This window comes from Durio zibethinus, chromosome 13 (genome assembly GCF_047325235.1).
Source record: "Durio zibethinus cultivar Kanyao isolate XHJ-2024 chromosome 13, ASM4732523v1, whole genome shotgun sequence".
Classification (NCBI taxonomy): Eukaryota; Viridiplantae; Streptophyta; class Magnoliopsida; order Malvales; family Malvaceae; genus Durio; species Durio zibethinus.
This window is the reverse complement of record NC_143174.1, coordinates 19,905,794-19,977,882: the sequence shown is the minus strand read 5'-3', so window position 1 is coordinate 19,977,882 and position 72,089 is coordinate 19,905,794. Positions and strand designations below refer to the sequence as shown.

At 30.2% G+C, this 72,089-nt stretch overlaps 2 protein-coding genes and 2 pseudogenes across 4 annotated transcripts; 2 read left to right on the top strand and 2 right to left on the bottom strand.

Annotated features, from left to right (window-relative positions):
• Positions 1-20,069: 20,069 nt before the first annotated feature.
• LOC111304101 (GATA transcription factor 12-like) lies at positions 20,070-22,049 on the top strand. The gene is made up of 2 exons (XM_022900617.2): positions 20,070-20,662; positions 21,041-22,049. Exons 1-2 carry the CDS (start codon positions 20,363-20,365, stop codon positions 21,833-21,835), a joined length of 1,095 nt encoding a protein of 364 aa, XP_022756352.2. The 5' UTR covers positions 20,070-20,362; the 3' UTR covers positions 21,836-22,049.
• Positions 22,050-25,462: 3,413 nt separating this feature from the next.
• On the bottom strand, positions 25,463-28,235 carry LOC111302944 (protein NONRESPONDING TO OXYLIPINS 2, mitochondrial-like; annotated as a pseudogene). The gene is made up of 3 exons (XR_016326548.1): positions 27,870-28,235; positions 27,595-27,713; positions 25,463-25,798 (listed from the first exon to the last, which is right to left on the bottom strand). The product of XR_016326548.1 is annotated as a protein NONRESPONDING TO OXYLIPINS 2, mitochondrial-like (transcript).
• Positions 28,236-33,631: 5,396 nt separating this feature from the next.
• On the bottom strand, positions 33,632-38,831 carry LOC111302943 (protein unc-13 homolog). The gene is made up of 5 exons (XM_022898860.2): positions 38,215-38,831; positions 36,814-37,680; positions 36,130-36,585; positions 35,247-35,436; positions 33,632-35,155 (listed from the first exon to the last, which is right to left on the bottom strand). Exons 1-5 carry the CDS (start codon positions 38,746-38,748, stop codon positions 34,221-34,223), a joined length of 2,982 nt encoding a protein of 993 aa, XP_022754595.2. The 5' UTR covers positions 38,749-38,831; the 3' UTR covers positions 33,632-34,220.
• A 428-nt stretch (positions 38,832-39,259) lies between these two features.
• LOC111304100 (putative transcriptional regulatory protein At2g25830) lies at positions 39,260-45,794 on the top strand (annotated as a pseudogene). The gene is made up of 7 exons (XR_016326830.1): positions 39,260-39,278; positions 43,117-43,401; positions 43,708-43,769; positions 44,112-44,268; positions 44,412-44,689; positions 45,274-45,394; positions 45,611-45,794. The product of XR_016326830.1 is annotated as a putative transcriptional regulatory protein At2g25830 (transcript).
• The last annotated feature ends 26,295 nt before the right edge of the window (positions 45,795-72,089 follow it).

The following is a 72,089-nucleotide window of genomic DNA, read 5'->3' as shown; positions in this document are numbered from 1 at the left end:
TCACACGTAACCGATTCTCAAACCCAGACTGTTTTACAGACCATAAAATTATCTTTTTAATAAATTTTAATTAATTTTAAAATCTTATTAAAATGATAAATTTTAAAAGGTAATTAATTGTACCTAACCAAAAAAGATTGGTGACGATTCTCATTTTTTATTTTTCGTTTTCAAATTCGTTGAGCGGCTTCAAAACCGTTACGACATTCTTAAATTTAGAGATACCAAATATTTAATATACCATGTATATATTAAGTGAACAATAAGTTTTAGGTTATTGTTCATTTAAGTTCTAAACTATTAAATGGATAATAAACTTACTTGTTAAAGGTTGATGGGTTTGTTTTGATATTCTTTTAGGTAAATATTTGACACTAACAGTTTCCATCCTTACAATTGTATTTAGATAAAAAAATTTAAAAAGGAAAAGTTATAATATATATGTTGTTGAACGTTAATCTTTTTCAAGGTTTACGTTTAAATTTATTTGTTTGTTTCAAATCTTCATTTGTTTGTCTGCTGTGCTTGCATGTAATGTAGGCTCCTTAGATTGTACGATACATGCTAAATCAACAGTTCCCTCGTGAGCCCACAAGTTTGTACAATTCATATTAAGAAGATAATCATCAAAACTATATCTTATTCTAAGGTTCTTTATCGGTGTGTTATCAAATTGTACAAACAATTCCTTTCTTTTCCTCATTTTGTTTAGGATCTTTCAAAGTTCTTTTGATTTTTGAATCTCGAAGTTTGTGTTTGATAAAATTTTATGTTTGTGTTTATTTTATCTATTTTGTTTCTTTTTGTTTTTATTTATTAATTTTATTTTTTGATAAAAATAGAAAGAAATTAAAAAATAGAAAATGAAAAATGAAAAAAAAAGTTTATCATGCTTGCAAATATTAAGCCTTGTAAAAACCAAATGGACAAATTTTAATGTAGTAATTGATAATTGTGATGCTAATTAAATTTCTTTGACATGTATTAGTATTTGATTTGTTATTCATGTTATATCAATAAATTGATTAATAACGTTAGTCTTCGATATTAAAATAGATGACGAAATAAAAATTAAAATATTAAACTAAAAATTTTAATTTTTTAATATCAAATTAATAAAAAATATATAATTTCAAGCACCGTTTTTATATTTAATCCTTTTCCCTTTCTTATAGTAAGGAAAGAGAAATGAAATTCCAACTTGGTTTGATCACTTTTGAGTAAGTCCAAAAATTTGCTTAAAAACGTGGAAAATGGAAGAACATTTTAAGGTTTTTATTTTCAAGTAAAATTTGACCTTTGACTTATGCTAAAAGCAAACAGTTAACATAGAACCATAATCATTTATCTATTTTCTATGGCAGCGTATTGTAAATAATAGTTATAAGATAACCAACTAGCAATACTGCGACTAAATGTATTAAAATTTAGTTATTTTAACCATTAAATCTCTAAAAATCTTTAAGCTACAAACATTAAAAGGTATGCTATTCATTGTTTCAAAAGATCAAATTGGATTTTAATTGATATCTCGATAATCAAAACACCAAAAAGACTTAAGCTTTTCAATATTGAGCAGCAGCTAACAAACATAATATGGTGATTGCCTAATTATAATTCAGATCCTACCCTTCTACCATTCTTGTACAACGAAACCATTAGACTTCAAGAATCCACAACAAAATTTACAGGCATTTGACTTGACAAAATGGAAATTAAAGGTTAACTCAACAAAATATATTGATTCCCGCATCAGTTCAATCAATACCTATTTCTTAGAAACACTAAAAAAAAAAAATTCCCAAGAAAACAAATGGAACTTGAAAGATTTATAAAGATGGCAAGTAAAGATTGAGTTTACATTTTACTAAGATTTTGGTGATACGTAGGATTATTGAGAGGACCCAAATCAGGAATTGTCTACAACAGATTTTTAAAATGTAATTTTTTACTTTTTAAAATTATATTTATAATCAAGTATTATATTTATATAATTAATTAAATAATTAATTATTATATCATTGAATAATTTACTAATAAATTATAATTTAATTAAACAATCAAATTTATACATAATAAAACTTGAATTTAATATTTCGAGATTTTAAGATCTTCTCTTTATCATTAAACCAAAGGCTCACTAGATTTTTTTACGATGTAATTAATCTTGTTGATATTAACTCGGCTAAATAAAAGGACCCCTACACGTGCTAAAAATATTGCATTCGAGCTGTCCAACGAGGGTAATAATCTTAAATTACAAGTTTAGAGGTTGATTAAAAGCAAAGGTCGTAGGTTTCTCCGACTTTTGTGTTCCCACGTTCAAGTTAATATTCGGAAAAAGAGTGAAAAAGAGAAAGCTTGAGAAGAGAGAGAAGGAAATGGAACATTTTTTTGTGGTATGAGGAAAGTCATTTATACTTGCTAGATTAGAGTATTAGGCCAGGGTAGCCCGATCTTGAGATGATGGAACTAGAGTCGACATTGCTGGTCCGATTTGATTTAATAATTTCAAGCCGTGATAAGTCAGTGCCTTCAGGTGATAAGTTGAGGGAATTGAGCTGACATGGGTCTTAAAACATCATATCAGTTTGATACATTAACTTAGATCAAAATGATAAAATTATCTGTAATTAATCGATGATTCACTCTTTAAGATAAAAAAAAATTTATATTATCTTTTTAACCATAAAATTCCTCTAATAAATCTCAAAAGTAACGATCCTTTTAGTTAATATAGCAAAAAAGCCATTTCGTTACGTGTGGCATATAATTTTTCAAAGAACATACAGATGAATACTATTAAAGAGTTTTGTTATTGAATTAATTAATTTTTTTAAAAATAATTTTGAAAAAAATTCAAACAATGCTTTGTAGGAAATCGAAATGGGTTATAAATTTTAAGAAAGAAATCAAGAAATTCAGGATTGAATTGTTTCACTACTTTCCGAATTTGCGCTCTAGGTTTTGACATTTTCCAGCCCACAAATTCTGTAAAATGAAATTGTCAATAAGTGAGAATGTCCAGCAAGTAATCATAATAGTCTAAATCAAAATGTAGAAATTACTTACAAACCGACAATCGGTCCTTCCAAAAAGGTGAAATCTGAACGGAGAGTGAAGAATTAGGACTGAGTAACAATTTTTTTTCTAAATTTTTCCGTAAAGGCTTTTGAAAGATGGAGATCATTAACCAATAAATAAATAATCCGTAGGCAAAAAGAAATAGTTAGATCAAGGGGAAGAGATTTCGTCATTTTGGGTTTAATGGGAGCATGAGATTCCCACATAAACGCATTAACAAAAATTCAAAAGTAATTAATTAATATATGTAACTCGCCTCCAGGAGATATTCCAAAATTTTCTGCGGCATTCAGGGAAAGTCCAATATCAGCTATTCCAAACGATAGATTTTTGTTTGAGTATCTGCCCATGAAAAGCACTGAATACTAACAAAAACTTACTAACAACAATAAACAAGTAAAATGGACAATTTTGGAAACCAACATACGTGATTTACAGCTCAGGAAAGTACCGACTTGCACGTCGGCAACCATATGAAAATGAAGCACGAAATTTTACCTGCCAAAAGCATCGTCATCACCCACCAAGAAATGAAGTTTGAAGTTCATTAAAAAATAATAAGGTTGAAAATTTGTAATTGAATATATATATTTTTGGACCAACAAGTGAACTTCCCTGTGCAAGGTAACTTCTTTAAGAGTAAAATATCAGTACCAGTGCTTTTAGCCCTTCATTGTCTTCGTATATAAGACCAACATCCCTTTGTATTTTTCAAGTAGATTATCACTAATTAAAATGAGTGAGACATAATGTGGCTTTGATGCATTTAAATGCTGGCTTGTAGCCAGTAAAGAAACAATCACAAATGCTAATTAACAACTATTATGTAAGTCACAAGAGCATGCATTTTTCTGAAGAGATGCCAGCATTCTATACGCTCTCGAACATTAAGAATCTAAGGAAAAAATCTTAACCAACCAGCCAAAATCTTGATTGTTCCTTTCAATTAGCAAGGCTTCCGCTTGCAACGGTATTATTATGTACCTCTAAGCAACTCAAGTTTGGCTGGGCAATAATAAAATTGAGTTTGAATTCAAATAACTCACAAATAGCGTGACTTGTCTACTGCTACATCTTTTGATCTTCTGGTCTATTTGGTAGTAATTAAGGTTCTTCAGAATTTTATTTGGATCTTGGGCTTTTGTTGTTTTAATGGGTCTTGATTTTATAGTTTAGGGTGTTGGTTTATACATTGTGAATGAGGAGTGGGACATATGTGAAAGATCTTCACACTCATTCGGGAACCACAATTGATAGCCACAAAGCCCAAAAAAATCCACCCTACGGCCTTTTTTTTTTTTTTTCAAGTTTTCTTGTTCATACTTTTTGAGATAAACGTGATGAGATTTAGAGAATGAAAGAGATTGTTTCTCATTGTACAGCCCACTTTTACATATTCTAAAAAAATAAATGCGACTCAATTCCCTCGCTCTTCTGATTTTTGACTTAAATAGATATTAATTTACTAACTTGTATGGATTATAGAAGTTAGTAGAAACTCCAGAAAACAAAGGGAAATAATGTGAAAAAATGCCGCATCATATCTGCGTATTGGATGCGAATTCCCAGCAGGACAATGAATATGCCATTCCCTCCTTCATCTGCATGTGTCACACCCGCGTGAACACTATCAAGGCCAGCAAAGCTTAAGACCGAAGCATGCGCCATATGCAAGTTCTTAACTTATTCACCAAGGACGAGGATACTGGGTCGGCATAGCGGTGGCCTGTCGTCTCTTTTTCTCTCTCGCCTTGCCAAAAGTTGAATAAAATGCAAATGGGCTTGAGATTGAACACTGTCGTGCTGAACCAGGGCCTTTTATTTATGGCATTTTTTCTTTTTTACAATTATTTATAGCATTTGTTCAGACACAGGTAACTCTGGGTCCACAGTGGTTGCACCGAAGCCCCTTCCTCCTGTGTTTCCTCGTGCACGTCTGCCTCACTAAGTTTTCCCTAGCTATTTGCAAGCGTTTGAAGATGCATTAAAAGTGGAAAAGTAAGTAAAATATTGACTTTGAAAACAAGTTCCTTCCATTTGGAAGTATTTATATTCTCAAGATTCTGTAAAAATAATTATGAAATGATTTTGGTAATAAAAAGCAATCAATTATTGATTTAAAAAATATATTTAAAATTAATTATAATAAGTTATAATTCTAAATATCTCTCGTTGTTATTTTATCTATATTATCTACACCACACACATAAATAGAAATTTTATATAGTCTTTCATGTAATTTACAATATTAACAATGTAACTATTTAAATCTTTCATCCATAAGTATAAATTATTACAATCGAATTACGTATTTTTTATTTTTTTATCTTTTATTTTTTATTTATTTTATTCACATAAATATTTTTATTTAAAACTTAACGCCCTCCTAAGCAAATTCAAGGCCCCACTACTTTCATTGGTGAAAGTTAATACCTCCAAGATAATTAGGTCGACATCTTGCAACTACATTGCTTGGATGTATTTGATTAGAGTAGCGTTTCATATTTTTTATAAGATTATTATTGTAATATAATTATCATAATGATTTTATTACTAAGATGATTTCAACACTCATAATTTGAGATCATTTTATTTGGTTAATAATAGTTAATTCTTAGAAATTAAAGATCACTGTATTTAGTATTACTAAAAATTAAACATTATTTTATTTAAAAGTACGAAAATAATCATGTATATTATAATAGTTACATAAATTAATAAATTTATGGTTGTTTAAAAATAATAATTTGTAAAATTAATATATTTATTGATAGGTAAATTTAATTTTATAATATAAATTATAAAAAAAATTTAAATTAGAAAATGAAACTAATCTATTAAATTCATAACAAAAGAAAAATTAAAAAAATTATATATAAAATATTTAAAAAAGTAAAAAAATATATACAAATTATTTTGAACTTATTATAATGAATATTAGTTTGAAAATATAAAAATTTATAATATCATTATAGGAAAAAAGGAATTTGGTGACACTTTTTTAGCGTCATTTGCTAACAAGTGCCGCTATTGGATGTGTTAGCATAAACTTAGTGACGTTTATTATATAAATACCATTAAAAAATATATAACGGCATTTAAAATATAAAACGTCACTAAAGTTACAAAATAACTATCAAATTTTATTATTTTGAAAATGTAAATTTATAAAATTTACCTTAAAATTGAAACACACCATTTTTTATTATTTAGTGGCATTTCAATTAAAAATGCCGCGAATATAATTACATTTTAATAAAAAACCCCATGAATATAACATATTTAGTAGTATATAAATGCCGCTAAATGTCATACTTTAGAGGTGTTAAACGTCGGGAATTTTTCTAAATTAAATTTGATCCATGTGCGTCTTATTCCTCAAATGCTCTCACTCTTATTGTCTTTTTACACCGCTAAACCTCTATCTCTTTCTCCAAATTAAATCCATCTAACTTATGTGACCATTAAATCTACTTGTCTCTTTGCTTCGAAGCTATTGCTATGAAAGGAAAGGATGTAGGGTTCTCAAACCAAACTATGTCTTGAGGTTTGAATCTACTGTCACCTCCACTGCCACCATCTCTAACAACTTCTTCTTCTCCGATGTCAATAAAAGGTAAAAGATCTTACCTTTCTACTAAAAGATTGCATTTCTCGTTCTTTGAAAATTATCATTCTCTTTTATTCACAAATATCAAACTTTTTAAATTTTCTTTCTTGTAATGTTTGTGGCCATATGCAGTGAGAACAAAAATGTATAAAAGCTTCAATTATAGTTTAACTTTATGAGGTAAGAAGAAAAGATCAAATATTGTTTCAATTAGGGTTCTTAAGTAAAATAACTGCATAAGATCTGTTTGATGTTAAGAGTTAGAATGCAACAGTTACTATAGTGGCTTTTAAAATGATTGCTTAAAGAATGTTTGTAAAATGTCATAGATTAGTTGAGATTAGATGAAAGTTTGTATAAATTCTAGCATTTAGACTAGTTCTTCAATTTTATTGTTTTCCATATTGGGAAAGCATTTTTTGTAAGGCCTCATTCTTGCTTAAATTTTTACTTTTCATATCTACTGAGAAATTTTCTTCATTAGTGATTTATTGAAAAATAATTTTTCATAAGCTCTTTTGGTTATCATGACCACTTTTGTTTAAGTAGGAAAATTATTTGGGAATTCAAAGATATTGTTAGATATTTTTTTTTTCTTTCTTCTTCTAGTTCTTTTGTTTTTCTTCCTTTATGGTATTGTTTTTTACTCTTATGAGGATTATAAATTGATCAATCTTCAAACTTGACCCTGCACCAATGTCTAATGTACACAACCAACAACTCATAAGAGTAACCAATGTCTAATGTATCTTTTGTTTGTTTAAAAAAAAAATCCCATCTCTTGCTTTTTGTCATCTACCAATAAAAAACATTTTTGACAAAAGTCAAATTTAATTAGTCATAATAGGAACATGACAACTAGGAAATCCACCAAATAAGGAAACAAATTTTAGATCATTAAATTTTACCACTACCTTTTAAAAGTCAAACCTACAAGTGGGAATTTAGCTTCAAATTAAAAAAAAAAAAGAGACGAATTAGAAGGATTCCTATATCCCAACTATAGGAATTTTGCTTCTTCGAAAGATCTAAATCTTCTTTAATTCTAGTGAACTTTCATTGAACTAATCCACCATTATTGTTTAAAAAAAGTTTAACTGTATATTAACTTGCCTTTGAGTCTTTGATGAGTTATTAACCAATAGAAAATTGTTAATTGATGGGAATAATCTTTTTGTTTCCATTTCATTGATCAGTCCATTACAGACAGCCTTAAAATTTCACTATTTTATAGATTATTCAATATCCATTAAGTTTCTTCCTTTGCAACTATATGGGATGATCATGAAACAGTAATCATGCTGATTCATCTCAATCAGAGCATGATAAGACTTACTTTAATACAAGAGCAAGATGTCTTAAATCTCTCTTTATTTTAGGGTTGATATAAATATAAAACTAGTTATTCAGCCAAGTTGTACATCTTATAATTACTAACATGAAATTCTAATTACTAACATGAATTGTAAAAAAATTAAGCTTTTCATTTTTCAAAGTGATAGATTAACTGAACACCTAGAACTCATATCATTACATTATTTAACTAGCATTTTCCTGCATTGATTCATAATTCTACCATGGAATTCTATGAAGATTAAAACTAGCAGTGTGGCTCTTTTCTTGAATCATTAATCAAATGCTAAAAGATTTCATTTTTATATCTATCAATATTAAATGTCAAAACCAACTACTCAAATTTTTAAAATTACTTTTGTTTTCCTCTGTCAGGTTTTTCCTTGGAATGAATCCAGGATATGTCCTAAAATATTTCCTAATTAAAATATCCTTAAACTCTTCTAATTTTCATGAATCATGATGCAGTAAGGTTTTTCAAACTAAAACCAAATCCTTGGAATATTCATTTACACGCTAAGACATTCTTAAACTTGTAGGATTTTCAAACTAAAACCAACTTAAGACTTAAGATGTAGATATTTAGGATAAAAAAGTATGATGATGAATGTAAGTGATGAACAAGAAACAAAAAACTAATGTCTTCCGCAATTCACAAGGTTTTAATTCTCTTATAGTATTGGACCAGATTGAAATAAAAACTCAAAGTAAAAAAAAAAACTAAAACATGTTTGATTGTTAAAAGACATAGTGATCAGAAAATAGAAGTATTGGAATCTTACATGAGGCCAAGATTCCAAACCATATCCATATAATAACCTTCATTTTCTTAGCAACCAAACATATCTCTATTAAAAAAGAAAACCCAAAAGAAAATAGGATAAGCCAAACATTAGACTTGCCTAAAGGTTAATGTTAAATGTCAAGATCCATCACTGTCTAGGAATTTATGAATTTTGATATAAAAGTTTACGAATCATGGTAATAGGGTGATCTATAACTTATTAGGGCCCTCTATATAATGCTTTCCAAACTTTTGTCGAATTGCTATAAATTGAATGGAATTCATATATATTCTATTTATTATAAACCTTTTTTTTTATAAGTTTCTTACCCTCCTTTTTGGTAGTCATGTTTTAGATTTATAAATTCTTTTAACCATATATAAACAATAACATTATCTTTGAACTTAATATATTAATTAATTAATTAATTAATTAATTAGCATAGTAACATTATCTTTTTGTCACAAATATGTGATCGCTATAAGTTTTCCTTATAACTTGATATAGATTTGGAGAATTGCAAGTATTTATCACTTGAGATACGTATAAGTGTTTGTAATCATTATACTCTTTAGAGGTATTTGCTAAGTTATCTTGCTATTATTATCATTTTGTTCACATGAACCTACCTTTTTACTTTTTCTTTGATTGTAAGAGACTTTTATAATTAAGGTTCAAATTATCACTTTTGATATATATAAAAATAAATTATATAGTTTAGTTGTGAAGGATATTCATTCAACTATTATCTCAAAAACCACAACCAACTTTTTTAATTGTCACTTTTGGTAGATATCAAATTTTGTGGACAATTTTCTAACCAAACAATGAGACAATTTGTAAATGGTTTTTGCTTAAATGGTTATTGCTTATATGCAAAACACATTGTTTTATACAAGCAGTCTTTGGTTGTTCCAACATATTAGGAATATATATTGCATTAGTGGTTTTACAAATGGGCTTCAACATAAAGTTTAGGGACTTTCATGAAAGAGAATAAAAGTTTTAATCTTAATATTTCTAAATTTCATACTTAGTCAGTTTAAACATATACTTTCTTTCAAAGATTTGAGAATAATCTTTTTGTTTTCATTTCATATTTTGTCATGTTACATTTATGATATAGATACGCCAACTCATTCTTTATATCATGTAGAATATACAAAAAAGTTAAATAACTTATCTGATGATATCAACTTGTTATTATTTTTTGTTTTAGGGTTAGTCTAATTAAGTATATTAGAGTTTATTTTGATATAACTAATTATATAACTTTGATTTGATAATGTAATAAGTATTAAATGAATAAGAGTTAGATGTAAAAATCAAGATTAAGTCAAGAGGATTGAGGTGGAGTGAAGTTTTTTCTTAATTTTGATTTGAGAATGCAAGTGAAAATAATATGATATTATACCCATATTTGAGGTATGCTAATATCAATTGACAAATCCGTGAAATTATTTTTAAACATTTAGTTTGTATTAGATTTATCTTGAGATATGTTAATTGATATTTTCATGAAAAATTTGTACCATCAAGATCATCAATTAGCTTTCCTCCAATTTCAGGGGCTCTTCAACATCAACATGATCTTATTAGACACGATGACATGGAAGACATGTTATAAGATGCTTTCAACATTTATAACCAATATTTTCATAATCCATCTCCCCAAAATAATGGATTAGATGAGTCAAATGTTGAAATGAATGAATTTGGCAAACATGAGATAGGTATAAGTGACCAACAACCTAGTAAAAAAGCATCAAAATTTTATAGGTTGCTTGAGGATATGAATGAAGAACTTTATGAGAGATCTAAGCATTTAAGGTTATCTTTCTACATGCATATTTTTTCTTGAAATGCTTATGTGGATGGATAGGAAACTCTTTAACTTTATTATTGGAGTTTATGAAAGAAATATTTTCTTTTGAAAAAATCTTAAATTTTGTAAGGATTAAAATAAGATGACCAAAGAATTAGGTTTTGGATATGAAAAAAATCATAATTATCCCAATGATTGCATGTTATATTGAGGTGATAGAAAAAATCAACAATCTTGTCATGTGTGTGATAATTCTCATTGATTGCATACAAATCCTAATGAAAGGTTGAATGAGGATGATAATGAAGTCCATGTCAAAAAGAAGCCTATAAAGATTTTATGGTTTTTTGCATTAATACCGAGACTTCAACAACCCTTTATATTTTTCAAAACTATGAATTTTATGAGGTGGCATCATGATGAACAAACGGATGATGGATCATTGAGGTATTCTATTGATTCTTTAACAAGAAAATCATTTTACTCTAAGTTTTCAGATTTTACTTTTGATCCTCGAAAATGTTATGCTTTGATTAACATCTGATGGATTCAATCCATTAAAAGTGATGAGTACTTTTTATAATACTTGTCTAGTTGTATTAATTCATTAAAATGTGCCACCATAGATTGCTATGAAATAACAGTCATTTATCTTGTCTATGATTATTCTTGGAGAAAAAAGTCCTAAAAATGATACAAACATCTATTTGCAACCTCTGATTGAAGAGTTAAAGTAGTTATGAAAAAGAGTTGAAACTTATGATGTTTTAAAACAAGAAAACTTCAATATACATGCTACCTTATTATAGATTATCAACGATTTTTTTGCTTATGTAAATGTATCTAGTTAGATCACCAAAGGTCATTATGTTTGTCCATATTATGCTACATAAACATGTTCAAAATGGTTACATAATGATAAAAAGTTTAGTTATATGGCACATCAACAATGATTGGATGATAATCATTGATTTAGATTTTAAAAACATCTATTCGATAAACCTGAAGAGTTAAAGAGAATGCCGTTACCAATTATTAAGTCTGATATCTTATCAAAGTTAAAAGATACTAATTTTACTTGTGAAAAAATGACTTAATCAAAGAAAAATGTAAGAAAGATCTTTGAAGGTGTTTGGCCTTCTATTTCTTATGTTGGTGATGTTGATACTCAAGTTGATGATATTGATGTTCAAAATGATGAGAAAGAAAATAAAGAAAATGAACTTAATGAATCTAAGTTTTGAAAAAAAAAGTATTGTTTTTTAGCTGCCTTATTGGAAATATAATATATTACGCCATAACTTTAACATGATGCACATATAAAAAAATGTTTGAGAAAATTTTATTTGGGTAATTCTCAATGTGAATAAAAGATCAAATGATGACTTAAAGAGTCAGCTTACCTAGTTGACATAAGGATCTGTTTTGACCTTTATCTGAAATTACTTTTTAATGGCAAATCTCGATTACCATCTGCTTGTTTTGGGATGTCTAAATGTGAGAAAGATGTGTTTTGTAGGGTGTTTAAAAATATGAAAGTCCTAAATGGTTATGCATCAAATATATAAAAATGTGTGAATCTAAATGAGTGAAAAATTTTTTTATTAAAGTCATATGATTATTACATCTTGATGCAGAACTTACTTTTCCTTGCTTTACATTCATCAATGTCAAAACAAGGTATTTCAGTTGTAATTGAATTGAATAACAAATTTAAAACTCTCTGTAGAAAAGTTTTGAATGTGGAAGAGTTTGACAAACTTCAAGATTAAGTCACAATTAATGTTTGCCATTTAAAGAAGATTTTTTCTCCAAATTTCTTTGCTATTATGATGCAATTGATTATCCACCTCCATATGAAATAAAAGATGGTGGACTAGTTTATTATCGATGGATATATCCTATCAAAAGGTATTATTTGCTAATAGTTTATTTAAATTGCTAGTGTTTATCATACCATTCTAGTTAAAAAGGTATATGACAAATTTTTATGCCTTAGGTTTTTGGGAAGGTTAAAGTTTTATTGTCGAACAAACACTATCTGAAAGGTTCTATTGTTAAAAGATGTTTAGTAAAAGAATGTATGACATTTTATTCTCAATATTTGGAAAATGTTGAAACAAGATTTAATAAACTATCAAGAAATCTTGGTATATAGCATACTAACTTTGCTTCCGCTTAGTGTTTTGAACATTTTGGACAACCAATAGGCAAAGCTGTGTTGTAATAGTTTGGAGGTTGCTAAACAAATTTGAAAATGAAAAAAGAGTCACCACTAATATTTTTTTGTTTGATATGATTGGTCATCTACTAAAATTTACTTTTCTAATAAAATCTTAAAATTAATTAAAATTTATTAAAAAGATAATTTTTGAGTTTGTGAAAATAATTTGGTTCAAAAATCAGTTATGCGCAAGAAAGGATTTGCAACCCTCTCAGTGCCCATTAGAAAAAATAATATCAATTAATTATGTGTTATCTTAATTTTAACAAAAAGGTTTTAATTTTGGTATTTAAAAATTAAATTTTTTTATTTTCTTTATTATAAAGAAAACATATTTTTAGTTTTAGTTGTTTGCTTGAAAAATAAATAATTAGATATGAAAGATGATGTTGAACATGAAACTAAATATTTTCTTTTTGCTGAATAAAACTTAGATAAAAATATCTCCAATACCTCTACTTAGTGGGTCTGCGAAGATGTTGATAAAGATATTTATGAACCATGATGGATTATTTATATTTTGTAATTTGAAAGTTTAAAACATAATGTAATAAATGATTTTAAAAAATTTATGTGGCATTCACTTTTGTATATTTTTTGTGTTGTAAATAATACATTATCTTCTAATTTAATTAAATTGATATATTCTTTATATATTGTTGGGTATGATTTCTCGACTTCTAAATGTCTTTATATATGTTATTTAGATATATTCTTTATATATCATTTGTTATATTTACAATATCTTAACTTCTCAACTTTTAACTGATTCGCTTTTATGATGCAACTAAGTTATAATGTTGATGAGTAGATTGAGAGAAGTACATATCAGAGATATTAGTTGAGAACCATCTACAACATCTATTAATCTTAGCCATAGATTGAATCCTTTGGAGGAGAATATGCCTACTATCAGTTCTAACCTAGTCACTTTTAATCTTTCAACTGATATTGGATTTGATAATATAGGAGGTCCAGGTTTATATAGTATCCAGCCAATTGATTCTACTTCTAATTTGAATGCAAGTATCGTAAACCCTATATTTAGATTTCGATTATAATCATTAAAGTATTGATAATTTACTAATTGACTTTTTATTTTTTGCAGTTGATAACAATGGTTAATGGAAGACCAAAGGTTGGACAATTTTGAAAGAATTATGACACTACCTTCGAACAAGCGTATTGTAGTATTTGTAAACTTTTATAGGCAACCAATTGGTGAAAAAAGTCAACTATTGGTCAGATTTCCAAGAATAATTACCTATAATGGAATGAAATTACCTATTCATTATGAAACATGGCATAAAGTTTTGGCAGAAGTTAAGAATGATGTTTTAAACTTTATTGAGGTATAGTATAATTAATTACATATTAGAAATATTAATTCTTTTAAAGTTGGTTTATCAATTATAACTTTTTTTTATATTGTTACAGTCAAGATTTTTACTTGAAATATCTATTTCATTTATACTTAAGTCATTGAGAAAGAAATGGAAAGACTATAAGCATAATTTGAAAAAAAAATATTTCAATCAAAATAGTACTGTAAAGGCCATAATGAAAAATCTACCTTGTGGTGTGATTAGGTCGCAATATGAAAACTTGGTTAGATTTTGGTTTTCAAGGAAATAAAAGGTATTAATTTATAACTTTTAATATTTTTTTAATAATAAAAGTGTTTTATGTTTTTAGTTAGAAAATATTTGTATTTCTATTATATACGTAATTACTTTTTATGACAAAAAAAAATTAGGATTACTAGTAGAAATCAACAAAAATATAGCCACATAAGTGGATCAAAAAGCTTTGTAAGAAAGTAAAAAGAAAAAGTAAGTTAAACATTAAATAAGAAAGTTGTCATGTATGTTTGTTAAGAATTTTTTATGTCGTTAAATGGAAAAAAATGTAAAATTTTAATTATATTTCTGTTTTAACAGTTTAGATAGCTTAAATATATGACATTAAACTTGTCCAAATAATTGAACTTGGTTTTCACAATTTAGATATGTGAAAAAGTTACCGGTTATGTTTGTTTATGATTTTTTTGCTGTTAAAAGGTAAATATATAAATTTACAATTATTGTTCTATTTTAAAAGTTTGGATAGCTTTAATACATAATATTAAACTTGTTCGAATAATTGAACTTGATTTTCATAGTTTAGATATGTGAAAAAGTTATTGTTTATGTCTGTTTATTACTTTTTTGCTAGTAAAAGGCAAAAATGTATATTTACAATTATTGCTCTATTTTAATAGAGTGGATAATTTCAATTCATAATAGTTAGCTTGTCCAAATGATTAAACTTGATTTTCACCCATAATATGTGTGAAAAAATTGTTATTTATATCTGTTAAAGATTTTTTATGCTGTTAAAAAGCAAAAAATATAAATTTGTAGTTAAGTTTTTGTTTTAACAATTTAGATAGCTTAAATACATGATATTAAAATTGTCCATATAATTGAACTTGGTTTTCACAATTTAGATGTGTGAAAAAGTTATCATTTATGTCTGTTTATAACTTTTTATGCCGTTAAAAGAAAAAAAATACAAATTTACAATTATTGTTTTGTTTTAATAGTTTGGATTGCTTAAATACATGATATTAAACTTATCTAAATGATTAAACTTGGTTTCCACCCTTAATGTGTGAAAAATTGTTTATGTTTGTTTAGCACTTTTTGTGCTATTAAAGAGTAAAAATGTAAATTTACATTTACATTTTTGTTTTAATAGTTTAGATAATTTAAATATATAATATTAAACTTGTCTGAATGATTGAACTTGATTTTTACTATTTAGATGTGTGAAAAAATTGTTGTTTATGTCTGTTTATGACTTTTTATGCCATTAAAAGGCAAAAAATGTAAACTTGCAGTTATTGTTTTGTTTTAATAGTTTGAAAAGTTTCAATATATGATATTAAACTTATATAAATGATTGAATTTGGTTTCCACCCTTAATATGTGTGAAAAAGTTATTATTTATATCTATTTAACATTTTTTATGATGTTAAAGGGCAAATAATGTAAATTTGCAGTTACATTTTTGTCTTAACAGTTTAGATAACTTAAATATATTATATTAAACTTATCCAAATATTTGAACTTAGTTTCCTTAATTTAGATATGTGGAAAAGTTATTGTTTATGTCTGTTTATGACTTTTTATGGTGTTAAAAAGGTCAAAATACAAATTTATAGTTATTGATCTATTTTAACAAATTGGATAGCTTCAATACATAATATTAAACTTGTTCGAATGATTGAACTTAGTTTTGACCCTTAATATGTGTGAAAAGTCACTGTTTATGTCTGTTTAACATTTTTTGAGCCATTAAAAGATAAAATTTGTAAATTTGCAGTTACATTTTTATTTTAATAGTTTGGATAGCCAAATACATGATAGTAAATTTGTTCGAATGATTGAACTTGATTTTTATAATTTAGATGTGTGAAAAAGTTGCCGTTTATATCTATTTATGACTTTTTGTGTAATTATAAGGCAAAATATAAAATTATAGTTATTTTTCTATTTTAACAGTTTGGATAGCTTCAATACATAATGTTAAATTTGTCTGATTTATTAAATTTGGTTTCCACACTTGATATATGTGAAAAACTCGTTGTTTATGTCTATTTAGATTTTTTGTGCCATTAAAGGGTAAATATGTAAATTTACAGTTATAGTTCTATTTTAATAGTTTAAATAGCTTAAATATTTGATATTAAATTTGTCCAAATGATTGACTTTGATTTTCACGATTGATATTTATGAAAAAGTTATGGTTGATGTGTTTTTAACAATAATATACGTTTTTATGTAAGAGATTGCGTTGGGTGAAAAAATTAGACGTATGAAAATTTTTCGATTAATTCACATGAAAAAAGACAGATCTTACCTAAATATCAAAATGTAATAAATTGTGGTAATTTAGTGGATTCGTTTTATACAGAGAGTAAATTTTACTATTTTAAATATATTATGAATTAATTATTGAACTTGACAGCATTATTTGATTAATTTACAAGAAAAATCGAAAGAGTAAGTGATCGCTAAAATTAAAGCAGCATCTAATTATTCTGTCAACATGCAAGACTTGAATAATCGGATATTCACAAAAGTTACTAGAAAAGAAATACATGGATAGGTCTGAAACCTTGGATTGAGTCCAACACCATTTAGCTATTACGAACATAACTCTCAACAATTTACATTCATAGTAAGTCAGTCTTCATAAGACATCTTCATATTAAAAGAAGGATTGTAAACTATGCAACAATGTGTCAAGCAAATGGAAGCAGAAAGAGAAGTAGAGCATGCCAGACTAGAAGATGAGCGTGCTAGAATGGATCAAGAGTATTTAAAATTTTAGTAGTTACATAATTGATTTGACATTTTTATGAATTTTATGTAGCAACAATTTCTAAGAATAAATCTAGGTGATCTACCAACTCAAGTATTATATTTAGCAACTATTTATATTTTTTAATATCAAAATTAGCTTATTATTAAGTGTAAAAAGTTATTTTACTTTATTCAATAGGTTCTTGGGCTTGCTAGTAATTATGGTGGAAAATATCCTTTATCAAATAGTAGTGCTTTAACTCTAAGTGTTCATCGATTTCATATATTTTAAATTTTTAATTAATATATTAAAACAATTTGAATGATATTATATTAAACTTTGTATGAGATGCATACTAGAACAAATTATATATTTAGATATTTAAATATTTTATAATATTCAATTTTTTTAATTTAAATTCTTTTTTATTTCTTTGACTAATTTTTCTATTAAATTATAGTAGTAAGTGTTGAAAAATAAAAAAAAAAGGTAAATTTCATAATTTAGCGATATTTGCGTCAAATACTAAATTTAGTGGCATTTATGCCCAAAAAATGTTGCTAAATATAATGACTTTTTTCATAAACATCGTTAAGTTAACGACGTTTTTTCCTAAGATGTCGTTATTTTTTTTTATATAGGTTAGCCAACACTCTTAGTAGTATTTTTTTACAAACGTCGTGAATCTTTTAATGACATTTATAAATATCGTTAAATGTGAAAAAAAAAAATACACTGAAGACTTATTTTCCTGTAGTGTATAAAATAATTATAATTTTAATATACATCAAAATTTAATTCATATATTAAATAGGTAAAATGATTATTGTTAATTTTATATATCATTTTATTTTAATGATAAAAGTTTTTTATCTTTTTGTATGAAAACTAGATCATTCTTCAAGATAATGTTCTAATCACTCTTAATGATTTAAGATCATCACTACATAAGATTACCAAATATTTATTAAATATAATAATTTAATTATCATATATAAATCATCATAATTTTTATAATAATCATCTTATACTAGACACTGCCTAATGGCATTCTTACATATACATGAATAAGTTGCAAACCGAAATATTTAAGGAGTACTTTACCTATTTGACCATATTAAAAAAAAATAGATTTGAATTAATGGGTATGGGACGCCTAAACGCAAACAATTATTCCGAAAGCAAACGGAAAACGTCCCGTTCAACGTGAGCTGTCCTCAAAATCGCGACATTAGGAAATATATTATTTATAATTTTTTTAAAAAAAATTATTAAATGCATTGATAATAGAATTTATTAATTTTATAAATAAAATTAAATTAATAACAAATGTCTTTTAATGTATATTTAAAAAATAAAATATATATTATTATTTTAATTTTATTTGTGAAATTAAAAAATTATATTATCAATATATCAAACAAATTTTAATTATGTAATTAAAATAAAATTTTATATAAAAATATATTATTTATAAATATAAATTTCAAATAAAATTTTAATTAATTTTATATAATTTTAAATTATAATTAATTAATTATATTACCGTCGTGATATAATTCTAAACACTACGGGCGTTAGTCGTCAACAACTCACGTGATCTTCCTGCACGTGTTCTCACGTTTTCATACAACACTTAAAAACTATTTAAGGAGCTGCCACCTGTACACTCTTATCTCAATCGATCGAAACATCCCCAGAAAAGGCCAAATACAACCATGGATCCTCGCCACGTGTCACTGTCGCTGTGAGTTCTGGCTTTCGTCACATGCCAAAGCACTCACATGGCTCGCTGACACCGCCACCCCGCCCTCTATCACGTGAAACTTGGAGCCCACACATGCAAAACCCAAATTTTACAAATAAAAAAAATACTATGCGAATATATAAAAGTAATAAAATAAAAAATCAAAGTGAGTGAAAAAAAAGGTCTGGTAAACGAAGACCTCCGGGCCAAGCTACGCCCCCGGTTCCTTCTCTTTTTCAGGCTTTCCTTTTAATTCAAGCAGAAAAGCAAGGAAAAAAAGTAGTGGTAAAACTAAAAAAAAAAGAAAAGATGAGAGTAACAACTTATCTACTCTTCGAAGTACACTGGCGTTTGGATTGGTGTCATTCAGTAGGTACTCGCTTTACTAACAGTTTCTGCACTTCTCTTTGTTTGCCACGTGGTCTCTGCACCAACGTCCAAATACTTACATCATGCAAAAGCATTTCGGAAACGATAAAAAAAAAGAAGAACTTCAGGAATTATTAGAATTAGAATTTGTTTTAATTGAGAGTTAAAACGAATTTTTTTTCCTAAATTAAAAATGTGAAAAATATTAGTGTCTCACACTACCATTATCCAAATATTTACAATGACAAAACGATTTATAAATTTGTTCCTGATTTGTTATTTCTATACATTTATTTACAATCAAACTGTTTGTTTCTCAAACAAAAATATTATTCAATTAAAAGTATTAAAAAGTTTAAAACATTATTTACTAAAAATTATAATATTAGCAAAAATTAAAAAAAAAAACGAATATCAGAGAGAAAATTAGTTTAAAAAGAAAAAGAAATGCACTAAAAATACATTGGCCGACTCCGGAGGGAAATTAAAGCAGAGAAATCGGGCTGTAAACTTGGACGCTAATACATAAACCTCAGCGACAAACCTGCTAGATTGGTTCCTAAGGGATTGAATTAGAACACAATCTAAATTTTACCCTCCCCTAATAATTGATTAATCACCTTTTTACCCAATTAGTTGACTAATTGGTTATTAATTAAATGTGACAAAAAGTTTTTGTTGAAATTACCGTTATTGCCCATTTATCACTAACTGGAGTCGTAATGCAAGCAATGAAATAATATCTTGTGCGGTACGTGGTGTGATGATTGTTGTACACTTGGGTGATCATCACCCTCACCATCATCCCTTCAACGCGAATAAACCCTCTCTCTCTTTCTTCAAAACCACAACTCTTCACACTCCTCTCTCTCTTTCTCTTTCTCTTTCTCTTTCTCTCTCTGATCTCTACAGTCACATTTTCCTCACTATACTCTCACTATCCTACCCCTTAATCTCTCCGTTTAACGCCAATTTCGAGTAATAGAAAAAAAGAAAAAAAACGAAACCACAAATTATGGAAGCCCCACAGTTCTTTCAACGAAGCAGCTACTGTTCTCAATTCGCGCCAGACAAACCAGCGGCCGGTGACCGTTTCATTGTGGAGGACTTGCTCGATTTTTCCAACGAGGATGCCATTTTTACTGACAGCATATTCGACTCTTCCGTTGTTGGCCATTCAACGGATTCCTCCACTGTTACGGCAGTAGACAGCTGCAATTCGTCGTCGTTTTCTGGTTGCGAACCTAATTTTTCCGGTGATAGTAGTTGCCGAGGTTTTACTGACGGTCATTTCGCCGGTGACCTTTATGTGCCGGTAAATCGCCCCTACATGCAGTAATGTGAGAGGTTAAAAAATTTTAACAGAAAAAAAATTAATTAAGTGTTGAATTTCAACTTATTTTTATTGCTTTCGCCAGCCAAGAAAATAAAGTTTACTTATTTCTTTGAAATTTTAACTTTGGTTCAAAAATACAGCTGGTAAATTTTGGACTTTTGCATTTTTTACGTATTTTGTATTTTTTGATAAATTTCCCAGGATAATGACTTATGTGCATGGCAAATGCACTTTGGTGAAAGCTGCGTGAATATTGACAATAGTTTCTTTATCAGAATACTTCAAATTTGAAAAAAAAAAAAAAAACTAAAATGAAAATTTGCTAGTAATATTATTACTTTTTATTTATTTTAACAGATTGACGATTTAGCTGAGCTCGAATGGCTGTCGAATTTCGTGGAGGAATCATTTTCAAGTGAGGACCTGCAAAAACTCCAGCTGATATCCGGAATGAAAACCCTACCTGACGAATCATCAAAGACCCGGGGGTTCCAACCCGTTCTTCTCAGCCAAATGAATAGCGTCATTGATAACTGTGACAGCAACCGCGGTAACAATAAAAACAACCCAATTTTCCATCCGGACATGTCGGTGCCCGCCAAGGTCAGAAGCAAACTTTCCCGCGCTGCGCCATGCAATTGGGCCTCCCGCCTCCTTGTTCTCAGTCCAACAACTTCGTCTTCCGACGCCGAGATTTTGGTCCCTGTCCAACCACCTCTCCCGAACTATCCAGGCAAAAAGCCCGTCAAAACGACATCGTCGAAGAAAAAAGATGGCTGCGAAGGCGGTGGCCTCGCCAATTCGGATGGGCGGAAGTGCCTGCATTGTGCTACGGATAAGACGCCGCAGTGGCGGACAGGGCCCATGGGCCCAAAAACATTATGCAATGCATGTGGAGTGAGGTATAAATCGGGGCGGCTTGTACCTGAGTACCGACCCGCTGCGAGCCCGACATTTGTGCTGACTAAGCATTCAAATTCTCACCGTAAGGTGCTTGAGCTTAGACGACAAAAGGAATTGGCAAGGGCCCAACAGAAACATCAGCAACAATTCATGCAGTATCATCATCACAACATGGCTTTTGATGAATCTAACGGTGATGATTACTTGATCCAACAGCACGTGGGCCCTGATTTCAGGCATCTGATCTAGTAGCTGCTAGTGTAGAGAACTTTAATTAAGGTCGAGTTCTTCAAAAATATTTCCAGGGGTTAATTTAATCACCGAATTCTTTAGTGAATTCAACTTTTATTCCTTTTATTCATAGGGTTAATTTTTACTAGCTGCTCTTTTTTCTTTTTAGAATTTTTGTAGACTATTTAATGATTTTTTTTATAAAAAAAATTGAACTCGATATAAAATTAATTAGAGATGTTCGTTCGATTGAATCGGTTAATTTTAATTTAAATTATTTAAAATTAAATTATTTAATTTTATTTTTGTTAATTGAAATTAAATTTATGAATTTTAAAAATTAATCGATTGAATTTAATTCTATCAATTAATTAATTTTTTTTCAATTAATCAAATAATAAATATATTTAAATTAAATTATATTTTAAATTCTTAATTTTCATATTTTAAACAAATTAAATAAAATTATTAAGTAAAATATTCAAATATCACAGTATTATGCTTAAAACTCTAACAATTTATAAAATTAAATGATCCATTTTACATATGTTTTATTTTAAATTTGAATTATGTTATACTTTGATTAAATTTTCAGTTAATTCGATTAATTAGGTTCAAAAATTGAATTAATCAAAAACTAAATTTTTTTTAAAATAATTTTCATTAACAAACTAAAATTAATTCGATGGTCAATCGATTAATCGAATTAAATGGATTTGTTTGATTAATTCAATTAAAATTGAATTATTAGTACCCTTAAAATTAATTACATATATTAAAATTTAAAATTTAAATTTAATGAATATCATATTTTAAAAATAATTATATAAATCAATAGAATTAAAATTTCAAGTTCTAGCTATTTAATATTTTCCTGAACTGGTTTTTTTCATGCCAAATTTGGCCAAGTCTTGAAGCCCTTTTTTAGTAATATATTAATATACAAACAGATCAACCAATTTAATGTACCCTAATATTAAGCAATTACTTTATATTTGAACTACTTGTTAAATTCAGTTTGTTCTGCCCCAATTAAATTGAAACAATATCTAAGCTTTTCTTAATTCTATGTAGACTTTTTTTTTAAGAAATTAATTCAATATATACTTGATTGGCATTTATAGTTAGAATTTGATAATGTATATAAATAGAATAAGTTGAAATGTAATCGTTGTATTATTATTTCATTAATAAAACCTTAGCTAGGTTTAAATCTGGTTCTTTGATTTCAATAACAAATACATTTTATTTGGAAATATATATCCTACTATCATATATTTGAGAAAGAAGTTGATATACATACTTACTTTGTTGTAAAGTGTCACTTCAGTGAAGAAGAAGCAAAGAGGGTAACAATTTTATCAAAGAATTAATGTTGACATAGTCTTGTATGAAAATTCGAGTAATGCTTTAATTTTAGCCATCCAAGTGTGTTTCTAAACACACGTCTTTGCCACTTTACCAAGCCGAATAATAGTTAAAGGATTTAAGGCCACTTGCCACTCTCCTGAGTTAAGTTACACAGAAATAGAAAAAGGCAAGATTTATCATCCGCCTTTATTTATTTTTCCGTTTGCAAGAATTTCCAAATTCACATCGAGTTTTCCTCCGTAGCCTGAAAACACAAGAAGCATATTTCAAGGTCCCCCCAAGCGACGGGAGGTAAATGCAAAACTTCTTTTTTTTTTTTTTGAAGGCTAGTTGTATATAGGGTAAGGAACTAGCTAAGGTTGGGATAACGTCAAAACTTAAAAGATTAAATAATGAGCCCCAAAGGCGAAAGTTGATGTTGTTTTTAAGGTAAATTTACAAACCAAATGCATGAAATTTTTAGTATTTTACTTATGTAAAGAGATCGTGGCAAGAAGAAAATTGAATGGTAGGGAGATGATTAACATAAATTTCAGTTAAAAGAAATCAAATGGTGATGTAGCTTTTACATTAGAGAATGTTATCATACAAGTTAAATGCCGATTCCTTGACATCGTTTTCTGCCTTCCCACCTTTTTCTTGGAGGACTTCGAGATTGAAATGAAAAAGAAAGTTCCGATAAGTGATAATATGAACAAGGAAATTCAGGTTCTGATGAATATTAAAAAAAAGCTTTGCTTTTTCAAACCATAGTTAGTGTGAAGACGTGTTTGATTTTTTTTAAAGAATTCTTCAATTACTGTATTTATTCTGTTTAAAAGTATGCAGCATGTGAGTAAGGATTGCAATTCAGAGATTTTGTTGGGAAAAATAGGGGATACTGTTCAAAAAAGATCGGTCATCACTCATCAGATATATATTCTATTTTCTGTGTAGATTAAAATGAATGGTTTTATTCATCGACGATGCTCCTGTCCATGCACGATCCTAGGCAAAGACCCATAGCCATCTATTTTAATATAGCCTGAAATCTTCTCAGTTCAATCATTGTTTATTAACTATTTTCAACGTACAGTTTAGCCGTTTCTTCTCAAAACCAATGCTTTAATTTCCTTCTTTTTTTTTCCCCTTTGTCTTATTTGCTAGAACAAAACAAATAATAGAGAGTTTCTGGTGATAGAAGCAAAGTTTGTGATGGTCACATGCCTGTCTTCCATCTCGCATGCAAAGAGTCAGTACTGATCAATAGTACTTTTTATGATTGTTTTTTGCCATTTTTCTTCTTCACTTTTGAAAAAAAATGGTGTTTTCAAAATTCAGTGATGTCTTCAATGTTACTACCCTATCTGAGAAAAGGGTAATAAAAATTCATTTTATTATTGATTACAAGAAATATTCAGATATGGGAATAAAAAAAAAGGTGGTGGTATGTTATTATCATAATGGCTTTCACATATTCCAGGTTTTGAATATATGAGCTTCCTCGCATAGTGGTTAATTTTTCCACGTTCATTTGTAGAGAAGCTGTCTCCTTTTCACAACCACTTCTGCTGTCAATGACTTGGCATTTGGCAGCTTTCCTTTCTTTTAGGATATTAAACTTTTCTCCGTTGCCCTAACATGGTGAAACCAATTACTCAACCAAGAAGTGTGTCTTCAGATTTTGTTTTGAGTCTAATTTCATAATCAGGGTAAACCACCATTTCCTAACTTAAACGATTCTTGTATTAAAAGCCTTAGTCCAAGTGATGGAACATGATCTGCAGGGCCATGGAGCAAGGTTTTGAGGAGCTAAGAGTGAAAATGAATTCAGCTGGCTTCCATTTCTTGTCCATTATTTGGATCCAGGCAGGAAAGAAAAAGGATAACCAAACAGGGGAAGGTTCGACCATTCAAATTGCAAACGTTATCCTATTTCTTCCCCGTGATGGCTATTGTACAGTGTTTGAACATGCATGGAAGCACATGCTTGTTTTTACGAATACGTCTACATGCGGAAATATTAAAACAAAAAAAAAAAGGAAAATGTCTTTGAGAGATCGAAAGGGAGAATTGGTGAGATTAAAAATGGTTTTGAAGGCAACAAGGAAGCTTTTACTGGTAGAGTTGGATGAGAATAGAAAATGAAATCATGCATCCATTCATGCTTTAATTTTTCATGACTATTTGCTAAAATATGAATTTATTTAAGCAAAAAGACATGTTTAGGTAATCGGAATCAATAAATTCATTACATCCACTTACATCCACCATAACTTTAAGCCAAGACAGAAGTGGAGTAAATGGCAAAGAAATATCATTATTTAAAGTAGCAAAGTCAAAGTTTTGCACCACATATAATCTGTAAGAGAATGCTTGCAGGTAGATTGAAATCTAAAGAGTACATTTCCGAAATTAGGTATCAAGGAATAGAATTCTTGCAGTGTAAGTTATGTCCATCATCCAGGACTTCAAAATCTTGCTTCAACTAATAATGACAAAGGACATACTTATAAAAGGGGAATAAATCTCCAAATGGACATCACAAGAAGGAAAGCAATGATTTTGATCCATAATGTGGTGCTTCCTTCCCACTTTTGATATGTTATCGAGGCACACTGAGACCTAGTTCTGTACAAAATTATAACAATAATCCCAACAAATTAGCATTAGCAAGCAACATATGAAAGACGCTAAAACAACAGGCGTTTCTTTAAGTCAATGGATTGTGAATAAAGCTACTTCACATATAGCAATCATTGGGGTCAAAACACAGCCAATATTTACTAAAAATATTTCAAAGCATGGTGACTGTTGAGAGTTAAGCAATGAGCAATTATAAAATTAGACGTGCGATACATAAAACTAGACCTGGTTGGCTGCAGCACTTATATACTGTTACTAGAGCAAAAGTTGCTCATCTATAATAGATAAAGAGATAACTTGCAAATCAACCAAACAATGAACTAATAGCACTGACTACAAGATTCTAATATTGACCTTCAATATAAAATTTTGTTCTGAATTCCACAAGGAATTGAACATTTAGCATGCATAGTTAATGCTAGCCCAGATTTAAATCTGAACATTAGAATAAAAGACAAAAGCACAATCTTTGCAATTCCTGAAGAAATGCAGACCACTAAACTGCAGAAAACAAAAGAAGTTTGAACAATTCTAATGGCCCTACATTCCCTAAACAAGAATTTTTTACATGTATCTCCAGCAATTAAAATTTAAAAGATCAAATTCTTCCCCTTAACCAAACAGGGCTTCCCTATCCATTTATATAGTCCAAGTACATGGTCTGACACATACAAAACTATATAATTATAACTAACATTCAATTATTCATTTTCAATTGGAGAACGTATGGAGTTTTGCCGCCACAGCTCCATTAATATCAATTGACAATGAGGATAGGAAAGGGCCTTCAGTTGTAAAACATTCTTCTTTGATAGATAAGAATCACACAAGCTTAAAATCACATTGAAAAGAAAAGAAAAACGAAGTAATACATAATGAAAAACATAATAGAGAGCCATGGACCTATTATGTATATGATATGCGTACTATAGATGGAGCCTAGAAGGGAACAGTATATGCAGAAAGTAATGGTCAATATAGCTAGTGTCTACATTCTCAATCATATTAGAGTCGCAGTTTATAACAGAACCTTCAACATTGACTAACAAAGTAAGAGCTATCAATAATTTTCAGTGCATTGCTTAAAAAAGTCATAAATCATACACAACCTTCTCAAATCATGTGCAAGCTCTCCAACTCAGGTTGTGGCTTTGTTTGTATCTACCCCTTTTCCTCCACACCCAACTTAGCAAATCATCAGACATGCACATTTAGTCTCACTCAGTTGTTACTACATTTAATCTCCCCTAAGTTGTCTAGCTGTCTCTTTTTTTTTTTTGGCTGAGACCTTTTTCTGCTAATCTCTATTAGAATAACTTCATTCCACACTTCTAATATAAAATTCGATTTTTCAGTAACAAGCCTAATTGGATGACATCAGATGCACATGTCCTGAATTTAAGCAGTTGAAAACATGCATACACGTCTCATGATTTCCCTTTCCTACTCGCTTAATTCTTTTCTTACTGTATTCAGAAGACTTCTCTGTCTTTCACTTTCTCTTGGTTTAGATATCAGCCAAACGTTAAGAAAGCAAAAACTTATACATTAAGAACTATAGCAAATAAAAATGCAACCAGCAAAGAACAGATAAATGGTCTCAAACTGATAGCTTTCGAAGAGAATTGGTTGGACATGCATAACATGATCATGAGATAAGACAACCTCAACAAACAACATAGCTTTATTAATTAATTAAAGAGTTAAAAAGTTGCTTAGAGAAACAAAATTACAAACATTTGGAGATCATCAAACTCCTAGATTTGCACTGCAAAGCATACCCCGAGACAACGACCTAGAGCTCCTGGAATCGATTCCTAGACACGACGTGAGCCGAGCTGAAGACACCGCTGAGTAGAGAGGCAACAGAGATTAAAGACAACCCAATTGAGAAACAGACCTGAAAAATTAAAGCTCAACAATTTAGACGCAAAATTTTTGCAATTTGAAGGAAACTCAAAATTTAAACTGATGAAAAATAAAAGGGTTGTCGAAAATTAATAAATATGAAGAAATTGAAAGGGGCATAAAAAGATAAGGGTTTTAAAGGGCGTACCTTGAAAACGTGGGAAAAGGGCAAGCAGGAAGGAGACAAGAGGCGGGTTTGGGTTTAAGGGTTGGTTTGTTAACGGTAGATTTGAGGATAGAGAATGTTGGTCTTGAGAGAGATTTAAACCGAGACGCCATTTTGAGAAGAAGAAGCAAGAGCGAAATGTTAGGGTTAGGAAGAAAAACAAAAGGATTCAGGGTTTTTCTGTAGTTTTAGCCTTTAGGTTTAATCGAGGGAAAATTACCAAAAGGTGATAGAGAGGATGTTCATTACAACCACAGTCACTCCCCCTCTTAACAGTATTGTTAATTCTAATTAAACGACCATTTAATAAAAAAAAAGTCTAATTAAATTACTATTTTATAAAAAAAGTTGGCATCTCCTGTTGAGCTTTTTTAATAGATAAAGTAAGGTAATATAATCGATAGGATGTTGAATTTTTAATTTTTAATTTTAATAATTAAAATTTAATCACTAATGAAAAAAAAAAAAAAAAAAAAAAAAACAAAGCTTTCTTATTATTATGCTCTTTATTATTTATTTATTTATTTATTGTTAATTTTGAAAGGTATTTTTTTCACCCACTTTGGTGTACCCCTTTTCTTCTGATCAAAAAGATTTTACAGCAACCTATCCGTAGAAGGTAAGGGCCCCTTCCACCAAGAGCAGGGTGCCGTTACCATCAGGGTCTAACTCTTCTAGTTTTATCTCCCTTTTTTTTTTTAATACTTGTAGTATTTGTTTTTCTTTGTAATTCACATTTGGGAGATGTTTGCTGATATAAGATGCATTCCTAGGCCCTCTTTTATTCTAAGAGGGTACAAACTTCTGAAAATAACAATAAATAGGAACCAAATGCACACCATTTTAAGGTCTTGGTAGCATTAGTGGAAACAAATTCTTGTGGTTGGAGCTTTCCAGGTAGGAAATTCTTCTTCTTGGAAGAGGTTTTAGGGGGATTTGACAAATCCAAAAACAACCCCAAATATGAAACCAAGAACGAGGCCTGGAATGAAGTTTTCAGGTCTGAAACTCACCCCTACCCATTCTCTTTCCTGCTTCTGCAGCTTCCGATATTGCATAAAAGAAATAGTACTATCAATTTGTACAAATAACAAAGAGAAAGGGATAGAGGAAGCATTAGAAAAGGGAAATAGCAAGTGAGAAGAAGCACCTTGTACGTAGGTTGAGAAGAGTTCCAAGTGGAGGCCCACATAATGTATAAGAAATGAGATTGATTGGGTTCTCAAGTGTTTAACTGATAATAAGTTCTGCAAGTGGGAAGGAACAGAAGAACAGCCAGGAAAAGTCTAGTTGCAGAAAAAAGAGCTAAAATTAATAAGGAAAATGCATAGTCAAAGATTTTCCGGTTGTTTTTAGCTTGTAAATATTTTATTTTAGGATATCCCTTTGTTTAAGAAATCAGTAATTAGACAATAATGTTAGTCAATAATAATTTTTCCATTTTTTTTGTTCTTTGGTCTATTGTATATATTGTAATGTAATTCTCTTATCAATACAAGTAGAGAATTCTTTTCAATTCACAATCTCCTTTTATGGTATCAGAGTAGCTGTAGAACTTTCAAAGTTCTGTAACCGATCCTCTCAAAATGGCTAGCACTCCACCATCAAACAATACTCAAAATGAGTCCAATTCTGATGCTCTGTCTCAACTCTAACCATCAATCATCAATGCTCTTGAAAACACTTCTCTCTACTCTATCAATATTGCCACTTAAATATCCATCAAACTCACACCTTCTAACCATACATCATGGCGTTTTCAGTTCCATGCCATTCTCCTGGGTTATGATCTTATGGGCTTCATCAACGGCTCACGACCATGTCCGCTGCCCACCGTCATGCTAGGCCATTCTCTTTGGATTCGTCGAGATCAACTGATCTTAAGTGCAATTGCTGGTTCCATCTCTCCCAATATTGTTCCTTTCATTGCATCTGCAAAAACATCACGTGAAGTTTGGACAATTTTGGCTAACACATACGCCAAACCAACCCGTGGCCGCGTGAATCAACTTAAGGAGGATCTTCTTCTTCTACAAAAAGAAATAATATCAATTACTGAATATATGTAACAAATCAAAGTCATTGCGGATGAGCTCGCTATGTTCAATGCACCAATCAACAATGAAGACTTTATGTTAAAAGTTCTAGTCGGCCTTGACGACCACTACAATGATCTATGCTCGGCCTTGCGTATACGAGAAACTCCAGTTACGATTGATGAGTTACAAGAAAAATTCATAAATCATGAAGCATACATCAAGTCTGAAGCACAAAAGAAGCAAAGTCTCCCAAACATGCCTACCTCCGCCAATCCTACTAAAAAATCCAACCTCTCATCCTTTAAAAACAACCACCAACAACGACCAAATCAACCATCTCTCACAACGAAAATCGCCAGTTCTTCCAGAAAAATACTACCACCCCTCGCTTCCAACATAACTCACCACAATCCAAACCTCAATGCTCAAACCCTCGACCTTACCTTGGAAAATGTCAACTTTGTGGCCAACAAGGACATTCTACACAACGATGCTCTACATACAAATATATGCCTTGGAACCACACTCCATAATCTAATTCCCCACCAACCTACACTCTTCAAGCCCACTTTGCAACCCCTGGTGCACCCTCAACTACTGAATGGCTCTTAGACTCTGGTGCATCTCATCATGTCACTTCCGATCTTGAGAATCTGTCTCTTCACACCGACTATCCCGCACATGACAACATTGTGATTGGAGATGGTACTAATCTTCCAATCACCCTCATCGGTTCCACGTCTCCACCTTCCTCTCCAAAACTCCTTAATTTAAATAATGTTCGTTTTGTTCCATCCATGAAACAAAACTTTATCTCTGTTTTCCAATTGTGTTTAAATAATAATGTTTTTGTTGAATTCTCACCCACATCTTTTTTTGTGAAGGAACTTCGCATGGGGGAAACAATCCTACAAAAGGCAACTAAGGATGGTGTCTACAATTGGCGGTGTTCATCACCATCGACACAGCCGATTGTAGCCTTCTCCTCTCTCAAAGTTTCAATTGACCAATGGCATCACCGCTTAAGTCATCCATCATACTCCATTTTAAGTCATCTTCGGTCAAACAAAACATTACCCATGTCATCATCTGATTTGCCTAAATTCTCTTGTAACGCCTGTCATTGCAATAAAACTCACAAATTACCATTTTCCTCCTCATCTCTTACTTGTTCACGTCCTCTTGAATAACTTTACCATGATGTTTGGACCTCACTGTTTACTTCCACTGATGGCTATAAATACTATGTGATATTTTTTGATAATCACACTCGTTACATTTGGCTCTACAAATGGATATGATTCATAGGAAATAGGAAATTAATATTATTTCCCATTATTATTATTATTATTATTATTAACTGGATAAAGAAATATTTGAATGGAATGCTACGCACTTTGGTTAATTATTTCTTACAAATTTTTTTGCTGTAACATCCACAGATTGCTTCTATTTATCTTACATCATGCATGAAGCAGGGGATGGTTCTGTTACAGATATTATTGTCCAAGCAGCCTGTTCAACATAATCAGTTGTTGCTTAAGGTCATTGGTTCATATTTTTTATGCCACTCATCTTTGTCATTGTAAATGTTGATTTCCTTTATTATCTTGGATTTTAGACGCTTTTTGAAGTGGTTGATTGATGATGTAATTCTATGTTGCATGTAGAATATAGAGATTTGCCACCTTTATGAACTTGACAGCATAGCTTCAAACATTATGAAGGTATCATCTGTACTCGTTGGAAGACATCATTTATTTTGGTGATGGATAATGCATAAAGCTTGGCATTGATTTTTGGAAATTATGTGTTCCCCAACCTGTTCGAGTGATTTAGTGGTAAGACATGATAAATGAATGAGTGAGAATGTCAGTTAAAGGTTCTCACTGTCCATGTTTAGATTGCTAGAGTATACCATTGGAAGCATGGTAGGAAAGGTTCTGGAGTTTTTTGGCTTCAGCAAGCTTGGGATGAATATCGTCTTAATTGGATTGCTCAGCAGTTGTTTGATTTAGTTGGAAAAACAATCTCCAATGAGAGTTTTAAGGTATTTGCATAAGCAATTTCCTAAGCTCAAAGCTGTTTTCTTTCCTTTTCTTCCCCCAATTTGTTACTTTTTATTTTCAGAAATAATGAATCTTTTATGTTCAGAATTTATATCAGTTTATGAGATAATTAAGTCTACTCTATCTTCACAGCGATGGGAAGGGTTAATTCAGTTATTGGGTTCTGAATCTAAGATTGCTGGTGGACTAGAGTTTCTGCACAAGTAAGACTTTCTGTCATTGCTTACCAATGGATTATTGTGCATATTAAAAAGGATGCTGCTATAAGTTTTTCTTCAAAATCTCTAAGCCTCAACCTTAACCTTTGACATATCATAGGTATGGAGATTTCAAGATATCACTTCAACAGGTTCATGACAGAAAAACTATAGATGCTACACGGCAAGCTGTGGAATCTCTTATATCGGTATATATTTGGACTATCATCTGTTATTTAATTGGTTGATCCTTCAGTATGCTACTGGTTGCCAAGACCTGACAATTAGTCATAATAAGGGGACTGTGGCCACTATTAATTTAATATAATAGTGTCTGTGGTCATATCTAGAGGACCTTTATATATCTGTTAAATTCTCCTGGGTATAACTGATTATTGATTTATCATTTATGATAAGCAATCATCATCATCATCATCATCACAAGAGCAAGTTTGTTCTATGATTTTTCAACTACAGCTTATGAAAAACCCTTCTACACCTCAACATTTTTGGTTGCCTCTTCTTTATGATTCGGTAAGCCCCTTTTACAATAATGATGTCCATAAGTTTCTAATGGATTGTGCATGCACTACTGAATTTTCATTATATGGGCAAATGCCTGGCTTAACTGTGGCACTTTTTTTTTTGGTTTGCAGTTGGAACTGCTTAATTGGAAGGATCGTCCTTTGTTCAATGTCTCTCAGACAAATATTCTGTTAAATAAATTACAGGAATTGTCCCTGGCAAGGCTTCGCCCAGACTTCATTGAAGCTGAGTTACCACTTCAGGCCTTAAACTCTGTTAGGCTAGCTCGTCTTGAATCTTGGACGTGCTATCCTAGAGGAATGAGCCTCTCAAGAATGCAAGCTGAGCCTGAACTTCATGAACCCACCAGCAAAATTGTTGTTCAAGTCTCGTATTGTCCCAAGAAGCCATACTGGCATATCTAGACAAATTCAAATTGCTTTGACTATGCAGAAGATGCGGCAGGTGAAATTGCATTGAAGCAGCAATCTTGTTGTGAAAGTTGAAGTTCACTGGACTTAAGTGGTTGTCATTGGCAAAATTGTTGCAACTTGCTGGAAGCTGTTGTTCGTCAAAGCTGCTTGGGAAACCATTCTAGGTTTTCATTTTGCTTTCACTTGAAGAAAAAACAAGTTTAATTATATAAACTGATATAGCAAACTGAGGTGCCTAGTTTAAATTATTGACGAGGCACTGTTCTATAAAAAGAACCAAATTTCTTCCATCAAACGCGCCCAATGCTGCTAAGCCTGTAAAATCTCTGACTGAATACAAGGAAATCTGTGTGTAACATCAGAGTAAAAGGTTCGAGTGGAGTTTGTTTATTCAGCCACAGAGAAATGACTGCAGATGGGCTTGAATGAGTTGCAAAGTTGCAAATGAAGTTGACATACAAACAGGGGCAAGAAAGAGAATAGAGGAAATCTGTATTTTCTTTGCAATCAAGAAAGCCTGATTTGTGATACATACTATTGATGCCAGGACTTGGGAAATAACTACATCAAGATTCTTGATCAACAACCCGCTATGAAGCAATTCATCAATCGAAATAAAAAGCAAAATAAACATGCAATGATGGATAAAGCAAGCAAATAATTAACAAAAGAACCTAGCAAGGTAAACAAATTCTCCTAAATGCTGTAGAGAATAGACAAGAATAGATTTGAAGGAATCTCATATCTTGAAATAATTGAATCTTATGATAATGAACATCCACCCAGCTTTCCTCACAGGCAAACCCTTGAAAGTTCTCTGCCTCTATGGTTTCCTCTCTCCCAACTCGCATCTTGGTGAACAGCAGCTGGACATCACCAGAACATTCCCAACATACTATACAAGATTAGTGCCACATCTCTAGGCACTTGCAGCCAACTAGGCATGACATGCTAATCATCTTGTCTGGGCCATCTTATAAAATATATAGAATTACTAGAAAATTGCAAGCACACAATGCTACACAGGATGCAGCCTTCCTTGGCTTGTTATACACCAAACCCCAGGTTATTAAAGTTTCTTAGGTAAATTATAAGACTTTTTAAGGAACTTTGAAGCTGTCTCATCGTTCCGGTAACACAACACACGCAGGAGGGTGTTTGCTTCAGTAGGATTCCACTGCCCTGATGTAGGAGGTAGTGGAAACCTAGACCTTCCAGACGAGCTATATGTCTCCAAGGTTGCAAGTCTGAATTGCTCAATTAAGCTCTCTGTATTGGTTCTGAAGAGGGGAAGGACACCTCTCACAGTAGCTGAACACTTATCTATGAGGTCAGCAGGCAAACCATCTCCATTGGCCCAAAACAGATCTTTAAGGGCTTTGAAATCATCCTCTATAATTTGAGAATCCTGACGGGAGAAGGCACGAGAAGGTCCTCCAGCAAGTAAAACCAGCAAGAATCCATCACAGGAAGCTTTCATGATATCAGTTATAATCCTTGTTCGAACTCTTTCATGCACAGTTTCTGAGATGATCAACAAGTTTCGCTCCAGCTCCTGTAATAGGGGTTCAATTCTAGAAGATGATGGCTCACCTACATACAAACCATCCCATAAAACATGACTTAGGTCATGGAATACGATTTTGTAACCTACTGCCTCAGACAGGTGCTGAACCCCTTCCACACAAGCAGCTGGTGTTAGTTCAAATTTCTTGCTCAAACCATTTGAAAAATCTTCCACATGAGCAGACTCACAGTTCCTCAAGTGGGTTATGATCCTCTTCTCTAGAACATCCATCTCAGATCGGATTCGGTGAAGAGTATTTATACGAACACACAGCTGTGGTATCCCAAATGAATTATCTCCATTCATTGTTGCAACCTGAGAATTTCTCTTTTGAGAATTTTGTGACTTTTCTTTCTTCCTCCACACACCTTGGAACTTTGATCCTGTCTCACATCTGGTCAATGCGGGCATTGTAGGGATATATGTATTGCGTGAACCTACAAGTAATTTAAAGGACAGCATATGTTACAAACTCTAAAAACCTTGGACATAACATTGAGATCATTTATGAGATTTGCAAGCATTTACCACAGCCAGATTTTGCCTTGATTACATAATACTGAAGACATTTGTCAAGGCCAGCCATCAAGTCAGGTAGCAATGCAGGATGTGTTGGTATTGGCAGCTGGAAAAATGCATCTAAAGTCTCATCAATGATTCTCAAAATTTCAACAGCAGAGGGAGCATATCCTTCTTGATTTGCTTGTGGATTCCAGACCTACCATAATGCAATATGTTGTTTAGTAAAAAGCCAATAATAATAATAATAACAAAAAACTACAACCCGCAATTCAGTAGATATGCAAGTCAGTTGCATGAACAAACAAGCAAATTTCAAAAGGAACATAAACTACCGCTAAATAGATACCGCTCTATAGATAACAGAGAATTTGAAACCAAATAAACAAAATCCTGCACATATAGAGAAATCATCTCCACTAACTTGTGTGGTGAAAAAGAACATAAGCACTGCTGCAGCTTTTAGGGTTGCAAAGGACATTGCTTTTTTTACCAAATGCTAAGGCAACTACTTAAACTCATGCAAGCCAAACCACTAATAAAACATCTTGGAGCTGATTTAGATACTCTTCATTCCTCCACAATACCTATTTCTTACTTCTTCTAGGCCTTAGTATGTAATCCAAATGCCTAAGCCGTTAATTCTTAAACATAATTCCTTCTTCACCCCTTTGGCATCTGTGTTACTTATTTGCATTCAAAGAACCAGAACCTGACTGATTTATCCATAAAGAGAGAAATCTATTAGCAAAATATAATTATTGCCGATAACAAGATAACTTCACAATGAACATATATTACATGATATGAAACTGAGAAGTTGTATAATGGGTATTTGATAGATATAAATTTCAGATAAAATTTCTGAATGACAAAAATAGCAAGTGCATACCTCTTGTTGCAAATTCCGGTCAACCCATTCCTTGAGTCTGTCTAATCTTTTCTTGATCCACCCTTTAACAAGATTGGCAATTGCAGATTCAGCCTCATAAGGAGGCATTTCGCGGATTATTGCCTTCCCACCATCATCACTGTCTACTGCATCCTCAACTGCAATCTGCACAAGATCTTTCTCCAGTTTATCTGCAGCTCTCAATACTTGAACAGCATCAGGTGTTAACTCCATAATGCCTGAAATAAACTGTTTTATTTCATTTGCATAACAAGAATGAAGGGTGGCCACAGCCACACCTGCTGCCAAAGGATGCCAACCCTTCAGTATTGGACTGAAAACCTGCTTCTCATGAACTGCTAGCTCACCAACATCCTTAGCAAGGATTGCAAGGATGGGAAGAGGATTCGGCTGGCTTTTGGAAGCTCTCCTGCTCGAGTCCGCTTTCTCCATTCTCTATATAACAACAAAAAAGCATATGAATAGTCATTAAACCAACCAAAAGGGAGAACTAAGAGGCGAGAGAGTATCCAAACATATCATACATTTGTTGCATTCCAAGTCTCATACATATAAGGATCTTGTACATATGCAATGAAGATTCAGATACTATACATGTGGCATAGGCACTCAATTTTTCCTCATTCTCAATAAAGGAGCCAATAGCAGATAGTCAAGACTTGCCTGAGCAAATGCAGTGCGCAATGATGACCTGATGTAAGCATCAATTCTATTTCGGGCTACATCGACTTCTCCTTTCCTCTTTCTGCGATACTCAGTAGATACATCCTCAACCAAAATCTTAGCCGCTGATACACCTAAAGAAACAATGCCCTGCATGGTATAGATATTTCCACTATCGAATGTGTCATGGTATGCAAGGAGTCTTTTCTCTGCCCAGCCCAGTATTGAACTCAATGTAGAACTTAAAATCTTGGCGTAATCCGGATCCTTGGTTGTCTTGGCGTCTTTTGCTACTTCTGCTAGCTGACTATCAGCAGCATATAGTAAGTCCATTTCAACTTGCCCAGTGGCAACAAAACTGTAAAACAGGACCCACGTAAAGCAGAGGTTATGAAGCATTTGGTTAATCCCAAGGATCACCCATGTCTTCTTTATGTTCTCCGTAAGCTCATCAACTTCCTCAACAATAGATGTTTCATCATTAATATCAAAGCACGTCTCCAAAAGCATTTCATAAAGTCTAAGATTCAGGGGAATGCCATCAGCCCAGTGGCATGAATCAGAAAGAGACCCATCAGATCTGGAAGCAAGAGACATAACAGCACTGCGAAGAACTTGCATTGACTCATTGTTCTTTCCAGTTTCTATTGGCCTTTCTAGGGCTGCATGAATGATTTGCCGTAACCTTTGTGACACATTATTTGACTTATCAAGTGGCACACGAGGATGCAATAGTAACCCAGCCTCAAGAACCTTGAGGTTTCTTTTCTGCCATGCATCATATTCTTGTTGATCAGTAAAATCCGATTGCTTCAGCTGCTGCAATAGCTCTAATGGAAGAACCACAGACTCAATCCGCCTTCCAACCTGTCATTTTTAAATTTATAGACTATAATCAATGCTAATGAACTAATATGAACCTATTGGCTAAAAAAAAAAGAAAAAAACCAATATCAACCTGGTTAAGTCCTCATGCATAATTCCACCCCCACCCGACAGTCAACCCCAAGAAAAAAAAAAAAAAAACACCGGACACTGTAAATCAATTAAACACAGATAAAATTACAACTACGAACCATAAACTTCATCAAAATCCTATTACATTCTCGTCTTAAATTTGACAATCTTGATGAATTTCCCAAAATTTCGAGAATTTACATCATCACTCTATTATTCAGGATTAAATTCTAGAATCAAATTTGTTTGAAATTTAAATCATAATCTATTTTTCAACATCGTTATAATCAAATCCAACCGCATTGAAAAATCAATATTAAATAATTAAAATTAATTTACTCAAAAGCAGCATTATCTCGATCAAATAAATTGAAATTAAAAAAAAAAAGTAAAATTCTGGATCAACCAAAATTCCATATAAAATAAAAATTAATTTGAGCTGACCAGGCCACCACCGATTCTCAAAAGCGCTCTTCTAACTCGCGAATCAACGGTCTCAGGTACCCGCATTTGAATCCTCATAAGCTCCCCTACGGTCGTAGGCCGCTTGGACTTGCCCTGGCCCGATCCTGGCGCGGGACTCTTCTTCGAGCCTGATGAAGAGCTCGGCGATTTCAATCCTAAAGCTTTCTTCATCTTACTAGCAGCCGCTGTCGTAAGCGAGCGCTGCAAAGTGGGCGAGTTAGGAGAGTGGTTGTGGTTTTGACTAGGCGAGTTGTGACTCGGCGAATCGGAATTGAAGGAAGCGGAAGTGGAGAGAGGTTTGGAAGAGGAGGTACGGCATACGGCGAGGAAGACGTCGTAAGCAGTAAGCCGAAGGTCGGAATCAGTGAGTTGAGAGGCGAGTTGGCCGAGTGGAGATTGGAGATCGGTTGTGGTGAGCTTGCTCGGCATTGGTTGTGGTTTAGTTTGCAGTGGCGGTGGCGTGGACTCTCTCTTTGAGTGGCCGAGTGAAAGATCTCTGAAGAGATGCGCCATTGTGTTAACGCAGAGAGAGAGAGAGAGAGAGAGAGAGAGAGAGAACGAGCTAGAACATTGGACTATTTGAGAGAGTAAAAATCGGAGAGAGAGATGAGAGCTGTTTGGCATTTTGTTTTCAAATTTTAATTTATATTTTTAGGCTTTTGAAAGCGAGAGAAAATTGAAAAAAAAAAAGGTTTTTTCAAAAAGTAATTTATTTAGCCTTTATTTGATTGGTATTTTTATTATTTATAATTTATTTTTAATAAAAAATAAAAAATACAAATAAACTGAAAGAAAAAAATAAAAACATTAATCAAATAAAGCTTTAACGATTAACATGTGTTAGTTATAATTATGACTTGGTACATAATTTTTTAATATTAATTACAATAATTATAATTTCATGATTTTTTTTTGTTTTTTATATTTAATTTTCCCTTTTTTCTTCTTTCCCTTAAATTAAACCGAAGAGTGAAGACGACAAACAAATTCTGACAAAACAAAAAAAAAAAGAAAAGTCATACAGATGGCGATACGGCGTGAAAGTGCACGCAACTAAAAGGAGAAAGTGAAGCGCGTGATGTGCTACCAACCGTTTTCATGCAATTGGGAAATGAAAAAGTTAAAGAGTAAGAAAGAAAGCTGGACATTTACAATTTACTTATAAAAACGGTGGGATTCTTGATAGTGGGGACCGGTGGGGGCGGCTAGGGACCACGCGCACCTGTAAATACAGTCACACAAACATTAACAAACGGCCGAGAATTTGTTTATTTATATTTGAATTAATGAGCAAAGGAGTGATTGACAGTTCCAGAAAATCTTGGTGTGTTTTTAATTGTAAATTTTTTTATTATAGTGACAGCTCAATTACTTGATTTGCATACACTCTACCTTCCACCAGCAACAAATAAAAAATTTTACATTTTTTTAATTAGAGTAATAACTTAGTCCAGTTGTTTTTGTAAAATTATGTATAAGCGAACAAGCATGCGAAGACTTTACTAAATGTTTCAAGCTTTGTTAAATTTTTTAATATTCAAATATTATTGAAGTTTTTCTAAACTTAATTATAAAATTATTCACCCGACTTCATTTAGGTATGGATTCACATGTTCAATTAGGGGGTCTATTAACATTTAAAAATTAGTTTTTTTTATATTTTCAAATAATTTTGAAATATTTTTTATCAATAAAATTAATAAATTTATCAATAATTATATATATTTAAATTTCCCCCAAAAAAATCATGAATCTAAAACTATTTCAACCATCTCTTTTAAAGATAAAAGAAATATTTCGTGCTTCAATAATTACCTTAATTAGAATTTTTTAAAATAATATTTGAATTAATTTTAATTAGTACTTTTAAATACCCATTAACTAGATGATATAATTATTTAGATGACACAAGAGTTAACCGGACCCTATAATTATATTATAGATAACATGGGATTTGGATTGTATGCTCCTCCCATTTCATTGTCTTGGAAATAGAATAATCAAAGAACATGCAACTTTGCAAGAGACTAGGTTGGCTTTTGACTTCCTCAAACCAATTAGCTATGGCCAGTTTTGTGGAAATATTCACATGGTTGGATTTATATTATTATTATTATTATTATTAACCTCACCCACCAACAGGATTATATAAAAAGTTCTCATATATCTTATTAAGATATACTAATTAATATAATAATTTTTTCATTTTATTTTACAAAATTTAAAATTTTCATAAATAACGTATGAAAAATAATATATTATTATATATCGTTGGTTTTGGATTAAGTTAAGGCAATAAGGTTGTTCAAAAAAAAAAAAAAGCAACGACAATAAAGAATAAGCTAAAGCAAAAAAAGTGAATGAAATTGTGACTAGGAAAGTATCGTTTAAGATTCTGATCTCTTGAATGAATAGCAAGTATTAACCATTAAAGATTAAGGAAAAAGAATTATATCAAAAAGTTACATTACATTAACATATATTCCTTTCATTCAAATTATATCACATAGTCATATTATTAAAAAAAATCAAGTATTTATTATAAAATAATTAATTAATATATTAAAATAAATATTCACAATTTAATCATCACATATAATATATAATAAATGATTGAAAATTTTCAATAATATAATTATATGATATGATTTGAATGAAAAATATATATGTTAATGTGGTATAATCCTTTCATACAATTCTTTGTCAAAGACAAAGAGGTATCTTAGGTTGGTAAAATACTTATCTTTTTTCTTTTTTTGGTTAGGCTTCAATTTTAAGAGTTTATATTTGATATAATGGTAATATATACATACTATACACTATGAATGAATCACGTAACGATATTTCATAAAAATTAATTTTAAAATTTTAAAATTTTAAAATGCAAATACATTTAATCTTAAAAATATATTTAATATTAATTTTTATAAATCGTGATTATATAATTCATTGACAATATATGACATTTTATATACTATTATTCTAACAATACATTAAATATAAATAATACTATATGTTTCATAAATCCATTCCAATGCCATATTCACATTTCATATTTCCATACTCCTTTATTCTAGCCATGGATATGCATCTTACATTTTACATTTTCTTTTTCCATTTCAGCTTTCTTCTCATTGAAGCAAAGGCGCGGACTTGACTTTAGTGCTCCTCCCTTCCCACCCAAGTCCCCCCTCCTTTAGCATTTTTGTGAGGCTTTCTATAATATATGCATGAAAAAGGGAGATATTCTATAACAAAAAACGATTATAAAAAAGTAATTACTATAAATAGATCCTTCTTATCACACGAAGATTTATATATATATATATATATATATATATATTCACTTACTTAAAGTTTTATAAACTTCAGTACATAATTATTTTGTTTTGGATTTTAAATTAATTAACTTCATTGAAACAAAAGCACAACTATGGTCATCATTTATTAATGGCACACACATTATTTACAAGAGAAGGGTTGCAATAATTTACGGAACAGAGTTTGCCAATAGTTTTTGTCAATGAAATTAATGTAAGTACCAAAGGACAACATGCCACATGCATATGCTCATGCTTCTTGTTCTTTTCCAACCATGCATTATTATCCAAAGAATGACTCTAAAGTCCAACTATAATATTTTTCTTACAAAATATCTTTCATTTTAACAATCCAATTTAAATATGGGGCAACTGCCTTGACAATCATTCAATTGGATGATTAAAATATATTTTGTTGAAAAAGTATGCTCATAGATAAAGATAAAAATTTTCATATCATTGAAAAATTTTCTGACCTCACTTATCCATTGAACTTTAGTTAATCTTGTTTGGAAATCAAACTTAGTTTTAAGGTAAAAAAAAAAAAAAATAGCTTAATCCAACTTAAATTTACTTTAACAATATTTAAAATATATAGTTAAAAAAATTATCTCATCTATCCTAAATGAAATTTAAAATTTTCTTCAGGGAGAATAGAAGGAGAATATGACTTAATTCAAATTAAAAAACATTAAGAAAAGATTAAAATAAAAGTTATTGTATCATAATTTGTATTAACATATTAAATACAAAACATATTGTTTTAATTTTTATTAAAATTTTAAATTATGTCATTTTCATTTTTTTTTTATCATTTCAATTTGTATAGTCACATGGCGTTTAAAATTACTAGATTTCACTAAATCCTTAGAAATATACTTCATCATCTCTTGTTCCGGTTGCTTTTAAGCCGAGTGAATTAGTGGCCTAGTCATCTTAAACATTTTAACACTAGGAAGTTGGGTTCTACAACATAATTGAAGAAAGCTGAAAATTTAGGTTGATGGAAAGCGGAATCAGGTGGTTTGTGATTGGAAATACAGTATCAGCAGCCATGATTTCTTATTTAATTTTTGCAAACTTTGTTCTTTCGTATTGTTGTGAAGCGTTTGCTTACTTTTGTTTCGAGGTTTATGACACATTCATCCACCCAACGCATCCATCTTTTCTAATCCGTTCATTTAACCAAACGCAAAATGCAAGTTAATGGATGACAATAGTTTGTCACTTTCACCCCTATGCTAAATGATTTCTCCATTATTATAATGCCTCTGGGAGCTGCTTAAATGGGCACTTCATTCTTTAGATCACGCCCTACGCCACCTGATCTTTTGAAAAGTTTAAGTCGTCGACGGTTAAGCCTTTAGGTCGCAAAAGAGATTGTTAGTATTAAATAACAAAAAAAAGCTAATCGGATTCTTTTTACGTACATACCCTTGGGCTGAAATGTAAGTTCCAATTATTGGCCTATTATTTGCAATTGTTGAGGGTCCAATATGTCCGTACGTTGTCCGAGGAATCGCACGGCAAACCATCCTTCTCTCCCGTTAACCCAAAACAGAGCCCCATTCCCCAGTTAAAAAAAAAAAGGGGGGATCATCTTCAGTGAGAGCAGTTGGTGCAATTCTCCACAAATTCACAAATGGGGTTCTCTTGAGTTCCTTGATCTAGAAATGGCCTATTGACAAGCATAAGGAAATTGTTATCCTCAGCATCCTGTATATCATCGTACACTTCAATATTGTATCAAGTTCACATTTACTGCAATGAGCATCAATTCCGAAGTATATCCACTTTCCCTCCTCTCTGCATGGGTAGGCGCTCTTCCAAGATTGCCGGCAGGAAGGTCTCTTTTGTCTTTTCCCTCGAATGCCCACATTTTTATAAATTCAAAGTCCTTTCAAAGAAAAAATGATACTCTCAACAAATGCTAGCTGTTGTATGGTTTAGATGCCACCTGTTTGATAAAAATCCTGACGGAAGACAAATTCAATTGTAATTTGGACTTAGTTTAATCCTGTTTTTTTTAGAGTTTGGCATTTTTTTGCGTGGAACTGAAACTGCTCTGTTTATTTTGCTTATGCTTATATATGCGGTTAAAAATTCAAAATCAGTGAAATAAATTTTATACTACTATTTTATTTACATGCAGGGGGCTCAAGATGCGACGAAGGCTAAACTCTATTCAAGGATTGGAAAAGAAGTTGTGTCTGTGTAAGCTGGTAGCTCCTAGCAGACCCGACAATGAAAAACGAAATTGACATGGGCTAAACAAAAACTATATATGGGTTCATAAAAAAAATTTTTTAAAAAAAAAGATCGGTGTTTTGTGAAACATAATTTTCCATATAAAACACAAAAAAAAAAACATGAATTGTTAGTTGTAGCTTGTTGTCCTGCTCGATTTGTTACGCTGAAGAAAAAGAGTATTGCAAATTGCTTTTATTAGTTAACTGGAGGAAGTTTTATCATGTTTTACAGTTTGTTTCTACCAGTTTGTCCAACGTTTGTACTTTGTTGATTGCAATCATAATTGTGATTCTTTATGTTCCTCAGGGTAAAGAAAGGCGGTCCAAATCAACTATCAAATACAGTTCTTGCAGCTGTACTTGATAAAGCCTAGGAACCTGATGTACCCAAGGAAATTTTGGAGCGAAACATCAAGAGAACTTCGGAGAAAGGGCATGAGGCTTACATTGAGAAAGTTTAAGAGGTTGGTGTGTGAATACTTTCTACTTTATTTATATATTTGCTTCTGTAGTGATTAGTCATTGAGGGTGTCTTCCTGTATCTAGATGCTCAGATAGTATATAAGACTGGGTTTTGTTGGCTCTTCAAGTATACTTCTTCTTTCAGGTATATGGTTATGGTGGAGTTAGCATGGTAGTTGAGGTCTTAACAGATAAAATAACCAGGTCTGTGGCAGCTTTAAGAGAGGTAGTCAAGGACTATGGAGGAAAGATGGCAGATCCTGGGTATGTTATGTTCAAGTTCAGGCATGTTTGAGTTGTTAATATAAAGGTCACTGATGCTGACAAAGATCTGCTCCTTTCCATTGCATTAGATGCTGGTGCTGAGGATGTTATTGAGCCTCCAACTTATGAAGATTATACTGATGAGGATAGGTCAGAGAAGTAATGCTCCCACTGTTCCAAACTGAAATCTTTCTTATTACTCTCCCGTTTTCAGACTTATTACATCTTCTAGACTTCTTTTCATTGTGGATATCTTTAATAGTTGTCAGAAATTAATTCCTGACCTTTGTACGTAAATTTAGAGGAATTAACATAGTCATCTTCTCCATATATTTTCTTAGAACAAAAGAGCTCTTTTACAGAGGTTAAGGACTATCATTGGCCGTGCCTTAAAACATGTAATGTGAAATTTGCAAGTGTGGCTAATCAAACCTTCTCCTGGTGCAAATAAAGTTGCAAAACTATGCATTGTTTGCATAAAAAGTAAAATGACTTCTGTTTTTTATCTTTTATGGACAGGAAAATATTTGGACATACAATTGCAGTATTATGATTCTATAAATATTTCACTCATGATTTTATCTTTCTTATCTGTTGATTCCACAATAAAACCTGTGTGCTTTAATAAGTCTGCAATCTGATTTCCAATGATATAATTACATATCAATTCCATTTTTAAACAAATATGTAAGCTGTTTTGGCTCTTGGGCTGGGCAAAGTCTAACCCTGATTTTTCCTTGTAGCTATTATAAGATTGCAAGTTGAGTGGAAAATTATGCAACAATACTTTCAAAGCTATGTGATGAAGGAATAAATTTTGAGACTGAAAATGGTTCCAAGTTCCTTACAATAACCACAGTGGAAGTATTTTGTTCTGTAATGTTGATAATTCCAGTGATCTGCTTTTGATTTCTGGTAAATCAGGATCTTTAGACTTTTATGTGGCTGATGCTGACTTTACATTTTGCTGAACGCAGCACATGTTTAAACTTCATAATCAGTGTTTTAATATTATCCTATTCACCATTGTGCGTATTTTAGTGGTACTGGTGACATCATTGATATTTTGGTTGGTGTCAGGTGGATGATGAGGCCATGGACTTGAACAAGGAACTTACATCTAAATTACTTGAACTTGATGTTGATGCTGTTTATATCTACCAGAATTAATTTGTATCTAGACCATTTCAGTGATGCAATTGACGCTGAGTTAGTTAACATGTAGTAAGTGAATGAATCACAATCCTGGCTGCATTATTGCTTATTTTAGTTGGGGTTTCCTAGAGGACCTTCATATTCTTCATCTGATTTCCCAGTTTCAACCCTCTTTTAGAATGAAAGGAGGAAGAAAGGGGTGGTTGATTTCAAATTATATCACAGTTAATCTTCTCTTTTATTCTTTTTTAAAAATTCTGAAGGCTGCCATTGCATCTTTCTTATTTCTTGAAAATGAAAGCATTCAATTTCTTTGATCATGAATTCATGATTAAATGCCAATTATTCACTCTGCTTCAACACTAATAAGATTGATATTTCATTATTTTTGCTTACATATGGTCAAGAATGCTCTTGTGGGGGGGGGGGGGGGGGGGGTAGAGAATCTTTCACTCCTCCATAATCCACACTATATATATTCCTAATTTTCTTTTCGTTTTTTTTCCTGGTATTACTCCATATTATTAATATGTACACCTCACATTAATGACATCAAATGCATAGATTTATCAGCTGACAAGCCGATCTCCTGCATTTGGTCCGGTCCATGATCTATGATCAATGCATTTGTGCAAACCATGAGCAGCTTGTGGTTATGAAGAAGGTTCAGTGCTGATTTTTTTTTTTTGGGTACCCAACATCCATTTAAGTCCATATGGTAGTCCATAAGGGAGCTTTTCTGTTTCAATTTCTTCAAATGTTAATCCCTAAAAAAAAAAAAAAAAGGTGAAAGTTTGGAAGTGATCTATTAATTTATATAATCTACGAGGTAAATTTCTTCAGTATTGCTTGTTCAAAGTGATTGAGAAATTCTATCAAATTATAATGCAGTTTATTGAGTAGAATTTGTATGGAATTCTGAAGTATTATTTGATTAGAATATACTAATATGCTCAACCCTTTGATTTTGGTGTTGAAATCACAATTCCCAAATTTCTAAAACACTTGGACACATGTTAACAATTCATGAACTTGGACTCCCACAAATCAAGACTACGGCTTTCTGATCTTGTTTTTAAGTTGGACATGGATCTTCTATTTGTACTTCTGTTAAAGATTCACTAGGCTACACCACATTCATGAGATTGGGCGCACTGGCCTAGTCATTTAAGTTGGAACTGGATCTTTCATCACTTCTATAATGATTCATGGGTTAGACCACATTCATGAGATTGGGGTTCACATAGATCATGACTGTGGGCTCTGTAACCTAGTTATTTAAGTATTTATAGATTTTCCAATTGTTATTAAAGATTCACTGGGATAGACAGCATTCATGATTTCTGGTCTAGTTATTTAAAGTTAGACGTGGATCTTCCCTTTGTCATAAAAAATTCACTAGGCTCACAATGAATCTAAGTTTTCTTTCTAGGTAGTTTTTTAAGTTGGATTTGGACCTTTCATTTGTTTGTTGGTGAAAATTGACTGGGCTGGACCACATTTCAGGTTCTGGCTACATTAATGTTTTGCCAGCCTCCCAGCTGCCCATCGTCCCCCCTGGATCACCTGAGTTTGGTGTCCTGAACTGTCACTTTAGATGAATTGATTTAAGATGGTCCTCTGCTTTCTTCTTCTATCAATTCTTTTTTGGGTTTAGGCACATGCTTTGACTACTTTTTGATCTATACTTGCGAAAAGAAAACTATGAATGGATTTCATAGCCTTCGATGCTTTATTTTCTTCTCATTTTCCGTTGGGTCTGAAATCTAAAATAGTAGTGGTAAGATCATGGTCCTGAAAGTAATAAAGGGAAAAACAAAATAAAAAAAGAAGATATTGGTTATCATTATCTGCTCAAGTAAGAATCCACAGAGAGCTAACAATTTAATTCTCTTGTGATTCTGCACATATTTTGTTGATATCTCTCGGATTCTTCTAGTTGTCAAAAATATGTGGCTCAGCAAACTCTTTCAAAAAGAAGAAACACTGTTTTAAATTCCCTTAACAGGTACACTAGTACCAAACGGCATGAGGAGCCTATGTACATTTATTTCTATTATAAGTTCTTGGAATGACAAGAAAATGGGAGTTAGATAATGAGCAATGATTTTGATAGGTGTAGGAAGCTGGTGGTCCAAAAATGAAAAAACTGTAGCAGCCATGACTTCCAGTGTACCCTCATGACTCTTGATCTTGAGTCTCCCGTTGAACCAAGGTCTGCCTCTGGTACTCACATGGGTCCAGTGTTATTGTCTCCTATGCAACACCAATCCGACAACAGGATCAATGGCTATCTGCTGGGCCGTAAAGCTTGCTAACACAACTCTTTATCATTACATTATTATCTCAGTTTTTTTTGAAAGAAGTGAAAGAAACATGATGTGCCTTGTATTCTGTCCACGTTATTCTAGATTTTTTCTCAGAAGCAAGTTGACGACTAGCTATTAGAAAGAGAGGGCTGAGGGAAAGCGAGTTCATCACTAGATATATAACAAACACCAAATTTTAATACGATATGCAGATGGCCAGATATATGTGTGTTAAATGATGCTTCAGCCAGCAGCTGCTGTTTGCTGCATCGTGGAACTTTGACCAGTGTTATTTTGGGGTTATTCCTGTACACAAATTGATGAAATTTCTTTGTCTTTCTTTAGTTTTCACTTTCTGGTTTTTCTTTTTTTCTTTGCTCTCTGACAATTTACATTGAACTCCATCTGCATTTGTCAGGCTGAAAAAAACCAAAAAATAAAAAAAAAGTAGAAAGGGTCTATCCGACAAAAGGGTAACATCAATTCCTATCTTTTAAAATTTTGGGCGGGCTGTTGGGGTCAGGGATGTGTTTTCTTATATGTTTTCTCGCTTTCATACTTCAGAGGATGTTTATTTTTCTATAAAAAAAAAGGTGGACTGAAAGTTTAAACCAAGTGATGAGTGATAGATATATCAGTAAATTTCCTACTGAAAATCTTGTGAATGGGGATGGATGACTGATAAGAACAATTGACAGAACTAGCAAGCAGATAAACAAATGAATTTGTGGATGATTAGCTGTTTGATCCTTTCCATGAAAATTTGGACTAGTGTAATATTATTAATGGTGAAAGCTGATTATAGTGTAATATTACAAAGGCATTGAGCAAAATCGAGGGAAGCAGTGAGTCGTTTCATTTAAACAACTGGACCCTTCCTTTCCATCCGGTTTGTCTACTTTCAAGTTCTGTCATCTCCTTTATTGATTGCAAGTTGCGTTTATTAGATTTCTGTCAATTTGTTTTTAATACGGATGTTTAAAATTCATCTTGAATGAATTTAATTTGATTAATCGATTGATTATTAAATTAATTTTAATTGATTTAGTGAAAATAATTTTAAAAAATTTTGATTTTCAATTAATTCAATTCAAAAAATTAAAAGTTAAATATAAAACAAAAAAAAAATGAAATGGATCATTTCATTATAAGAGTTTTTTAATTTAATAATTTAACATTTAAATATTTTGATCGATAATTTTATATAGTTTATTTCAAATATAAAAAATTAAGAATCATATATAAATATATATTATATTACAATATACATAATTACTAGATAGAATTTGCTGACGTGTAAGTTTTTATAGACATCTTCTTTTTTGAACATATAAAAAAATCTTTTAAAAATTTTTTTAATGACACGTAAGATAATTATTAATTTTAAATTATTTATTAAAATATACATTTTAAAAATTATTAAATTATCTAAAAATTTTAAAATTTAAATAAAAAACCAATTTAAATTCAAATAAAATTTCCTACTCCCATATATTACCTCATCTCTCATCACATTCAACAAATCAATTTGATGGACCTTCCATTTAGAAATAAATATTTTCATTTTAAATAGTCTTCCACTTTCTATCATGCTCCTCTGTAGTTTTAAAATGTTTTCAATTTCTCAAGCTAAATTCTTCTGCTTTGGGTGATTTGCAACGTAGCTATGCATCACGTTCGGCTGTTTTGAAGAATAAGGGACATGATATTGCGGTAAATTAATTAATTAATTCTTGCTACCATATATATATATATATATATATCTGTTTGAATACTGCTTTCCTTAATTTTCCAGACTACTACTATGTTTATGTTTTTATATGATATTCATAAATCAAGCATGCATATCTTTTGTGTTTTTTTGCATAACAATTGAAAATCTGAAATAAATTGAATGATATAAATTGATAACAATAAAAAATAAAGTAATTGTTTTATTAGTTTATGTCATATTTTAACTATTAAGAATTAATTTTATAGTTCATCCAAATAAACTCTCAATTTTTTTTTTAAGTTTTTATCAAATAATTCATCAAAACCAACGGTTATTGTGTCCTCATCATATCTATATATTTGATCGTATATATTTATATTTATATTTAATTCAGGTGTTATGGAACGGAGTTGTTGAAAAAATTAACATAAACAGAATTGATTATAAAGTATTTCAATGCCATTGGCATTCTTCATCGGAGCACACATTTGGCGGAAATAAGTATATAGATATATATTATTTGGTATATAAGCTAAGCTTTGTGATTATTGTAATTAATTTTCTATATTAAATTTAGAATATATAATCAGTTTATTATTTATATTGGTGTATTTGTTATTTCTTTTGGCTTACAGGCATGATTTGGAGATTCACATAGTTCATCAAAATGCTCAAAATTAGATTGCCGTTGTTTCAATGGTTTTTCAAATTGGTCAAGCTAATCCTTTCCTTTCCTTAGTATGCTAGATAAGATTTGTTTTATTCTGTTTACATCTTCAAATTTAATATTTCTGATTTCACTCCTATTTGAAACGAGATATATACATGCATGCATACAAGCATGTGCAGATCATAGTATTAATTATAGTTGCACACATAATATATTAAATGAAAATACATGTATATACATCATAAGTATCTGATTTTGTCAATTATTGTGTAATAGTAATTTCAAAGATTATTATTTTCTTTCTTTAAGTGGTTGAGCAAACGATTTCATGGTAATATATGCAATCATTATAGCTTTAGTTTGCTATACGTGCAATGGACGTATTATTTTTATTTTATTTAAATTTTTAAAAAATATAAATTAATATTATTAAATTATTTACATGTTTAAATATATGTAAAATATAAGTAATATAATTAAAATATCAAATCCTAATAAAAATAAAATTTTTAGTTAAAAATTTGACTAAATTAAAAATATACAATAAATAATATTAGATGAAGAAAAAACATTTAATAGATATTGTAAATAATATTATTAAGTACACCAACAAAGTATCAAAATAAAAACTTAAAATTTTATCACTTCAAATTAACTTTGTTTAATTTAGATTATATCTAACTTCTGTTATCAATTTTATACACTTACAAATTTATTCTGTTATTTTAAATTGAACGAAGTTAATTTGAAGTGATAAGATTTTTAATTTTTATTTTAATATTTTGTTGGTTTATTTAACAATATTATTTACAATATCTTCTGAATTTTTTTTAATTCAATATTATTTATCGTATATTTTAAAGTTTGTCAAATTTTTAATTAAAGTTTTTTTATTAGGATTTGATATTTTAATTATATTACTTATATTTTACATAGATTTTGAACATGTAAATGATTCAATGATATTAATTTATAGTTTTAATCAAATTAAATAAAATAAAAATAATTTATGTATTGCACAAATTTAAAATTAATTTAAATATTTTTATTATTTAATTAATTTAAAAATTAATCAAATTAATCAAAATAAATTCGATCGATTATATTTTTGAAATTAATATATTTGATTTCACTAACAAAAATTATAATTTGATTTAAATGATTACTTATAATTTTCAAGTAAAAAATTAAAGAAAGAACTGAAATTTAATCTTTAAATAATAGCTAATATCTATCTATTTATCATTCGAGTTAAAACATCTCCTAACACCTGTTGTAAAAAGGATAAAAAAAAATGTTTTTTTAATTTTTTTAAGGTATTTAATTCTTGTATTAAGATTTATTGAAATAAGTTATGATAACGAAAGATAAAATTTTATAAAATTTAAGTCACTTATTTAATATTTATGTTAAAAAAGCGTTTGAATTTAGAATACGAGTTAAAATATTTTGATTTATGTCTTAATTATGAAGTGTTTTTATTTGTTAATTTTCTAATTCGTGAATTTTTTGAAATCGAAAGATAAATAAAATAATAAAAAATTAGAGAACAGTAGAGAAGAAGTATTAGGATGTGGCAAAAGTGGAGGTGGGATTAAAGCAGATTGGGTCTCATACGGTACGCCCACCCATAGAGAACAAGACACATCAGAATCATCTACATATGACGACGATGTGATTGTTATGATCTGACGGCTATCGTCCAAGCCAGGTAGACGTGGCAGCAAGCGGTTGGGGCCCACAGCTTCTGGAAATTTTCGATGCCGACAAAACGGTTTAAAGATTTTGTCTGGCCTTGAGCAAGTGTTATACATTATATATTACTAACAATTAACTTTTATTTCATCATGGGCAGGCCGGAGGCCCAATAAATGGGAGACCCACCAAGTCTGGGGAAGGACATGGATTTGCCCAATGGGCCCATGTTTAATAAAATAAAAAACCTCGTGCTTTTTATTTGCATTTCCGTTTTTTTTTTTTATTAATTATAATAAAATTCATTTGCTTTAATTACACTCATATATAATTAACTTGAATATTTGCCTTTGTGCCAAAATATCCAAACTTGGACTCGAAGGGGAAGAAGATTTAAACATCATAGGAGTCGCTTTTATTTATAGGGTAAAATACATTATTCATCAATAAATTATGATTGTATTTTTAAAATAATTATATATATGATTTTTTGATTACTTAATCGTTAGTGTTTAAAAATGTGTTGATATGTTATTGTCGTATCAGCAAAATATATTTTGTTTTTTCAAAAATTATAATGTCACGTGGTGTGTCAGGTGATGTGATAGTGTTGTGTGGTACCTGACAATTAATATGATATTACCTTATCAGTATACTATTAGAGAGTTAGTTAAGTTAAAAAATAATTACTTACTCAAATTTTAGTAATTAAATTAAAAAATTTAATAGTTTGGTGATCATTTTAAAAATATGATCATAGTTAGACTTGATAAATCATATATCTATGTCATGTAAAACATTGATAATTTGAGAATTCGTACTATCTTTCATATAAAATTTATGTATCATAATTTGTATTGGTAAGAAAATATGAAATACTTTTAAAAACACGATTATAGTTAGACTTGATAATTCGTATATTTAATGTCATATAAAATATTGATAATTTGAGAATTCATTTTGTGTTTTACATGAAAATTATGTGTCACAATTCGTGTTGATACGAAAATATAAAATATCTTTTTTGTTTTGTTAAACCCATATATAATTTTTGCTAAAATTTTAAATCGTATCACTATTGTGTTTTTTTATATCATTTTTATATCGTATTTTAAAATATCAGATCTAATCATAATCGAGTAACTAATAATGATATATTTTACCCTTAATTGTATGAAAGTCTTTGGAATTTTGCACTATTGAGATTGGTTTTTTTTTTTTAATTTATATTTATTATTAGACATTTTGAAAGCATTAATCTTATTTTGCCAAAGTGCATAAGTGCAAACACACTCGTGTGTGTGTGTGTGTGTATTATAAAAGTAGGAACTCATTTACATTATTATAATTCTTTTTTTTTAATTCTTGAATCAAAATTATTAAACTTAAAAATATTATTTTGATTCAACTTAAAAATTTTACAAAAGGATTTAATTAGAGTTTTTGGAAAGAAGACTAAGATTTATAGTAAAAAATATCAGTTTTTGAAAGATTAAAAATTGTTAGAACCTGCGATTCATTGAGATAATGTTTGTTTTTATTTTTATTTTTTGTAATTTTTGTATAACATTCATAATATTTAATTGCTTATTCTTATTTTTGTATTTATTGCATGGTATTTATTTTTGTATGAATTTGCATAACCAATATTATATTTTCATGATAATTTATTTGCCTAATATATTTATTTTCATTATTATTATATTTATTTGTGTGATTTATTAATATATTTGCATGATTAATGTATTTGTATTAATTTAATTTGCTTGCATGATTTATTTAATTGCATAATTTATTAATTTAATTGCATGATTATTAATATTTTTATGTGTGTGATTACATAAGTATTAATATATTTATTTTCAGGATTAATATATTTATTTGTGTGATTTATTGATATATTTGCATGATTATTAATATACTTATTTGTATTAATTTGATTGCATAATTATTAATATATTTAATTGCTTAATTATTAATATATTTATTTGTATGATTATATTTTATTACATGATTATTAATATTTAATTACATAATTATTAATATATTTATTTATGTGATTATATTTGATTGCATGATTATATATATTTGCATAAATGATTTTTATGGTATTATATTATTACATGAAAATTTTTGCATAATATGATTTAATATTTATTACATGATTGCATGATTGTTTGATATTTTTATAGAAATTTTATATTATCATATTTTATAAATAAATAAAAGGACTAGAATTGATTTATTTAAGTGATAAGATCATTTTTGATAAGGCTTAAATTAAATAAGACATAATTAATTTGATAACAATTTTAAGCGTAAAAGGATGCTAATATTTTTCTGCATGTAACTAACTCCCTAATTTTAGTTTTATTGATGTATATTATAACTTATTCTTTTTAAGAACTCTTAATTAAGATTTAAGATAATCTTAAAAAGAATATACTCACATAGGCGATCAATTACACTTAATTAAAAAATATTGATAATAATTTTATAATTTTTGTATTTAATAAATAAAATTTTTTAATCTAAACGTTATGACAAGGTATGCATGGCTAAAATGCTATAAAGAGTTTTTTTTTTTTTGTTTTTATAAAAAAAAAAGAAGAAGAGGAAGAAAAGCATGAATGTAGAAATGAGAAAGGATAGATTAAAGAGTCTGATGATCTGAACTCTGAAGTACATGATATGAATTTTTCATGTGATCACTTGAGGTAAAATTCTTTTAAAATCTTTTACTACAAACTTTAGTCGGACCCACTTTTACTCGTAAACCCAAATTTCCACGTTTCATTGAAAAGTTTTTTTAAGAATGATCTTATTCCTTTCTCCCATCCATTAAACAGAATAAGAAAATTGATAATTAATTAGTTAGTTGTGTAGGCTAGAAATAGTTATATAAATTTAATTATTCTAGTTACTTTAGATGTCAGCTTGCTAGCCATGGTAGAACCAATTAATTTGGTCTCTTTTTGCTATTTTTTGAAAAAATTGCCCTTCAGGAAGTTCAGTACCGGACAGGACCATAATATATAAAATCCATGTCAAAAAAGCAAAGCATGTAAAACACTTCATATCCAGAAGTGGATGACAATTACATACGTGAAATTAAGGGGATTTTTTTTTTTTGTTGAAGTTGACAGTCACAGCTCAATCATAATAAGAAGAATCTTACTGTGTGTAAGTAAAGTTCGGATAAATTTGTATAATTTTATGATATTAATAACTTTGTTAAGAAAAGTAAAGATATTGGCCAAAGTTTTAAGATCCTAAGAAAAAACTTTGGTGCTACAGCAGCTTGTTCTGGTTATTGTTCTACTTTAGGTGGACCAAAGCACCTAGGTATATTGTTGGCTGAAAGGACACATGACAGAGAAACAGAAAAAACAAAAAAATTCTATGGCCTTATTTCAAAGACAGAAAGACAGATTGTAAGGTCCATCTGAAAAGAAGACAGAAAAGAAAAAGGAAGGGTATGGGGTAACAGCAAGAGACTTATGCCACCCGAGGATACTATCCATGTCACATGAAGCTATGTTTCAGAGCTTAATTAAATTTTTTTTTTAAATTTCTACATTTGGTTAATACTTTACTTTGAAGCCAAAAGAGATTTGTTTTAAAATGGAAAAAAAATGAAGTTTAATTGGAATAAAGTTTCTGATCCCTATAAAAGTATGATTGAAAATTATATATGATCTTGATTCAATCTATATTATATATTATTGAAATATAACACATTTCATAATCTTATACTCACCTATAAACAATGAAAAGGTTGAGTTCGAATCTCTCTTTTGCAAAATCATTGATGCTACCGCAGATAGAACATGGGTTATGTCAATTGCACATTATGCTTGCAAATAGTGTAATTCCTATGGCCTCCAAATTGAACTTGTGATCTAATGCAGCCAATGAAATGAAAGTAGTTAAGTAACTGATTCCATTGGAAAAATTTGCAAAGTTGTCTCAGCAATCAATCGTGCCAGAAAATTTGTTAAAGTTCATTAACAAAGAACTGTAAAACAACAATGGCTGGAATGATGATTTGGAGATTAATTCAATTAATGATTCATATAATTATTTTTAAAATATAAATTTTAAATTTTAATATTTATAAATTTTTTTTATATAAAAAAATTGTCGAAATGTTCATTGGCTGATCTAGACAATGACTTAGTTGCATCATTTCAAAAGTTTTCAACCACCCTCAATCATTGAGAGGGCTACATCTTGTTACCTCTCAATTTACAATTCCTGCTGCGTGAAGCAGACATTAAAAGTTAAAATTGGACGTTGAAATAATGCACTGTTGCCGACTTAAACATAACCATCTAAATAATTCAGAGGAGCTTTTTCTTTTGTCAAAACATTTTTGGGCTTTTGGTGTTTTCGAGTATTCTCCGTACAAATTTTTAAAAATTCATTGATATGTGTGGTTCTGCAGCAGCAGAAAAGTCCCTGCATTTCCAAGCATGAAGCTAGCAGGTTTATGTCATCGGGTCCTCTAAAACAAAGTAAACGGATCCACGAAATTAAGCATTGAGGTTTCAAGGATTCTTTGTTTTTTTTCTCTTCGTTTTTCTTCATCAACTCTATGATGATAATAACAATGTATAAACACTATTAATTTAATCATAAAAAAAATTAATATCATGAATGTCTTTAAATTATAATAAAATATTTAATATGATATTTAAATTTAAAATTTTTTTAATATAATATATAATCCTATAAATATATTAACTAATATAATATCTATCTCAAAAATCTTTAGCTCTCATAATAACGTATGATTGATAATTAACATTTTAAGTATTATATTAATTAATAAATTTATAATTAATATATTATATTAAATATTTTAAAATTTTAAATATTATATTAAATATTTTATTATAATTTAAGAATAATTTGTGATCTTCTTTTCATAAAAAATATATATTATAACTTGAAAACCAATAATGGACGGCATGCTTGATTGCCAAGATAGTGAAATTGGACAACTATTTAAACGTGATACACTTTGACGCACAAAAAATGACATTCTGATAGTGAAACATGAAGAAAAAAAAAAAAAGGAAAACTATTTGTAAGGATAAAATGACGACCCAAACACTTAAGAGACAATTTTGTGTGACGAAAAAGATTGAAATTGACGTGGTTTTTGATTTCCAGAGGAACTAGCGAAGTGCTCGCTGCCTGTGTGCGTGTATATATAGAATTAAAAATCAATGACTTGTGGGGAAATAAATTTGATGTTTCTAAGAGGATGAGAGGGTTTGTTTCTTAGCAATGCAAGATAAGGATTGAGCAGAGAAATGCATGAAAGGGAAAGAGTAATTTCAGGATTCAAAAGAAGTTGTTGGTTTTATATAGATAATAGGGGCAATTACCTCATGGTCAATTTGTTACATAAGTATTGTTTATAGCCCAAATTTCCACAATATGTGCTATAAAATAATTGAGTCACGGAATGCCATTGGTTGTTTGTATTTCCAAGTCTTTTTTTTTTTTCTTGCTAAAAATAATTTAGTAACGGTCAATTATGGCCAAAATACAAATCAATTCCCTTTTGCCAACTCTCTCGCCAATCTTCTTCCCCTTTTAACTTTCCTGCATAGCGATGCTTATTAAATTCCAAGGAAGTTCTATAGTAAGCTACCCTTTTGGTGAGCTTCCTCAAAGTTTATGACCGATTACACAAGTAACCGGTCTTATTTTTTATATAACAAAAAAAAATATTTTTGATAAATGGATGTAATCAACATGATATTACTGGCATAAAAAAATAATATTAAGTGATAATATAATTTTGTGTTGTTTAGTTGATAAATTGTGTATTTATAAATAATTTATGTAAAAATAATAAAAAGTTGTAATATGATTTTTTTATTATTTAAAATAATAAATTAAATAATTTGATAAATTATAAGTAAAATGTAAAAAAAAAGTAAAATCAGTTTTTATTATCCAGAATATCAAATTGAAATCATAACTAACAAATAAATGTAACAATAAAAAATTAATTTAATAAGTGTGTGTTTGGCCCAACTTATAGGAGAGTTTATTTATTGTAAAAGTAGAAGTCATGTGTTTGACTCTCAAAATCTTAAAAATTTTAGCTTACATAAAAAATAAATTTAAGCTTTTAGGAAAAGTTATAAATTAAAACTTCTTCAAGAAATACTAATTTTAATAACAAAGATTTGATGAAATCTTTTTACATTCTCACTTTATTTTTCAATAATTTACAAAATTATAATGAGAATTGTATTGTTTTACATTATTTTTTATTTTGCCTATTATTCTATTGAATTCATTTATTTTTCATTATAATTAAAAAATCTCTTTATTTTATTTATTTTTATCTAAAATTTGTGATTTAATTTAATAAAATTAACTATTTTATTTTTTATTTATTAAAACATATAAAAATATTATCAAATAATTTTTTTCAACATTATACAGCAGCACTTATGCATTAAGTTTGCCAAATACTATTTTAACTTCTTTTGCCGCATTTTTAAAACAACTCAATTGTAGCAGTGCTTCTTATAGAAACTCCAACCAGACCAAACAGACTCATTTATGTTACATCAGAAAAAAATTAAATAATTTGATAATAAATCATTGGTAAAGTAGCAATTTGAGAAGAATTCACTCTTGTTGTTAATTACGTTTAAGAATTGTTGTACTTACTTTTTGAAAAGATTTTCATTAAAAAAATTTGTAAATATATTAATAATATGAAATTGAGCTATATACTGTTTATCATTTTAAATACATGCTTAAAAAAATCAATTTTTATCTTCAAGGTATTATCTGAAAAGATAGAAGAAGCCAATCCTACATGGATAGTTGTTGTCAATTTTTTTACCAAATTATTTAAAACATGAAATTCCATCATTATCCACCTTAATTAGTTAACTAATGCTTTTAGACACGTTCATTAACAAAGGATCATGACAAAATTTTCTTGCAACAAATTAAAGAGAGATATTTAATTTCATCTTTAATTCTACTCATATATAAACAAAAAAAAAAAAATTGAACATGTAGACACTAAATTTATCTGAAATTTTAATCGAGTCTCGATTTAATATTTACTGGATATTAGATTCTTGAGCCAAGGCTCGATTTTGATTCAATTAGGCCAAGGCTTGATTTCGGTTCAATCAGACCGAAGCCCAGGTTCATTCTTTAAGCCCAAGCTTATTTTTTATATTTTATTTTATTTATTTATTTAATATATTAATATTAATTAATTAAACAAAATAAAAAATAAAAAAATATAAGAAAAGAAAAAACCAAAAGGGGCAAGGGGTGCCTGATGCCATCCATGGCCCCACTAGCACCACTTACTCCTACCAGGCCATGTGCCACTTACCCAGGCACAGAGCCAAGGTTGAGGTCAAGCAGAAGAAACAAAAAGGGTAGGGGGTTATTGTTTGGGGTGCCGTACACGGCACCATCCACCTTTACAAGGCCCTGTGTCACCTACTCAGGCACAAGACCGTGGCCAGAGTTTTATAAATTAAGCTTCGTTCTAGACCTAGAGAGAGATGAGAGAACCCTAAAAAAAAAGGTCAAAACTTTGCTAAGAAAAAACCAAAAACATAAAAAAAAAAATAGTTTTTGGAAAGAGAACCAACATTGCCAAAAGCGCAAAGCTAGCAAAAAAAAAAAACCAAAAACCAAGAAAAAAATCATTTTGGTTGAATCTTCCAAGTCGGATCTGTGTCGTTTGGAGTCATGTTTTGTAAAATTAGGCCCAGATCTGTGTTTAAGGGTTGAAGGGAAGGTTTTTTTTGGAGTTTCTAGGTTTTTTGGCTATTAACAGCCAACGGATGGAAAATGCGATTGATGGATTGCACGTCATGCTAGCACCGAATTCTGGGACTAACGGTGGCTGGTTAGGGTTTAGAGAATGAGTGTCTGAGAAAGCGAGAGAGTAGAGAAGGAAGAATAAAAAAAATGAAATAAAGTTTTTTTTGGCCTTTTATAGAACAGCTTAAAGTTAAAATGATGCCGTTTAGGGAAAGACCAAAATGATCCTGTTTTTAGGCTTAAGGATTCGTGCATCACCTATCAACCCGACCCAAGGTCCGCATAATCGACTAGTGACCTGACTTTCCTTTAGCTTAAGATCAGTCTAGTTGAACTAGTATTGAGTCGCCAGAAACTTGGTTTGAACTGTCAAACCGTCGAACCAACTAGATCAACCCAAATTGGTGTTGATCGGTCTGATTTAGGTAAAAAATTTTTTTTGAAAAAATTTTAAATTATTTTTTATATATTATTTTTTATTTTTTATTAATATTTATGCATATAAAAATTTTTAAATTTGTTAGAATAAATTTTTGTTGAAATAAATAAAAATAAATGAGTATATAGTTAAAATTTTTGATAATTTTGTTAATTTTAAAATAAACCTTATAAATAATACTAAAAAAATTAAAAAAGAAGTAAAAGAAGGAAATTTTTATCAAACGATGAGATTCAAAGGTACTCTGAGTAGTGATACCTACGAAATCTCTAGGTAAAAAGATTTTTTTTTTTAAATACTACTAGTGTATTGGAGTATTTATAAAAAGTTTTCAATATAATAAAAATTTTTCTTTTTTTTTTGGTTATAAAATAGTAAATAAAAATTAATTAATTTGTTAAAAATAAAATGATAAAATAAAAATGAGAAAAGAGATATTTTATCTAATGACAGGATTTTAAAAATATTTCGAGTAGTGATGCTTTATGAAATCCTTAGGTGAGAAATTATTTTTAAAATATTATTAGTGTATTAGAGTATTTATAGAAAATCTTCAATGTGATAAAAATTTCTTTTTTCTTAAAAAAATTAAATAATAATTTACTGAAAAAAAGCAATAAAATTTCTAAAAGTAAAATAAACTATGTGCACCAACATATTATCATTGCATGCAGGACATATTTTTTGCGAAAAGTGAGTTCGAGTCCTTGATGATAACATTTTAAGGTATTTTCGAGAAGTGATGCTAATGAAATCTTTAAGTGAGAAAAAGTTATTTTAATGTTACTAATGTATTGAAACATTTTAAGAATTATTTCAATAAAAGGGCTCTAATTTATTTTTCTTGAATAAAATGAAATAACACAAAAAGGAACAATAAATACGAAATAAAAATAAAGGAAAAATTTTTTAAAAAACTTTGATAAATAAGAAAAATCAAGAAAATTATTTTTTTCAAACACAAAAAATAAGATTATTTTTATCAAAATCATTGGATAGCATGTAATTAGTTGGTACGATTTTAAACGGGTGCTGTAGGGGTGCTAATCCTTCCCCACGCATAACTGACTCCCAGACCTAGATTGTTTCATAGGCCTTAAAATTATCTTTTCAATAAATTTTAATTAATCTTAAAATTTCATTAAAAGGATATAGGTAGCCAATCGCACCTAACCAAAAAATATTGGTGTTAACTCCATTTTTTTTCTTTTTTTTCATTTTTATTTTCAAATTCATTGGGTGGCTCAAAAACTGTTACAACAGCTTGGTGACTTCGTTAGGAAAGCCATTTGTTTTTTAGAGTCAAACCAAAATTAACTATGTATTATCCTCAAATTTTGATTTAAAATAGTCTTAATTGGTATTTAATTTTAATTTCCTAGATTCTGATTTTATTTCTTAAAAAAATACAACAAAAAAAAAATCAATTAAAAACAAATAAAAAATGAAAAGAAAAAAATTTCACGCGCATTTCTTTTATTGTTTTTTTTTTGTATGTGTTATTCTCAATAAATTAGGAAACATATGCACACACGATGGCATATTGCACCTTATGCATGAGCTCTACACCCGGGCTTCGTCCCTTATAGGAGAAAATAAAGTACCTATTCTCTCGTGAGGTGATAACCTCTGCAATGACAAGCGAAATATTTTCATTCAAATTTAACCATCTTCGTTTGTAGCCTATAATGGTTGAGGATCGAGGTGCCTTACTAGCTCAATATGGATGACAGTAAGGAACAATTTGGGAACCTTTAGACATGTATCAATCTAAATCAAGCATGAAATAAACTATAGGAAGCCAACCTTAGGTAGAGCTTTGCCAACCTTCTTATAAAAAGTACTTAAGTCCAAAATGTGTAAGAATACAAAACAAAGCAAAAAAAACATCAAAAAAAATGAAAAATGTTAAATTATTTTTTTCAAACCACAGCCTTACACTAACTCAATTTTATTTTCTTATTTTTTCTTTTTTACATTAATCATATCATATAGTTTTAAATCAAGGTATTTGCTCTAAGGCATTTTTCTCCTAAGAAGTCTTCATGGATCTCGTAACTTTATAGATCTACTCATCCTCCGTTAATGTCCCATGTGAGCTATATAATGAAGTATATATTTAGTCAAAGGAAACCTAGCAAAAAAATAGAAATTGCTTGCCTACCGGTTATGTGTTGAAGTTGTCAAAGAAAGTGCATTTAGATCTCACACATAATGATTTAGAAGACTTAACTGCCATCTGGGGTCAGTTAAGTGAAGAAAGAAAAGAAAGCTTTTACAAAAAGTATGGGTAGATTGTATCTTTCATTCTAGTAGTGAATGATGAACAATTGATTAGGGTAGCTATACAAATTTAGGACCCATCTTATAGATGTTTTATTTTTAATTAAGAGGATTTGGTGCCAACTATTGAAGAGTATTTGAATTTACTTAGGATAGAACTACAATATCCGGATAAAGTGTTTACCTGAAAGTTAAAATTAAGTTATCGTAAAAAGTTGGCCAAGTTTATGGGGGTGAAAGTGAAAATCATAGATTTCTTCGTAAAGCCTAAAGGTAAACATCTTGGTATCTATTGAGACTTTCTTTAAAATTTTATTTAAGGGCATCTAAATAATGATCAAGGTATGACTGTGTTTTCTTTAGCATTGTATGGCATGGTAATCTTCCTAAAAACTTTGGGTTATATTGAGATAACTGTGGTGGATTTTTTTGAGCAAATTAAAACTTAAGCAATTAATATTGTGCCAATAGTTTTAGCTAAAACCATCTGGTCATTGAATTTCTATCGACTGAATGGAAAGGGATGATTCATAGGATGTGCACTATTATTGTATGTGTAGATTAGAAGTCATTTCAGGTGTAGAAAGAGTGCACTTTTAAAGCCATATTTTTGAAACAAGGCACCAATCGAGGAGTTTTACGGAAGCCAATGGTTGACAATGAAGACCAAAGAAAAGTGGGTTTTATTCTTACAAGGGCTTATCAGGGATGAAATATAATGGATGGCTCCTTGGATGCCTCATGTGCCCATGTTATATCATGAAAGAAACAAACCATGGATACTGCTATTAGGACTATGGGGTGTTGTAAGTTATGCCCTGTTGATAATGCTTAAGCAATTCGGTGTAAAATAGTTTGTTCCTACTACTCATCGTCTAATTTAAGTAGAATTCATTTATTGGGAATCAAATCCACCAAGAACTTCAGAGTAGTTAATCCAAGCATGGAAGAAAAAACAAGGAATGAAACTAAGGCCTCTCATAGATAAAGTTATTCTTAATTATCAGATTTGGAAAGCGATGTGACTTAGAGTCATAATACTCCCTCCTAATAACGGCTTATATCAATTAGCTAACCTTTTAATAGAAATGCAATTATCAGAAATTGAGCTTGTTAGGAAAGAATTAGAAATTGAAAAAGAGGAAGTAATAAGAGAAAATTTAAGACTTTATAAAAAGATGGGACAATTGAAATATAAAGCAAAAGTACAAGAAAACAGATTGGAGAAAGTCATAAAAGAATGAGATGTGGTCAACAATGATTTGAGATATCTGCACCAAGAAAATAAGAGATTATGAATCCAATTCAAAAATGGAGAAGTCACCAAGTCCTATCTTAGTCGGTAATGTGAAATGGATGAGCTTCGAGATGAAATGATCCAATAGAAAGGAAAAGCTTAAGAAAACTAAGAAAAGGTCACCAAAATTTCTCAAGAATGTCAAAATTAAGAAGGATTATACTCTACAGCTTTAGCAAGATTGGTTGAGTGCCAAAAAAAAAAAGAAAAGCTAAAGGCTATGCTTGTAAAAGAGAGAAAAAAATACCTTAAAGTACTGAATGAAAAAGAATCACTTTACCAAGTGATCCAAGGGTTGGAGTTGTAACTGCAAGATCATAAGAACCATATTTTAGCAATAATAGATGAGTGGCAAAGAAGAGAAAAAGATTGGATTTTCACATATGATTCGAAAAGAGGTGCCTATATAAGATGGAAAGCAATAAACTTAGAGAGGCAACAGTATATAAAGCACTTGACTAGTTAAGTTTGCAAGGCAGTAAAGAAAGCATAAGAGATGGTGGAAAAGGTAGAAGCGTTAAGATAAGAAGTCAAACTAGTAGGAGAATATGGATAGCTCTTAAACTTTTTAGATAAGACTAAAGCTATTATTAGCAAGTCAAACGCTTCTATGGATGTAATTCTAGGATGATAAATCTAATGTAACAAAAGTTGTATGGCATTAATGAAGTTTCTAGTGCTAAAATTTATCTAAAAGCAAATATCTTTCACTTGCATTCATGCATTATGTGCATCATTTTTCTTTTAATTTTTAAAACAAAATCATAAAAAAATAAAAAATAAAATTTTCAACACATGGCATTCTGATTTTTAAAAATTTATGGTAATAAAGGTTCAAAAATAGCTCACCCACCAAAAATTTTGACTCAACCTATTCGCCATTCATACAACACTAGAGCTTAAACAAGAATCATGGAACAAGCATAAGCTAGTCAATTTGAAAAGATTGAGAAGGCTCAAAAAGAACTAAAAAGAGATCTTAGTAAGATAATAAACATGCTAAAAAATCTTTATAAAGGAAAAGCGGTGAAAGAAAATCCTAACTTTCAAGAGCAATTGTCAAACATGGTGGATCTTATTTACCTTCAAGGATTTGAGCCATAATCGACCTAACCTTCTCAAGAAATCAGAGTGTAAATTCTTACTCCCGAAGGATATTCCAATCCTTATCCAAGAATAACATCCACACCTACTCTAGGATAGTTTTAAAATTTCACTAATCCTATTATGATGAAAAAATCACTTAAGCCAATTTTAGTTCCTAACTTAGATGATCACAAGAAGAGAGAAAAGCTAAAGATAAAAACACCTGAGAAAGTGAAGGATACTAGTACCCAGTAAAAAATGAAATTATTAGAATAAAGACTTAAGGCTATAGAGGGAATGAATTTTTGTGGCTCCACGGATGTAGCTGAGCTTTGTTTGATCCCAAACATGATCATTCTACCTAAATTCAAAGTCCCTGAATTTGAAAAATATTATGGTACAAAATGCCTAATAACTCATATCTCCATATATTGTCGTAAGATGGTGACACATGCATGTGATGATAAACTAATGATGCATGAATTTTTAGATAATCTTACAAGATCTACAGTCAGATGGTATGTTCAACTAGACAGAACTTATATTCATTTTTGACAAGAACTGATGATGGCATTTTTTAAAGAATACCGGCATGTCATAGATTTAGCTCCAAATCATTTATCTTTACAGAGTATAAAAAAAAGCAATAGAAGACTTTAAAGAGTATGCACAGAGATGGAGAGATATGGCCGCACAAGTACAACCTCTTCTCACTAAAAAAAAATAACTGTTCTATTTATGAATACCTTGAAAACACCTTCTATGAAAGATTGATAGGCAATATGACTAAGAATTTTATAGATATGGTAATATCAAGTGAGATTATTGAAAATACCAAAAAAGTGGCAAGTTTGATGTAAAAGAAACAAGTGGAGCAAAGAAAGATAGAGCTTCAAAGAAAAAAGAAAATAAAGCCTAAGTAGTGAACTATGTAGGGCAATAGTTTAGAGGTTTCATGCGATACCCCGCACCAGTGTACCAAATCCATTACCCTTTCATAAATAATGTTACATCCATCCTTCATCCATATCAGTTGTATCAGTCACTCTAATAACTAGCTTATCTACATTAATTTTAGCCATTCTTTTGGATACTTACCTATTCATGCAATTGTTCTACTACACATTCTAGACCAAAATGGAGGCCTAATCCAAGTAATGGTCTTAGTGCCCCAATAAGCACAAAAAAAAAAAAAAATCACTTTTGATTTATCACCATGACATACACATATTTGTACCCTCAATTTGTTAAAAAACTTTTATTAACCCTTGTTATTATTAAACCTTTGAAACATTCATTTCTCAAATGGTATGATCCCAATGCGTATTGTGATTATCATTATAGAAACCTGACCATTCTATAGAGAACTACATTACTTTAAAACATAAAATGCAAAGGTTAATCAATGAATGGGTGTTAAACTTTGATACCAACCAACGAGGGATTTCAAATGTTAATAAAAACCTTCTATTGAACCATACTAGACTGTTAATAAATGTTTTGATTGATGGACAAGTAAGCTACGTAAAAAAGGAGATTGATGAAGTCAAAACCCCGATGGCCAAGATGTTTAAAGTTTTAGTCAAAGCTACTATATTAAAGTCAATATAATCTCATAATTGCTTTAGGGTGATTAATTCAACTGGAAGCTTGCTTTAGGGTGATTAATTCAATTGGAAGCTATGACTATCACAAAGGTGCTTTGAGACATTCTATCGAGAGTTACGACTAATTCTGTGAAGAAGTGTAGAGGTTGATAAATATAGGTCAGATAAAGTTTTACAAAAAAAAAGAGATTCGATGAAAGCTAAATTTTTTACCATTGATTCGAAAAATAAGTTTGTACGTAGATCAATAACTATTTACTATGATGAGAAGCTGAGCCAAAGGCCAGAAAAGCCTATCTCCCGACCTATGGTGACAATTAAAGTTCTTGCCCTTTTTCCATACTAGAATGACAAAGAAGTATCATGAAAGTTTGATTGTGATATTATAGTTAATTCAGATACTGTAAACATAATGGGCGTGGGAGGTATAACCCAGAATGAGAGATGTTACACTTTGAAAACACTAGAGAAAGCTAGGAAAGAAGAAGCAAATGTGAAAGAAAAATAGGAAAGTTAAAGTAATCCTATAGTAGTCCTAGATAAAGAATGTCAAAAACCAGTCTCTGAGAATGAAGTTTGTGAATTTTTAAAGCTAATAAAATATAACGAGTATAACGTGGTAGAATAATTGAATGAGATATTAACTAGAATTTCACTATTATCATTATTGCTAAGCTTAGAGTCACACTGTAATACTTTGTTAAAGGTGCTAAATTAAACATACGTGTCCCACAATGTCTTTGTTGAATACATAAAACATCTTATTAGTAATCTAATAATATCAAACTACATTACTTTCAGTGATGAAAAAAATTCTTCTTGAGGGTCAATAAAGTACAAAGGCTTTCCACATTACTATAAAATGCAAGAGTCATATAATGGTTAAGGTTCTGATTGATAATGGCTCATCCATCTATGTTATGCCTATGACTACTTTGATGAAATTACCTTTTGATGGATCTTACATGAAACTTAGTCATATGGTAGTTTAAACTTTCGATGGGGCCTGAAAAGAGGTGCCAAGAGATATAAAAATGCATTACAGATTGGCCCATGTACTTTTAATGTGAAATTTCAAGTTATGGATATCTTTCTCTCATATAATTACTTATTGGGGAGGCTATGGATTCATATGGTAGGTGCTGTTTCATTCTTATTACATTAGAAAGTCAAATTCATTGTTGATGAAAAGTTGACATGCATGGTACGAGAAAAAGATTTATTGGTAACCCAATCGATAAATACTTTTTTTGTAGAATTAGCAAATGAAACATTAAAGTGCTCTTATAGATCTTTTGAGATTGCCAACATAACATATATGGCTGAAGGCTCTAAATTATATTCATTGTACCTATCTATGACTACTAAAATGATTGTTAAGCAGTTTACTGGGATGGAATAGCAACCTAAAGCTAGACTTGAGAAGAATTTGCAAAGAATCATGAAATTACTGGTAATATATGAAAAAAAAGATAGATTTGGCTTAGGCTATAAATTGACAAGAGGGAACAAAATGAAAATGGTAAATGAGAAGAAAGAAAAGAGAATGGCTAATCTTAAGGGATGAGCTGGAGTTAGAGCCCATAATTATTTCATACCTTCATAATTCTTTTTGTTTGATAGGATGTATCTACCCAAATTCATTCGAAGCCCTAAGTGTAGAATTGGTGGAAGAGTTTTTAGAGTTAGCCATTAACATTGTGGATGACAAAAAAAAGAAAAGTCAGAATGAAGAGTTATTCATGCACCCTTATCCTTCGAATTTTGAGCTAGATAATTGAAAAGTCATGAAGTTGCCTGTTATCTTTAAAACTTTTGAAAAGTAATGTACTATGAACTTTAAATCTCTAATTGCTCTCTACGAGTATTAGGAGATCTTTTGTGATGTGTTTATGTTTGTTGTTTTAATAAAAGACTTAGAAGATACATTCGTAGTAATTTTATTCGCTTTCATTTTCATTCATTCGAATCATTTCTCTTTCCATTCTACCTTAATCATTTGCTTGTCATCCCACTTTTCATGTGCCAATATTCTCTTTATCCCACATTTTGCAGGGTCTCAAATAATAAACACGAAGATAATGATGACAATAATCTCGGATTCAATTTCAAAAACCAAATTATTTTAATGAACTTGATAATGAAAAATATTCAAATAATTATACATTGCCTCCCGATTTGTTAAAATTAATAGAACATGAAAATAAGCCAATCGAGCCCCATTAAAAAATTATCAAATTAGTGAATTTGGATGATGAAAATAGAAAAGAGGTGAAAATTAGTACATTCTTTTCACCAGTTGATAGGCAAAGGCTAGAAGAACTACTCTGAGAATACATAGATGTGTTTGTATGGTCTTATTAGGATATGCTAGGACTCAACACTGATATTGTAAAGCAAAAATTACTTTTGAAATCAGAATGCAAGCTAGTACAATAAAAGCTAAGACGTATGAAACCAAAAATGTTGTTAAAAATTAAAAAAAAGTGAGAAAACAATTTGATGCAAGATTTTTAAAAGTGGAAAAGTATCAAGAATAGGTAGCTAATATAGTGCCAGTTTTCAAGAAAGACGAAAAGGTGAAAATATGTGTCGATTATCGAGACTTGAATAGGGCGAGTCTTAAGAATAACTTTCGTCTGCCCCATATCGATACTCTAATAGATAACACTGTCAGGTATTCCACATTTTTCTTTACGGATGGTTTCTTAAGCTATAATCAGTTTAAGATGGCTTGAAATGATATGGAAAAGATAATATTTGTGACCTTATGGGGGATGTTCTATTATAAAATCATGCCTTTTGGGTTGAAAAATGCTAGTACAACTTATCAAAAAGTAATGGTGACTTTATTTCGTAACATGATACATAAAAAGATAGAAGTATATGTGGATGATATAATTGTAAAATCTCATGAAGGAGAAGATCATGTAGTCAATCTTAAAAATTTATTAGATAGACTAAGAAGATTTCAGCTGAAGTTGAATCTTGCCAAATGTATATTTGGGGCTAAATCAAAAAAACTATTGGGTTTTATGGTAAGTGAAAGAAGAATCGAAGTGGATCCGGATAAGATATATGCCATCCGAAACTTATCTCTTTTTCATACCTCAAAGAAAGTGCAAGGTTTTCTGGAGAGATTAAATTATATTGCTCGTTTCATCTCTTAATTCACCTACAAGTGTGATCCTATTTTCAAGCTTCTTAAAAAATATAATCCAGGAGAATGGAATGATGAATGCTATTAGTTCTTAGAAAACCTTTGATTTTATACTTAACAATACATGAAAATTCAATGAGATGCGTGTTAGAGCAAAAAGATGAAACTAATATGAAGGAATAAGCAATTTATTACTTAAGCAAGAAGTTCATTGATTATGAGTCTAAGAATTCACCATTAGAGAAGATATGTTGTGCAATGGCATGGATAACTTGAAGGCTTAGACAATACATGCTTTGTTATACTACTTGTCTCATAGCAAAGTTGGATCCTATTAAGTATATCTTTGAGAAACCTTCATTGGCAAGAAAAATAACATGGTGGTAAGTTATGCTTTCAGAATATGATATTATTTATGTAACTCAGAAGGCTATTAAAGGGAATGTAATATTCGAATTCCTTACCAATCGTGCAACCAAAGAGCATAAGCCAATAAAATTAATTTTTTTTATGAAGATGTGATAGTTATTGAAGAAAATGAACCTATTGGGAAGTCTTAGAGAATGTATTTTGATGGAACTACTAATGCTTTGAGTCATGGTATTAAGGCAATTTTAATATCTCTTAATGGATACCATTATCCTATTATAGTCAAATTGAATTTTAATTGCATAAACAATGTGGCTAAATATGAAGCTTGTGTTATGGGTCTGTAATTAGCAATTGAAAAGAAGATCAAAGTGTTTGATATGTTTAGAGATTCAGCCTTGATCATCTATTAGTTATGAGGTGAATGGAAAATGAAAGATTCCAAGTTGATCCAATACCATAAATACATCTCTGAGTTGGTCAAGCAATTTGAAGAAATTTAGTTTAAGCATCTACTTAGAGAGGAAAACCAAATTGCTGATGCACTGGCTATTCTAGCTACAATGATCAAAATAAATGCAAATCCAACCCACAAAGCTAGATGTGAAGGATGTACCAACATATTACTTAAGTGTCAAAAAAGAAATTGATGGGAAGCCACGGTATCATGACATTATGTAATACATAAAAAATTAGCAATACCTAAAACATGCAACAAAAATGATAAAAAGACTATTAGAGGGTTGGCTATGAGTTTCTTTCTTGATGGAGATGTCCTTTATGAAATGAGTTAAGATTAAGTGCTCTTAAGATGTGTGAGTGTAATGAAGTAAAAAGGATTATTGAATAAATTCATGATGGAGTCTATGGGCCACATAAAAGTGGTCATATGATGGCTAGACAAATCATGGGAGCTGGCTATTATTGGTTAAAAATAGAGGGTGATTGTATTGATTATGCTAAGATATGCCTTAACTGTCAGATTTATGCTAATAAGGTTCATGCTCCACCATTAAAATTGCATGTCTTGGCTTTTCTATGGCCATTCTCTATGTGGGGCATGGATGTCATCGGTCTCATCACTCGAAAAGCTTTGAATGGATATAGATTCATTTTTGTGATGATTGATTATTTTACGAAGTGGGTAGAAACTACATCGTATGCTAGCGTAACCCGATCCATGGTATGCAAGTTTATAAAAAAGAGATAATATACAGATATAGGCTTCTAAAGATGATTATTTCTAATAATGCCAAAAACTTGAATAGCAAAATGATGAATGAAATATGCACTTAGTTCAAGATCCATCATCGTAATTTCACACCATATTGTTCAAAAATAAATGGGATAGTAGAGGCTACAAACAAGAATATTAAAAGAATCCTAGAGAAAATTATTGATACTTATAAAGATAGGCATGAAAAGTTTCTTTTTGCCTTGTATGCTTATAGAACATTAGTCTAAACATCTACTGGGGCCAATCAATTCTCTTTGGTTAATAGAATGAAAGCTGTATTGCTAATTGAAATAAAAATTCTCTTGTTAAGAGTCCTAATGGAAGTAGAGTTAGAGAAAACTGAATGAGTTCAGAATCGTTATAAATAGTTGAACCTCATTGAAGAAAATAGACTTACAACATTTTGTCATGGTCAATTGTACAAAAAAAAAATGGTGAAAGCACATGATAAGAAGATTCACCATCATAGCTTTAGAAAATGAGACTTAGTTCTAAGAAAGATCCTTCCAAATCAATATGATAACCAATAAAAATAGATACCAAATTGGGAGGGCCCGTACGTGGTGAAAAAGGCCTTTGTCGGTGGGGTATTGATTTTGGCAGAAATAGATAAAAGTGATTTACCTACTTTGATAAATTCAAATGTGGTAAAGATATATTTTGCTTAAAAAAAGAAAAAAAAATAAAAAATGACATATCTAAGCTAAA

Excerpts from the sequence above, each read along its gene's own strand:
- LOC111304101 (XM_022900617.2), top strand. The coding sequence starts at position 20,363 with ATGGAAGCCCCACAGTTCTTTCAACGAAGCAGCTACTGTTCTCAATTC. Across the intron at positions 20,663-21,040 it reads CCGGTGACCTTTATGTGCCG|ATTGACGATTTAGCTGAGCT; the intron begins GTAAATCGCCCC and ends TTATTTTAACAG.
- LOC111302943 (XM_022898860.2), bottom strand. The coding sequence starts at position 38,748 with ATGGCGCATCTCTTCAGAGATCTTTCACTCGGCCACTCAAAGAGAGAG. Across the intron at positions 37,681-38,214 it reads TGAGAATCGGTGGTGGCCTG|GTTGGAAGGCGGATTGAGTC; the intron begins GTCAGCTCAAAT and ends TAAAAATGACAG. Across the intron at positions 35,437-36,129 it reads ACCGGAATTTGCAACAAGAG|GTCTGGAATCCACAAGCAAA; the intron begins GTATGCACTTGC and ends GCATTATGGTAG.